Genomic DNA, 72089 nt, shown 5'->3' on the forward strand with positions numbered 1-72089 from the left:
AATGACTAACACTGACCACTAGGTGGTGTATATGACTGGTAATTACTAACACTGGCCACTAGGTGGTGTATATGACTGGTAATTACTAACACTAGCCACTAGGCGGTGTGTGTGACTGGTAATTACTAACACTGGCCACTAGGCGGTGTGTATGACTGGTAATTACTAACACTGACCACTAGGCGGTGTGTATGACTGGTAATTACTAACACTAGCCACTAGGTGGTGTATATGACTGGTAATTACTAACACTGGCCACTAGGCAGTGTGTATGACTGGTAATGACTAACACTGGGCACTAGGCGGTGTGTATGACTGGTAATGACTAACACTGACCACTAGGCGGTGTGTATGACTGGTAATGACTAACACTGGCCACTAGGCGGTGTGTATGACTGGTAATGACTAACACTGACCACTAGGCAGTGTGTAGACTGGTAATTACTAACACTGGCCACTAGGCGGTGTGTATGACTGGTAATGACTAACACTGGCCACTAGGCGGTGTGTATGACTGGTAATTACTAACACTGACCACTAGGCGGTGTGTATGACTGGTAATTACTAACACTGACCACTAGGCAGTGTGTAGACTGGTAATTACTAACACTGGCCACTAGGTGGTGTATATGACTGGTAATTACTAACACTAGCCACTAGGCGGTGTGTGTGACTGGTAATGACTAACACTGGCCACTAGGTGGTGTGTATGACTGGTAATGACTAACACTGACCACTAGCTGGTGTGTATGACTGGTAATTAACACTGGCCACTGCCACTAGGTGGTGTGTATGACTGGTAATTACTAACACTGGCCACTAGGTGGTGTGTATGACTGGTAATTACTAACACTGGCCACTAGGTGGTGTGTCCCTGTCCTCATGGCAACGGATTCAGGTGAATCTGATAAAATTGTTTATCGTTTCAGCCTGGCGTTCACACGGCACCGGCGTTTTGGGTGCCCCAAAACGAAATCTTTTGAGAACGGGTTCCAGAGTGAAAAAAATCTGGCAACGGCGCCGTTGAGAAGTCGTCTGGATGAGTAGAACGGATTTGTTTACGATGACATCACAACCAAATGACTGTCAGTGCTTCACGCCGGGTAGAAGTGTAACGAACTCGATGCGAGTTGTCAACAAATCCTATAACTTGGTTCATGAAACGCGCTTACAAAATATTTTCACTGTGAATATTTATTGTGTAATGGTGCAAAGTGAGAGAGAGAGAGAGAGAGAGAGAGAGAGATATTGTGAGAGAATAGCCCTTAGGGCAGAGTCTTTAGTCCAAACACTGCGGAAGCAGTACCAATCCGCGCACCGCCCGTGTGCTTTCCAAAAACAAAAACAATCCCACCAGCAAACATAGGAAAAAAAGGAGCGATCTCACCTCTTCAGATGTTGGTTTAAGTCCGACAATACATTCCTCAAAAAGGGCGTAGAAGAACAAAGTAATCCATCAATGTGTAGCATTCAATTTATTCCGGACCATTAAAGAATTCTGGAGGATATCAGAATGTTGGCGTACCGGCTTCCATCTACCCCCATTCATTCCTCTTTCTGTGTTTTTCGTTTTACGCTACTGATTAATAATCAAAGCTTTATGTGGCTGATGCTACAGAAGAAGGGGTTTATGCACATGCGTCTACTTCTTCTATTGTTCTGGTGTCTCCGATGGGACCGTCTTACAGCGCACGTAGTGGTGTGGCATGTGTATTGCATCGTTTTCAGCAAGCGTTGCGTTGTCATATGTACCTGAAGTTTTACTGATCCGTTGCCCATGTGGACGTGATATTTAAAAAAAAAATCTCATTGCCGTTGTCGTGTGGATGTAGCCTCGGTCATCCAGGTCATAGCAACTGTGGGTGGTTAAAGAGAGCAACTGGACTTGCTTGAAGACATTTCACCTCTATCCAAAAGGCTTCTTCAGTTCTGTCTGACTGGTAGGGAGTATCAGGTATTTATCCTTTCATGGATGAAAAGCTCATCTAAGGTGTCATTGAGTCATCCTGTTGGTGTGGGTCACTGGGGGCTGGATGTGAAAGGCCTCGAGAGTCGTTAGGGTGATCAATGGATTGCCCGTTAAGGTGATCAATGGAATGCTGATTCTCTCTGTCCTCCTGTGAGTCACTGAAAACAGCTGGGTTTTGGTGTGCATTCAGTTGTCTGGGAAGTGTGCCAAGGACTGCATTGTAGGTGGCTGATAAATGATGTCTTAGACCACCACCTCTGTTCAGTGATGGCCGTTCCAGGATGACCAAAATGGCTTCTTTAACTCTTCGCTCATACCAATGATCCTCTCTGGCTAAAATGCGTACGTTGCAATCCTGAAATGAGTGTCCTTTGTTGTTAAGATGAAGATAGACAGCAGAGTCCTGGCCTGAGGAACTGGATCTCCTGTGTTGAGCCATGCGCCTGTGAAGCGGTTGTTTTGTTTCCCCAATATACGAGTCTGTGCATTCCTCACTGCACTGAATTGCATACACTACGTTGTCCTGTTTGTGTCTGGCTATTCTGTCCTTAGGGTGGACCAGTTTCTGCTTCAGGGTGTTACTGGGTCTGAAATGTACCGGAATGTTGTGTTTGTAGAAGATCCTCCGGAGTTTCTCAGATAGACCAGAAATGTAGGGAATGACAATGTTCTTGCATTTGTTCCTGTTATCCTCCTTGTCCATTATGTTCCTTTTTCTGTTCTTGAAGAAAGACCAGTTGGGATACCTGCAGTTCTGAAGTGCTTTCTTGATGTGATCCTGCTCCTTCTCTTTTCCCTGTACTGTTGTAGGGATGTTCTGAGCCCTGTGTTGCAAGGTCCTAATGACCCCCAATTTGTTGTCCAGTGGGTGGTGAGAGTCAAAGAGTAGGTACTGGTCTGTGTGTGGGGGTTTCCAGTAGACCTCAATGCTAAGGTTTCTGTCTTGTCTAATGTGTACATCACAATCCAAGAAGGCTAGATTATTCCCACTGACGTCCTCCCAAGTGAAATTGATGTTGATATCCACTGCATTGATGTGCTTAGAGAAGGCTTCCACCTCATGGGTTTTGATTTTAACCCAGGTGTCATCCACATATCTGAACCAGTGGCTGGGAGCAGCTCCTGAAAAAGTGGTCCAAACTTTATGTTCTACTTCCTCCATGTAAAGATTGGCCACAATAGGGGACACCGGTGAGCCCATGGCACATCCATGCTTCTGTCTGTAGAAACTTTCATTAAACTGGAAATAAGTGGTAGTCAGGCAGAGGTCAAGCAGGGTGCAAATCTGGTCCGTGGTGAGGTTTGTTCTATCCAGTAAGGTGTTGTCTTGAAGGAGTCATTTTCTAACAGATTCAACTGCTTCTGTGGTGGGAATGTAGGTGAAAAGAGAAGTGACATCGTAAGAAACTATGGTTTCATCTAAGTCTAGTTTGAGGTCTGCAACTTTAGTAGCAAAATCTTGGGAGTTTTTGACATGATGTAGCATATTCCCAACAAGAGGAGCCAGGATGGTGGCTAGGTGTTTGGCAATGTTATAGGTGACAGAGTTTATACTGCTGATGATAGGTCTGAGTGGAGCTCCTTCCTTGTGAATCTTGGGGAGTCCCGAACGGCTTCCCCAGGGTACAATCTGGAGTACAGAGAATACCTGATACTCCCTACTGGTCAGACAGAACTGAAGAAGCCTTTCGGATGAGAGGTGAAACGTCTTCAAGAATCTTCAAGCAAGTCCAGTTGCTCTCTTTTACCACCCACTGTATGACTGGTAATTACTAACACTGGCCACTAGGCGGGGTGTCTCATCTCATCTCATTATCTCTAGCCGCTTTATCCTTCTACAGGGTCGCAGGCAAGCTGGAGCCTATCCCAGCTGACTACGGGCGAAAGGCGGGGTACACCCTGGACAAGTCGCCAGGCCATCACAGGGCTGACACATAGACACAGACAACCATTCACACTCACATTCACACCTACGGTCAATTTAGAGTCACCAGTTAACCTAACCTGCATGTCTTTGGACTGTGGGGGAAACCGGAGCACCCGGAGGAAACCCACGCGGACACGGGGAGAACATGCAAACTCCACACAGAAAGGCCCTCGCCGGCCCCGGGGCTCGAACCCAGGACCTTCTTGCTGTGAGGCAACAGCGCTAACCACTACACCACCGTGTAGGCGGGGTGTATGACTGGTAATTACTAACACTGGCCACTAGGTGGTGTGTATGACTGGTAATTACTAACACTGGCCACTAGGCGGTGTGTATGACTGGTAATGACTAACACTGGCCACTAGGCGGTGTGTATGGCTGGTAATTACTAGCACTGACCACTAGGCGGTGTGTATGACTGGTAATTACTAACACTGGCCACTAGGCGGTGTGTATGACTGGTGGTACATGTACACGTACACATACAGTACACAGACAAACCACAAAAAATCGACTCGATGGGGTTACCGTTTTTTCTTAGGTATGGTGCTCCGCTGGAGAGCCGCTATAATCAAAGACCCCACCCATCCTGCACATGCCCTGTTCTCCCTTCTACCTTTGGGTAAACGCTACCGGAGTTTGCGGTGCAAGACTGACAGACTCAGCAATAGCTTCTTCCCACAAGCCATCAGAATACTTAACACACTTAAGTAGATCACATGGGCATGATGGACTCAGGACTGTTGGGCCCATTAACATACACAGACTGTTACAACTGACGACCCCCTTAACGCACATACAGATTGTTGAAATGCTGCTATCTGGTATAATATGATGTCATCCTGTGCAATATCTTGTTATCCTGTGCAATAATTCAATGCCATCACTATGCACTTTATCATCACTCACCAGTGTTATGGTGCTTATCTATTTTTGTGCAATATGTTCTCTTGTGCAATGTTTGTTTGTGGCCCTACTGTCGCTGTCTATTGGTCTACGTCTGTGTTTATAGTACAATATGTCTAGTATGTTTACCGATTGTTGTCTTGTGTGCACTTACTGTAACATATTTATTTGTTTATTGTACATACCAGCATATTGGATTGTGGGGAAACATCATTTCTTTCAGCCGTGCTCTACTTGTTGTATGGTCTGAATGACAATAAAGTTTGACTTTGACTTTGATGTTGTTCCTGTTCTATGATTAACTGATTGAATCTTGGCCAGAAAGTCATATGGGGTTGTAATTGGAACTGTTATTATTTCTTGTAAATTTATGAGCTGTTAATAACTGGAAGCTGGTATTTTTAAATGATGAACACTGAGCCAAAGAGTTATAATGTTGAGTAGCTGGTGTTATGGCATTAAACTGAACAACATCTGGCACCTTGTGTTATGTTTCTTTTTGGGGAAAAGCAGGCTAACGTGGAGGCCAAGCATTCACAGCACCAATGCAGGATGCCGTGGCAGTGCAGTCAGTCAGAGCCAAAGACAGTGCAGAGAGTGAAAGCTGAAAGGGCCGTATGGGCGATAATATAAGGATGGCCGATTAAAAGCTTCTTTGCTGACAAAAAAATACCATGGAACCAGCAACTAGAAATATAAAAGCAGTCTAATAACATTACATTTCAGCTTGTATCTGATATTTGAACATCGAAACTGATTATATAGCCCAATATTGGCAATAATGATTGGTTTTTGTACCATGAACAGCAGCCTGGGCATGGCCACTGGAAGTTCCCAACCGTGCAGTGGATTGTGGAATATGTGTAAGGGGTGAATAAACCCCCAGAACCCTCATAAGCCCCTCAGACCCCTTAATAAACCCTCAGAACATTCAATAAACCCTCAGAATCCTGAGGCTTACAGGGTACACTCAGTGAAAGACTCAGTGAAAGACTCAGTTACAGGGTTCTATACAGAACCGTTGAGGATCATCCCCCAAAAAACCCAACACAAAGACCCATATGAGTGATTTTTTTTATGTGAGTAACGTAAGGAGGAGGGATTTCTGTGGTGATAAATGTCGCTCTGCTTCTTTTGTCATGTTTAAACTCATCCTTTATTAACGAGTAAAATCCTTTTCATGAAAAAGTGTCTCTGATCTGATTGCAGCCCTGACCCTGAACCATATCCAGGATTTATTTATCCTAATAACATTTCATCTCGCCGTCTCTCGGCTTGTTGTGTTAGTTAAGCCATGTGATTGAGATTAATCTGATTACCCGGCGGAGTAAACAGCTGGCTGGCGCTCAGATGAAATAAAATCCTGCTGATGGATGCTAATGTTGTGGCTGTGTGCTCCATAATCGTAGCTCAGGGATCAATATTTCTGTATTTCTGCATTTCTGTTCCTGCGCTGAAGATGAAATGGCCTGATTAGCAGTGCAGTGCTGTTGCACGGTAAATAAAACAAAGCAAGACGCGTTCACCCTCCAGACTCCACGGCTGAGCTTGCCTCATCTCAGCCTGCTGCCTGCATGAAGCTCTGAGCTGCTGCTTTACACTTTTTTCTTTTCCCTTCCTTCTCCTGGACACATGTGCTACGAGGCAGAAATGGTTTATGAAGGTGCACTAAGCGTTGATTCCCAGCTGAGGCATGTTGAGGTGCAGAGGCCACACTGGAACACCAGCGAGAAGGAGATGAGTTTTTAGTGCAAATAGAAAGAAGAAGAAGAATCATGAACACAGTCCCAGCACGAGTTTGAAAACAAGTAAAGCACGAGTCGTTGCAGTGGTGCTCAGAACTGAGAAATATAAATCAAGTGTTTGATTGAGTCTGAAAGTAAAAATTATTCACAAGATGATGTAAATTTGTGAATTACTGGAATGTTTAAAGTGAACAGGACGGAGTTCATGTGCTGGAGAAACAGGAGAGATTTGTGCAGTTCATATGTTTCTCTCTCTCTCATTGTTTTTGTCTTTCATCATTTTCTCTCATTCCTTCTTCTTCCCTTTCTGTCACCGTTGATCTTTCTCTTTCTGTCTTAATCTTCCTTTTTTATACCCTCTGGCTCTCTGGTCATTCTTTCTCTTTCTGTCTCTGCCCTTTTTTGTTATTCTGTTCATTTTTATTCTCTAGTTCTCTCTGTCTGACTGTTTGTCTCTTCCTCTGTAGCACTCTATTTTATTCTCTCTTTTCTATCTCTGCCTTTTTATGTCTCACTCTCTGTCCTGCTTTCACTTCATTTATTTCTTGCACTTTTCTGCCCCCCCATCCTCTGAAGGTAAAATGTCATTAAGGTTTGTCAGACTCACACAGAGCTCATCAGTGTCCTGTCAGACACATGTCTCCCTCATCACGTCTCAGGATACATTAAACGATTCTTATGGACATCTGAGCTGTTTTAATTAACTGTTTCTGAATCAGAATCCTGCTCAGTGACTCACCCCGCTGTAGGGTTCACTACTACTGCACTGTAAAATGAAGCTTCGCTCCCTTTGACATCATCACAGCCACAGCACCTGGATTACTGGATTCATTTGCAGGGTCGTGGGCTGGATCCTATCCCAGCTGACTACGGGTGAAAGGCGGGGTTCACCCTGGACAAGTCGCCAGGTCATCACAGGGCTGACACATAGACACAGACAACCATTCACACTCACATTCACACCTACGCTCAATTTAGAGTCACCAGTTAACCTAACCTGCATGTCTTTGGACTGTGGGGGAAACCGGAGCACCCGGAGGAAACCCACGCGGACACCGGGAGAACATGCAAACTCCACACAGAAAGGCCCTCGCCGGCCACGGGACTCGAACCCAGGACCTTCTTGCTGTGAGGCGACAGCGCTAACCACTACACCACCGTGCCACCCTGGATGAAGATGCAAATTCCACTGAAACAGTTGTTTTGCTGGTGACATAAAACTACAGTACAGAGTCAGTATTGTGTGCTGTGATTGGACAATGTGACGTCATTTATCGCCACAGCGATAACGAATCAAAATCTTGCTTGTCTTTATGATGTCACATATACATGTTTATTTGGGGTCATTTAATGGTCATGATGGCCTTGCAGTTATCTTGTGTGTGTGTGTGTGTGTGTGTGTGTGTGTGTGTGTGTGTGTGTGTGTGTGTGTAACACTCCTGTGTTCTCTCTCTCTCTCTCTCTCTCTCTCTCTCTCTCACACACACACACACACACACACACACACACACACACCCCTGAGCAGTGGGAGATTTCTTTATCTGAGATTGATTTCAGTGTCTGGAAAGCCACAGGAATGTTAGAGGTGTAATTTGTTGTTTGTGATGTGACGAACCCCACAGACCTACACACACACACACACACACACACACACACACACACACACACACACACACACACACACACCTCATTACAGACACTCAGCATGGCCGCTCGGTCCTGTGTGTCAGCTGTGAACCTGTTCCATTTCCATACCCGTACTCTTTCTATCTTTTCAATTTCTCCATCGTCATTTCCCAATGTTTCCCCCGTTAGCTTCCCTGCTAACATTCTAAAGACCTTATTACCTCACGATGACTGTTAATAAGCACTCACACTGTGAACGATCAGAAACAAAGCTCCGAAAGCAAACGCTGGTCCCTGTGAGGCACAACAATCACAGCCCATCTGTGGGATTTGACGAGACATTTATATAAAAAAATCTAAAGAAAAAAATAGAAAAATATATCCAAGGTTAGGTGAAAAGATGGAGTGAGAGTTCATGAGAAAGTATTTTTATTTTTAACATTTTTAATTAATTTGTAAAATCCATACCATTTATTGTTCCTTTGCATTTTTAATAAAAATCTCAACTCTTTTTTTTTTTATTAAAGCTAAGCTTGGTGGTTAGCATTGTTAGCATGTGTAAGTCTTGCAGTCTAGTGAGTGCTGTTAAGTTAGCATTTAAAGCATTAGCAGCGCTAGTAATGAGTGCTTTGCTAGCAGTATCACCATTTTAACAGTCGTTATATAAAAATATTTTTAAAAACCCCTATTGTTCCTGTTTGACCATGCTGATCTGCTCATCAGTATGCAAGAATAAGCCGTGTGTGTGTGTGTGAGAGTGTGTGTGTGTGTGTGTGTGTGAGAGTGTGTGTGTGTGTGTGTGTGTGTGAGAGAGAGAGAGAGAGAGAGAGAGAGAGATCTGGCTGTTGTAGCATGTTTTCTGTGTCACATTAGCAGCTGCTGCTACTTCAGAATAAATTCCTCCACCATCTGATACACACACACACACACACACACACACTAATGTCAATTTCACAATATGTTTCCTGTCCTGCTTTTGTCACCTCAAGGGGAAAAATGACAAGCTCAGAAAACGAAAACACACACACACGCACACGCTATGCCATCAGATTGCTGAAGGCCACCAGATGATGAATATTGAACATTTTTCTAAGTTTTATGAAGAAGGTTAAAGGTTTAATCTATTGTTTATTCTCTGAACTGAAATTAGTGATTATTATATAAAAATGCTGAATGTGTGCTGTGTATAATTTTTTTTTAAATATTTTTTACAGATTCTACAGACAGACAGGTAAATATGCAGACAGACAGGTGGACAGATAGACATACTTAAACAGACAAGTATGCAGATAGAAAGGTAGTGAGGCAGACTGGCAGATAGACAGTTAGACATGCTGTACACACGCTGCACACACACACACACACACACACCTGTCTGACTCAGTTTGATCTGTTTTCATGACTATTTTTTTCTCGCAAAAATAAGGACAGAACACAGCAGTCAAAAAGGTCACAATGCTGATATAGAAAGGGGCGGAGTCATCATCAGAGGGGCGTGGTCATCATCAGTGGGTGGAGTTATGACAGAGGTACTACACAAATAAAATTACATTTCATTTAATAGAAAACCAAAGAAACAGACTTGGTGAAGAGGAGAGGAAAGATAAAGAGCTTCAATAATAAAGAGTTAAAAGGAACAGGAAGCTCTGACCATATAAGGACAGACATGATGTTTCAGATTGGGTATTAAGGTTTTTTGTTTTTTTACATTTTATCCTAAAATTTTATTTATATTTTATATTTCAGTTTAAAATTCCACCGAGGGATTTAAAAACATCAACATAGAAATTCAACGCAGATCCTGAGAGTGAGGAGAGTCACAGTGTTCCACACATAACGACACACATCCACCTGTCTCTCTCTCACCTGTCTCTCTCTCTCTCTTTCTTTCTCTCTCACTTCTCTCTCTTCCCCTGTCTCTCTCTCTCTCTCTCTCTCTCTCTCTCTCTCGCTCTTTCACACCTGTCTCTCTCACTTCTCTCTCTCTCCCCTGTCTCTCTCTCTCTCTCTCTCTCTCTCTCACTCTCTCACACCTGTCTCTCTCTCTCCTGTCTCTCTCTCTCTGTGTCTTGTTCAGGTATGTACCCAGTGTCTCGTCCTCTGAGCTCAGCGTGAGGAGAAAACTCCTGAGCTTGTGATTTTATTTCCTCTTTTTTCTCCTTTTCACCTTCACTATTATTGATGACTTCATCCTTCTGACTCTGCAAAACTCCATTTTCCTGCACAGAGACGAGAGAAATTTATTTATTTATTTATTTATTTATTTTTTACCTTCATTAATATGTACATAAATACATCCTTTTCCCCTCAAGTGCAGATTCAGCATTTTTAGAAATCATTTCTGGTGCTCACAAACTCGCAGCAAAACAAAACATGAAAAATATATTGTTATATTACACACACACACACACACACACACACACACACACACACACACACACACGAGTGTTTTAGTGGAAAATACACCACTCATATTTTTCATCCGAGCTCCATCCGGGACACTGAGAACCAAAACTGAGACATAAATCTCTATCTGTCACTCGTGAAGAAATCGATGAATTGTTTTGATAAATTTGGGGACTTTTTGTTTGTGAATTTGTCGATATAATAAAAAGAAAATCACACGTTGACTTGAAGATATGAAGTTTATCTTCTCGTGTTGAAAATATTTTCACTCGTTCACTTCACTGACTCGTGATCGATCCATTCACCACTCAAAGGTCAACTTCAGATCTTCATGTGACCGTGTAATATCCTCTGTGTATTATTCAGAATAATAATTATTTACTTATTTACATGCAAAACTATTTATCTGGGACAGATTCAGAGTTGGATGTAGGATTTATTGATTTGTTCTGAAACAGTGGTGATTCCTTTCTGGATAAGTGACCGAGTGAAGGTTTATGTTCAACATGGATACGGATATACAGATTCTTTTTTTTCTTCATGTTTAATTTTCTTTTCATTGAAATGAAGGTCACATGATGTCCTCATCCTCGTCCATCTCTCTGATGTTGAGTTTATTAAAGACGAGGGTTAAAAGTGTTTTGTTATTAAAATGAAGATGTGTCGTTTGATCTCAGAGCGAAGATCCAATTTAAATGGTTTAATTCCCATCCTCATCTCGAGGTCCTCATTAACGCAGACGGACTCATCTTATTAATGTCTTACACTCACATCCACACACTGCTGATATAAACACGTATTTTAGGGACAGATCAGAGACGTGGTGTTTATCTCAGTACGATGGGGAAATACAGGGCTCAGTATGTATTTCTTCTGTCTTTACATGAAGAGATAATAAATAATCCCTGTCCTGTGTGAACATGGCCTCTGTATATTAACAGTTCTATCTGTAGCTGTTAGCCAATAAGCGGTGTAACAGAACCTCTTCAGGACGTGTTTTAAGGAGCATTAGGCTGCTTTCACACTTTTCTTTTCTTCCTCAGGCATCAGCGCAGTGTTTTACACCCCACACGAGAAATGCACAAAATTCGTCTGATTTTAATAAAGAACTCCAACAACCTGTACAGAAATAAACAGAGAGGAATCAGCTGACCAATCAGATCGCAGGAGAGGAAACCCAACAGAGTGATGTTAGAAACCACACACACTTTGAGCTGAAACTGTCTGAAACACGCCTTGGCTCATTACAATAATGACACAGTGTGCTTTAATATCTTTAATATTTTACTACATTTGGCTTTCAGAGCAACTAAAACATGATTTCCCTTTCGTATGGGCAACATTGCTAATGATTGCTGTGCTACGATTACACGGAGGGAAAAAATAAGTGCAAATTCACACTGTGTGAATAATAACAAAGCAAAACATCACGATTTATTCACTTACAGTCATAACACAGGCTCACAGATCATTTTCAGTTTACTTTGTTATTAAAAACTCCTTTATATATTAATTGCGCACACACACACACACACACACACACACACACACACGACTCCTTCAGATCACACAAGAAGTGACACAAATCTAAATGGGATGAACGTGGTTTTGTTCCAATCTAAGGAAAAAACAAAATCCCTAATCCATACTTCCCTCCCCATACACCCTTCCCCTCTCATTCTGACAGTAACAGTGATAATGGGCTTAATGTTGGAGTCGGTGATAAATAGTGGGCGTGGAAACAGTAGGCCATATGCCTGCTCATTCCCCTACACCCTCTCATGCAGTGAACCTATGAGATGCAGACCTGGTAAACATCTAGTGTTAAATAAATCAGTGCTAATGGGTTTGCCATTGAGTGGCCTGGGTGTGGCAGCAGGCGGAGCCAACAGTCAGGTGTGTGCTCAGTCACATTCCCTACGCCCTTCCACTATGCAAATCTACAACACATGGATTATTAGACTGCTTGTTACCGCCACCAAGGAGGTTATGTTTTCGGTAGTGTTGGTTTGTTTGTTTTTGTTTGTTTGTTGGTTTGTCTGTTAGCAACATTACGGAAAAAGTTATGAACGGATTGCTCTGAAATTTTTTCCAGAGGTGTGACTGGGCCCAAGTAACAATCCATTTTGGTGGTGATCCGGATCACCGTCTGGATCCCGGAATTTTTTAAAGGATTCTTGGTGGAGGTCTGCACTCTCCGAGTGCTTTTCTAGTTTTAAATAAAACAGTGATAACGATGCTGTCTTGTCTTTTTAGGGTGGAGCCACCAGTGTGAAGTGGGCGTGGCAACAAGTTCAGGAAGTGGGTGTGGTCTGATTTCACATAGCTCAGTTAGCCTAAAGAAGACAATATGTGCTTGAACAGTGAATTGATTTACAGGATCTTTACTCTTCATTTTAGGAATGAAAAGCTTACGCACACATGAAATGGACTGCACGGTACCATGTGGCCGTGTGTGTGTGTGTGTGTGTGTGTGTGTGTGTGGGTGTCCTATTAGGTCTCACTCTCTAATTTAGATGAAGTATGCTTGTTCAGTACTCCTACCATGTGCTACACACAAAATATCAAATTAATATTTTCTGATGATTTGCTAACACCTTTTTTTTTTACATAAAAAAATTTACAACATTGCCTTTAATTTTTCCCTGCAAAGTTCAGATAAATATCACACTCCGTTTTTGGTTTCTTCTGCTCAGTATTTCATTTCATCTTGCAATATTCAGCAACACTTTTATTATTATTATTATTATCTCATCTCATCTCATTATCTGTAGCCGCTTTATCCTGTTCTACAGGGTCGCAGGTGAGCTGGAGCCTATCCCAGCTGACTACGGGCGAAAGGCGGGGTTCACCCTGGACAAGTCGCCAGGTCATCACAGGGTATTATTATTATTATTATTATTATTATTGTCAGTGTCCTGATGTTCCGTTCCGGAGACAATGTTTATGATCCACGGATAAATTCTGTCTTGGGAATGATGTCCATTTCTAAAGTTCTGTTCACCAGATGACAAAAATGTAGCTTTTGAAAGATAAATCCATCGAGATAAAATTGTAAGTTGTGATACAAGGAAACATCTGTATACAAAGACATCTGCATATAAACACACACTGCAGGTGAGAAGTTTGGACGCAAACACCACACCACATGTTCAACAGCTTTTCCCACAATGTTTCCCAGGTGTGCAATGATGTCATTTCCTGTTACAGATTATACAGTGAAAATGGTTTCAGGTTCAAGTTAGCTAGTGTGAATTAGCATGTTATTGAATAAACTAGCTGGTTGGATTGGATTTTTTGTATAAATTATCTGAATAGATATCACAGTTTGCACTGATTGCAATCCAATACATTTTTTGTCAAATTTGCACGCTGAAAAATAATTCAGTTTTCACACACAGCCCTGATTCTTTAAACAGGAAACAAATAAAGTGACTTGTATCAAAACACACAACTATTCCAGCCAATCAGCTACAGGGGGCGGGACATTCATGCTCATGCACAGGACGGGGGAAGGGGAGGGGAAGGGGCTGTGGGAGTGAGAGGGACAGTCACTACGTTTACATGCACATAGAGAGAATCGAATTTCTGCCATTGCTCGACTGAAATCAAAGTTCAAAATGCCATGTATACACCTTAATTCGGCTGAAATTGAACCGAACTTGATTTCTCGGAATCGAGCTACACGACCTAGTTTATGCGATTTCTGCCGAGCTACTTTGTGCATGTAAACCCTATCGAGCTAGTTGTCGAGCTACTTCCGGAAGTGACGAGACCACAAGCGGGAAACACAACAGCCTCGGTCGGCATGACAACAGTAGTAGCGAGCAGCAGAAGAGGTCAGGAGGAACAAACGAAGAAGAGAAAATGGCGATGTAGAGCTCTCTGAAGTGTGGGTGGAGCACAGAGGACGGCAGGACAAAGCTTCTGGTACTAATAGGCTTTTTATTGTCAGACTTTTCAGTTTAACAGCCTACTTTTATTCTTGAGAGAAAAAAAAAACACACATGCACGCGCGCGCTGTGTTCTAGTCCCGGGATGAGCTCTCCCTTCTGCTCTCCCTCTGCCTCCTTAAATAGGGCGCGGTTACTGGGAAGCCACACAAACACAGGTTAATTACCGTCAGGTGTAGTGATTCTTCCACTCACCTTCCCTGGCTCCACCCTCCTGTCACAGACCGGCGCTTGACCACGCCCCCACTGCTACAGGCAAGCAGAAACGTGCACTTCTGGAGCAATGAGGAGACAGAGTTCATGCTCATTCAGCTTAAGGAGTTGAATATATTAAAATTCATGGACGGGAGAAAAATGCGCAATGGAAAACACGGAACTGATAACTTTGTTTACACTCTTGAATAGCTCTTCTTCATGACGACAACCAGAAGTGTACCAACACGATGGGGCGTGTTGCGCCACCTGTGGCTCGGGTGCACAATGCACCTCACACAATAGCCCGATTTCATTGTGTGCATGTAGGATTGGATTTCTCTGGCACCCTGCTGGGACCTTCAGCTCGATTACCGACAGCAGCTCGATTTGGATGTGCATGTAAACGTAGTCAGTGATCCACACTCCAGATCAGTTGGTGGTGGTAAAACAACAATCAATTCTTTGCCAACCGCCAATAAACCTAAGGAGGCCTTAGGAGGATGTTCTATCAGTCTGTGGTCGCCAGTGTCCTGTTTTACACCGTGGTGTGCTGGGGGGCAGCATATCCAAGAAGGACACATCCAGGCTGGACAAACTGATCAGGCGGGCCGGCTCTGTGGTCGGCATGAAGCTGGACTCTCTGGTGACGTTGGCAGAGAAGAGGTCTATGGACAAACTACTGAACATCATGGACGATGCCAGTCACCCTCTGCACACCGTCATCAGCAACCAGAGGAGCCTGTTCAGTGACAGAATGCTCCTTCCCAAGTGCAGGACAAACAGACTCAAAAACTCCTTTGTCCCTCACACCATCAGACTGTACAACTCCTCTCTGGGGGGGAGGAGGGGGAACAGGAGGACAGAGGACAGGAAGGAGTAGTAGCCTAGTCTAGCAATAAGCAATACCGGACAATGTGCAATATAAAGTGCAATATCTTTCCTGCTCCGCCCACACACACACTTACCCTAACCCCACTTCTCCCCCCTTTCCCCCTCCCCTTCCTCTCTTCCCCATATCTTATTCTTTTTATATTTGTATATGTAAATACTTAATTTATTTTAATTTATTTAGAAGTTTTCTCTATTTCTTTTCTCTGTTTATCTGTAATGATGCTGCTGGAATCTTAATTTCCCTGAGGGAACCCTCCCAAAGGGATCAATAAAGTTTCATCTAATCTAATCTAATCTAATCTAATCTAAACCTCAAAGAAGAAGAAAGAAGAGTAGCCCGTTGGCTGAGAGAGGGAGCATTGTAAGCAGTGGGTGTGTGAGGAAGCGGAAAACAAACAAACCATATCTGGCCGGCTCTCTCATCCATCCTGCATTCGCATGGCTGCTCCCTGGACATTAACCTGGACTACATCTGACTCCAGCAGACTCCCCAGAGGAGTTTATTCAGCTGGACGGCTCGCTTCGTTTTGTGACAGAAATATAAAAATCTCTCTGCAGTAAGACTTGTGGTGGCTACTTGTATGTTTACATCAACACAGAATGGTGCAAGAACTTGGTGCTTACATTCTAGTTACTGATCATTGCTTCATTCACACTAGAACTGTGTACTGGTCTTTTTTTTAACATTTACCCTGCCCTGTTTCAGTAATTACTGTAGTGTCTTGTGATATTTGCACATGTGCACTTTATGTACTCCTGTGTAGGTCTGTGTCGTCTCATGTAGTTCTGCGGTGTTGTCTGTAGGACCCTGGTCCTGGAGGAATGTTGTTTGTTTCACTGTGTCCCAGCTGTAGAAGGTTGAAATGACAATAAAGCCACTTGACTTGATCATGGTATTTGTTCGTACAATGTTTGTGAAGGGTTTTTTAGCCACATAAACCTAAAAACACAAGTTTGCTTGCACACTGGGATTATTTGGATTGATGCATAATTCGACATGCTATATGCGGGGTAACATTACTTTCCTTGGTTGGTTAGCGACACTCTACGATCCTCTCTTCAGTCACTGTAGTTTTGTAAAAGCAATCTAAAAAACTAACTTGCTGTTTTTTACTTCCTCGTGGTTTGGATGATGTGTTTGTGTGCTAATATAATGTTTGTTTTGCTATGAGACAGAGACGTTACTCTTTTTTCATCAGCGAGGCCAGTTGTTAGTGTCGTTGCCTTGGCAATGCACGTCCATGAATTGGGGGTGGGGGGGTGGAGTTTCTGAAGGAGCACTGAAGGGAGGTGTGTATTTGTTTAGCTGTTGAGTTCGAATATCAGCAATCTTTCTCCAGAATCGATGACTCGCCCTTTAAAGGTTTTTTAAAAGCAAACAGTAATCACGTGGTCTGTTATGTGTGCAAGTGGGATTTGGTTCTGATTAAACTTTACAGGTGAAATCAGGTTCTGGAGCTCCAGTAAATGTATATAAAATAATACTAAACTATTTTACTGTATTAATGTGTTTGTTGTGTGTGCGTGAATGACGGTAATCTCATAAATGTTGTTTTTTAAAGACGCTGAGGCTCATCTACTGTATCAACCTGCTAAAAAAGTGAAGTTGTATTTTTGACCAAATAAAACTAAAATTTGCTGCCAGATGTTTCTGTTTTTCTTTGTACTCACATGAACATGCTGATAAACACCAATTTGCTAAATTACACAGCTGTTTAGCCACGCCCCCAAAACTCCATTAAAGGCAACTTCCTAAGTGCAGTGTGCATCAAAGTCTTAGCACCCTGATGTTGATGTAGATTTTATAGTGTTATTATTTATCATTTGCTGTTACTTTGCAAATATTACAATATATTTCTGGATAGTGGGTTTGATTTTGGAACTTTTATTCTCATTAAACCCTCAGAATAAGAGTTTGTCAGATCAGATTTTGCGCTTTATTGACCATTGTGCTGGTTTTATTACACAGATCTGGCAACGCTGACCGAGGGCTTCTAATTAGATTAGATAAATAATAATAGCTAATAAATAAAAATAAATATTGTTGAGATTTTCATTGGGAGTGACAAAGTTGGACAGGATGAGAAATGAGAATATGAGGGGGACAGGACATGTAGGATGACTTGGAGACAAAGTGAGAGAGGCGAAATTGAGAGTGAGATGGTTTGGACACATAGAGAGGAGAGATCCAGGGTTTACTGGCAAAAGAACGCTGGAGATGGAGTTGCAGGTAGAAGGAAAAGAGGAAGAGCAAAGATGAGATTTATGGATGTGGTGAAGGAGGACATGAGGACGTTTGGTGGGACAGAAGGAGATACGGAGGACAGAAGGAGATGGAGGGACATTATCTGCTGTGGAAACCCCTAACGGGAACAGCGAAAGGAGGAGAAGAAGAAATAAAAGTAAATATTGAGCTAACATGCTAGCACTGTGACCTGATGATGATGTTAGAGGGGGCGTGGTTAAACCTAAATCAAGCTGAATGACAGTTCATTTAAATAACGTGCTTATTGTTTATTAATATATATTTTTAAAACTTCTTAATTTCCATGTCTATTTTTTTTTTACAAATGCTTCTTCCAGACCTCCAGCCTGCAGTGTGTGTATGTTGTGTGTATGTTGTGTGTATTTTGTCCTTCATCCTGTTTAAACTTTGGCTGAGTGTAAACCCATCTCTGTTGTGTGTGTTGCTGTTCTTCAGTGTGTCCTCAGTGTTTGTCCTTCATTCAGATGCAGAAGAGAGATGAGAGCGAGAGAGCGAGTGAATGAAAGAGTGGCAGAGATGAGAGACGGAGACAGTCACGTCCTGATCGGAGCTCCTCACAGGACTGGCCACCGCGGCATCGCTCCATTTCACACAAAACTCCGGAAAATCCCGAAGGACAGCGACAGCGCTGGTGCTGAACACACACTCCTCCGTTCTGACAGCGCAGCAGCACGTCGTCACACACTCGAGCTGAGGACAGAAATGAGAAACACACACTCATGGGAGTAGTTATGATAAAAGAGTGTAAGATCAGCTCAGAGGAGAACATCACGACTGAGAGCTGGAATAAAAATGTCCATGAGCTGAAACAGTATTTCAGGGCGGGGCGTTGATCACGAACTGCTGGGGTCCATGCAGAGGAGATGAACTCCTCACCCGCAGCCTGAAAGTCACTTCAGGAACAGAGGGTGTGTGCAAATTAATACCACTGAAGGGCAGGTGATACACTCGCATAAGTGAATCGCTGCCAATATTTTTAATAAATAAAAATAAATAAATAAATAAATAAATATTAAGAAGAAAATTTTATCTAAATTATTTTTCAGGTTATAGTGTTCAATTCTTTTCTCCAGTAATTTGAGATTTTTCATGACACTGGAAGTTAAACTGGTGTCAGGACGCTGATTTAAGCAAATAAAAAAAAAAAAAAACACAATGTCTTTCTCATCAGGAATGTTTTTGTCCCGTTTGTTCTACACTGTGTACAGATGGAGCTGTGTTAGGAAACATGATCATATCCAGTATCTTTCCTTCTCACAACATCTCTCGTGGTGAATGACAGTGAAAGATTTAATGTCATTTAAAAAATATGTCTTTTTCTAAAACTGTCACCATCCTCCATCTTCCAAAGGCAACTTTTTTAAAGCAATATTTTAATTAAATACAGCCCCAAACCAGAGAAAGTTGGGACGGTGTGGAAAATTCAAATTAAAAAAAAGAAAGCAGTGATTTGGAAATGTACTTTGACTTGTATTTCATTAGACAGAATGAACCCAAGATATTTCATGTTTTGTTGGTCAACTTCATTTCATTAGTTAATTTCCATCCATTCCTGCGTTTCAGACCGGCAACACATTCCAAAAAAGTTGTTACAGGGCAATTTAGGGTGAGTAATGAGGTAAAGATCTTTTTGCCAGATTTCTTTGAGGACTTCAGATACTGCTGATCTAAGATTTTCACAAATGGCAGTCTCAATAGTTTATAAAAGGTCCTGGACAAGACTTTAAACTGTATCCAGAGATGATGCCCAGCATGGCAGCTGTGGCTTTGGGGAAAGTGGAGTGGCCCCTTAGTCGCCTCTACTCCCAGGTCCCCTCTGTCCCAGAGGGGTAGCACCTGCTCAGGGAGCCAGCTATGGCATAAATAGTACATACACAGGCAGCAGTGTGAGTGTCAGAGATGGTTGGCAGAGGTCCTCCAAAATATAGGACAATGGCAAGAGATCTCAGATCTGAGTAAGGAGGATCATGCCCCAGTTAGGACGGCCTGAGGTATGGAAGGATCTGACCACCCACCATACTACGTTGGTTTTGTCAGTTAAATGAAGGATCAACACAACTTTTGTGATATGATGTCAACTGGTGCACCCCACAGGCTGGTTGACATCCAAAGAGTGACTGGGGGAGAGGTGGCACCTGCTTCCAACAGGGCTGACGAGGATGAAGGTTCAGAAACAAAGCCCAATAAGGGAATTTCCAAACTGGAAGGTCTCAGCACAGGAAGAAGCAGGGTTTGCCTGAGGATAACCTTACATTTCGGAACATGAAATGTGAGAAGCTTGACAACAAGCAAACTTAACATCATTACAAGTGAAATGAAACACATGAACATCAAAATCCTGGGAATTGCCAAACACTGGATGATGGTCCAAGGACGCTTTGAGACAGAGAGTGGAGACATCATGATATACTCAGGCAAAGACACAGGCCCAAGGAGAGAAGGAGTTGCATTCATCCTGGATAAGACCATGGCAAAATCACTCATCGGCTATAGCCCAATCAGCCCTAGAATCATCACAGCAAGGCTGAAAGCAAACCCAATCAACATCTCACTTGTTCAAATCTACGCACCAACAGCAGATACACCTGAGGAGATCCTGAAGGGATTCTATGAGAAATTGCAGAGAGCCATCAATCATCTACCAGCAAGAGATATGCTCATAATTATGGGAGACTGGAATGCCAAAGTTGGGAAGTTAACAACTCCATCCCAAACAGTCAGTCAGCACGGTCTGGGAGATCAAAACGATCGAGGAGAACAACTGATTGACTTCTGCAACAGCAATGGTTTAATGATCGGCAACACCCTCTTCAAACACCATCTGCGAAGACTTTTTACATGGAGAAGTCCAGGCAATAGAACAACCAATCAGATTGATTACATCCTAATAAACAGAAGATGGAGATCCACTCTGGAGAATGTAAAGACCAGACCAAGTGCAGATTGTGGCAGTGACCATCAGCTGCTCCTGGCAAAATTGAAGATTCACCTAAAAGCAACTAAGTCAAATCAAACAATACCAATAAGATTTGATGTACAAGCCATACCACCTGAATTCAATAATGAGATCTGTAACAGATTCAGTCCTCTGCTGGAATACGCGGAAGAGGACTGCACACCTGAGGAACTTTGGGGCAAGATGTCAGAGGTCATCAAAAAGACAGCTAAAGAATATATCCCAAGGAAAAAAGAAAGAAAAAAATTTGGCTTAAGGACAACACCATAGAGATAGCAAGAGAGAGGAGAATAGCAAAAGCATCAGGTGATCATGACAAATGGACCCAACTGAACAGAGACTTCAACCATGAAGCAAGAAGGGACATGCAAGAATTCTGGGAAAACAAATGTGAAGATCTGGAATGAGAAAAAGGAAACCTAAAAAAGGTATTCAAGTTATTTAAGGAAATAACTGGGAGGCGGACAGTAAGATCAGATGTTATCAACGACAGCAAAGGTATAACACTTACAGAGACGGCGGCCATCCAGAAACGCTGGGCTGAGTATTGTACAAGGCTTTATGTGGAACCATCCCCATCCCCAGAACCACACCTAGACATAGAGAAAGAAGAACCACAACCTACCACAGCAGAAGTTGAACATGCACTGAAAAACCTGTCAAATGGAAAATCACCAGGAATAGATGAAATACCTGCAGAGATTTGAAAAGTAACAGGAGAAACCAGAACAACACTCATCTGGAAACTTTGTGAGAAGATATGGAAGGGTAGAGAATGGCCCAAGGATTGGTGTAGAGGCATTTTTATACCATTGTCCAAGAAAGGTCATCTCAAAGGGTGTTCCAACCACAGAACCATCACTCTCATTACACATGCAAGTAAGGCCATGCTGAAGATCATTACAGATCAAATATACAAGAAATATGCCCAAGAAATAAGTGAAGAACAAGCAGGATTTGTCAAAAGATGTACACGAGCGCAAATTGTCAACATCAGAATCTCATCTCATCTCATCTCATCTCATCTCATCTCATCTCATCTCATCTCATCTCATCTCATTTCATCTCATCTCATCTCATCTCATCTCATCTCATCTCATTATCTCTAGCTGCTTTATCCTGTTCTACAGGGTCTCAGGCAAGCGGGAGGACATCAGAATCATCATGGAAAAATGTAAAGAAAACAACATACCACTATACATGTGTTTCATAGATTATGCGAAAGCATTCAACTGTGTGAACCACAACCGTCTTTGGAGTGATTTGATCCTAATGGGATTCCCTCACCACATAATCCACCTGCTACAAGTATTATACAACAATCAAGAAGCAATGGTGAGGACGACATGGAGAAAGCAAGTGGTTTACCATCGGAAGAGGTGTTAGGCAAGGTTGCATTGTATCACCTATGCTGTACAACATCTACGCTGAAGACATCATGAGGAATGCACTAGAGAGCTCAGAGGCAGGCTGATTTGTGACTGGCACACTCGGCTGCAATTTGGGCAAGTAAGGACGGCAGTGTCATGTTCTGCTAGGGCTGGTGTTGGTTCCCTTTGCCTTTTTCTTGATCTTTTTTCTTCCCAATGAAGCTCCCTCTTTCTCTTGCTTCTCTTGATTCCGGCTTTGACTACACTGCGCCACTTGGTGTGGTCGTCAGCAACAGTTTCCCAGCTCCCCACACCACAATCCTTCAGGTCGCATTTGCAGACATCTTTGTGGCAGAGCTTGGGCCTACCAGCAGGTCTAGAGCCGGTAGCAAGTTCACCGTAGAGTAGGTCTTTTGGTATTCTGCCGTCCTGCATTCTGTGGACATGGCCTAACCAATGAAGGCATCTTTCACTGAGCATAGCGAACAGGCTCGGCAATCCTGCCTTTTTAAGGACATCTTTGTTTGGGATGCGGTCTTGCCATGCGATGCCCAAGATTTTCCTGAGGTTACACAAATGGAACGCGTTGAGCCTGCATTCTTGACGAGCGTAGAGGGTCCAGGTCTTGCTGCCGTATAGTAAAGTGCTTAGCACACATGCTTGGTACACCCTCATCTTGGTGTTGGTGGTCAGTGATGGGTTTTCCCAAACTCTGTTGCTGAGACGAGCCATAGTTGATGCAGCCTTGCCGATACGCTTGTTTAACTCGGCTTCCAAGGATAGGTTGCACGAGATGTTTGAGCCCAGGTAGGTGAAGTCCTCAACCACCTTTAGGGTGTAGTCGCCGATAGAAATGTTGTTGCTGACATCCTGACCCATAATATTGGTCTTCTTGAGGCTGATGGTGAGGCCGAACTCTCTACAAGCATGTGCGAAGCGATCGATGAGCCATTGTAGAGCATCTTCGGTGTGAGCAGTCAGAGCCGTGTCATCCGCAAACAGCAATTCCCTGATGAGCACTTTTCGCACCTTGGTCTTGGCCCTGAGGCGGGCAAGATTGAAAAGGCTTCCGTCACTTCTAGTGTGGATGTAAACACCATCCTCTGACCCTTTGAAGGCATGTGACAAGAGCAGGGAGAAGAAGATGCCAAACAATGTTGGGGCGAGTACGCAGCCCTGTTTCACACCACTTCTGATGGGAAAAGGATCTGAGGTTGAGCCATTGTAGTGGACGGTGCCTTGCATGTCTTTGTGGAAGGACACGATCATCCTCAGAAGCTTTGGTGGACAGCCAATTCTTTGCAGTAGAGTGAAGAGGCCTTTCCTGCTGACCATGTCAAAGGCCTTGGTCAGATCAATGAAGGCAATGTATAGGGATTGTCTTTGCTCTCTGCACTGCTCTTGCAGCTGCCAGAGTGAGAAGATCATGTCGATTGTTGATCTTCCTTCCCGAAAACCACACTGTGCCTCTGGGTAGACACGTTCAGCAAGGGGCTGCAGCCTGTTGAGGACTACGCGGGCATAGGTCTTTCCAACTATGATAAGTAACGATATTCCATGGTAACTATTGCAGTCACCACAGTCACCTTTCCTTTTATATAATGTGATGATGTTAGCATCGCGCATCTCTTGGGGAACTGCCCCCTCTTCCCAGCACTGCAGCAGAAGTTCGTAGAGGTGTTGGTGGAGGGCAGTGTTTTTGCAAACTTGGATAACCTCGGGGGGAATCCCATCATTTCCTGGAGCTTTGCCACAGGCCAGAGAGTCGATAGCTTTGGAAAACTCATCTACAGTGGGTGGAACGTCAAGCTCTTCCATGACGGGCAAGATTGCGATGCCCTGAACTGCGGCATCAGTTACTGTATTCTCCCTCGAGTAAAGATCTTGGTAGTGTTCTGCCCATCTCTCCATCTGCTTGCTGCGATCAGTAATGATTTTGCCTGATGAGGACTTAAGGGGTGCTTGGGCTGAAGGCCCTCTTCATACCATCGTACATGGCACGGGTGTTCCTGTTATTGGCAGAAAGCTGGATTTTTTTGCAGAGATTCAGCCAGTAATCATTAGCACAGAATCTAGCACACCGTTGAGCATCATTTCGGGCTGATCTTAGTGCAGCCAGAGTCTTCTCAGAGGGGTTTCTTTTGTAGTTTAATAGTGCTGTGCGTTTCGCTGCAAGAGCGGGCTCGAGGATAGCAATTCCTGACTGAAACCAGTCAGGGTTTTGCTTCACTCTTTTACCAAAGGTGCCTATAGTGGAGTTGAAGGTGGCATCATGGATGTAAGCCCATCTCTCTTCTATGCTGCCAGAGGGACAGCCTTTAAGTGCCTCCTCGATGGTGGTGGTGAATCGATCGCGTAGTTCAGGGATTGAGGTCCTGGCCGTATTGATGCGCCGTCGTCATTTTTGCTTTGAGTGGTGGATCCGTTTAAGCTGGAGGCGCACCTTACTGCTGACCAGCGAGTGATCAGTATCAAAGTCAGCACTATGGTAAGTGCGAGTTGTGAGAACGTAGTTCAACGCTGATCTGCGGGTGATAACAAGGTCCAGTTGGTGCCAATGGCGTGATCTCGGGTGGCACCAGGATACTCTGTGTTGATGTTTAGTTGCAAAGAATGTGTTGGTTATACAGAGGTCGAAGTAAGAACAAAGCTCAAGGAGCCTCTGACCATTATCATTCATCTTGCCGACACCGAAACAGCCAATGCAACGGGGCCAGGAGTCAAAGTCAGCTCCTACTCGGGTGCTGAAATCCCCGAGTATAAACAGATGATCTGTAGGTGGTATCTCTTGAATGGTGGCCTCAAGCTCTTGGTAGAACTCATCCTTGGTCTCCGGGGTGGAACAGAGGGTGGGAGCATATACATTTATGATGTTCACTTCTCCTGATGAGGTCAAAAAGCGCAGTGCAAGGATACAAGCTGTGCCACTGGATGGCGGAATAACAGTGGGTAAGAGTGAGTTCTGCACAGCAAAACCTACGCCATGCAGGCGAGGTTCCTCTGGTTCCTTTCCCTGCCAGAAGAATGTATAATCCTGTTCTTTCAAGCTACCATTTGAGGGTAGTCGGGTCTCTTGTAGGGCAGCAATGTCTATGCCTAGTTTGCTCAGCTCACGGTCAATGACAGCTGTTTTCCTGAAGTTGTCGATCTGACAAAGGTCATCTGAGAGGCCAGGACACATGGTCCTGACATTCCAACTTGCGAGTTGCAAGATTGGGAGTTTCTTCTTTCTTCTTACATTGCCTGGTGCTATATGTACAGTCTGCTTGTCGGTTTTGCCTAAGCTCCATGCACCCAATGAAGCAGGCAGACTGTGGCGGGTCAGCACCTTATTGGCTGAGGGCTGCCCAGCTTGAGGCGGGCGGTGACTGACCAGTGGGACTACGAAGGTCCCTCCCACCATCAGAGAAAGCCCATAGCCTCAGAGCATGTGCCAATTTACTCTTGACTTAGAACCCGTAACTGCCGTCTCCCCTGTTGGTTTTGACGCTGTGAACAGCGGCACTGAAGTGGCCTCTTCAGGATGCAAGCCTGGGCGGTGTATGGAGATCCTGGGCTGCCCAAATGTCAGGACCCCCCTCTCAGCCTTGCCCTTGCCTTTCCCTTGATCCAAGGGAAAGCAATGCGATACACTTAGCACCAGTTCAGCTGCAGGAGCTGCTGAAGAGAAGTCAGGTTGACTTACTAATCGTCTAAGGGGTTCCACTCCTATCCTGATTGGATGTGATGATTCTTCCTCGAGGTTGTCTCCTGAAGCCTTTCCCGGACCAGGTATAGCTGCAAGGCAGCGGAGGTTTGGAATCAAGGTTTTCCTTCCCCTAGGTGAACTGCCAACCAAGGCTAATGAGCTCCACCTGCCCAAAGGGAATATACCGTACCGTCCCTCACTCGGTCCCTAGTATAATGTTTTGTCTAATACAGGTGCACCACATGTAGGTAGTTATACAAGAGTTAGGTGACCAGAGCCGTGAAGATTAGTCACCCTTCGCACCCTGGAGCTTATAAAGAAAATAAAAAAAGTTAGTGAAGAGAAAGGCCTGCTCTTAAACACCAGAAAGACTAAGATAATGGTAATCGACCCAAACAAAGATGGCAGAAACCAACATCAACTTAGAAGGAATTACATTAGAAGAAATACAACCCCGATTCCAAAAAAGTTGGGACAAAGTACAAATTGTAAATAAAAACAGAATGCAATAATTTACAAATCTCAAAAACTGATATTGTATTCACAATAGAACATAGGCAACATATCAAATGTCGAAAGTGAGACATTTTGAAATTTCATGCCAAATATTGGCTCATTTGAAATTTGATGACAGCAACACATCTCAAAAAAGTTGGGACAGGGGCAATAAGAGGCTGGAAAAGTTAAAGGTACAAAAAAGGAACAGCTGGAGGACCAAATTGCAACTCATTAGGTCAATTGGCAATAGGTCATTAACATGACTGGGTATAAAAAGAGCATCTTGGAGTGGCAGCAGCTCTCAGAAGTAAAGATGGGAAGAGGATCACCAGTCCCCCTAATTCTGCGCCGACAAATAGTGGAGCAATATCAGAAAGGAGTTCGACAGTGTAAAATTGCAAAGAGTTTGAACATATCATCATCTACAGTGCAGAATATCATCAAAAGATTCAGAGAATCTGGAAGAATCTCTGTGCGTAAGGGTCAAGGCCGGAAAACCATACTGGGTGCCCGTGATCTTCGGGCCCTTAGACGGCACTGCCTCACATACAGGCATGCTTCTGTATTGGAAATCACAAAATGGGCTCAGGAATATTTCCAGAGAACATTATCTGTGAACACAATTCACCGTGCCATCCGCCGTCGCCAGCTAAAACTCTATAGTTCAAAGAAGAAGCCGTATCTAAACACGATCCAGAAGCGCAGACGTCTTCTCTGGGCCAAGGCTCATTTAAAATGGACTGTGGCAAAGTGGAAAACTGTTCTGTGGTCAGACGAATCAAAATTTGAAGTTCTTTATGGAAATCAGGGACGCCGTGTCATTCGGACTAAAGAGGAGAAGGACGACCCGAGTTGTTATCAGCGCTCAGTTCAGAAGCCTGCATCTCTGATGGTATGGGGTTGCATTAGTGCGTGTGGCATGGGCAGCTTACACATCTGGAAAGACACCATCAATGCTGAAAGGTATATCCAGGTTCTAGAGCAACATATGCTCCCATCCAGACGACGTCTCTTTCAGGGAAGACCTTGCATTTCCCAACATGACAATGCCAAACCACATACTGCATCAATTACAGCATCATGGCTGCGTAGAAGAAGGGTCCGGGTACTGAACTGGCCAGCCTGCAGTCCAGATCTTTCACCCATAGAAAACATTTGGCGCATCATAAAACGGAAGATACGACAAAAAAGACCTAAGACAGTTGAACAACTAGAATCCTACATTAGACAAGAATGGGTTAACATTCCTATCCCTAAACTTGAGCAACTTGTCTCCTCAGTCCCCAGACGTTTACAGACTGTTGTAAAGAGAAAAGGGGATGTCTCACAGTGGGAAACATGGCCTTGTCCCAACTTTTTTGAGATGTATTGTTGTCATGAAATTTAAAATCACCTAATTTTTCTCTTTAAATGATACATTTTCTCAGTTTAAACATTTGATATGTCATCTATGTTCTATTCTGAATAAAATATGGAATTTTGAAACTTCCACATCATTGCATTCCGTTTTTATTTACAATTTGTACTTTGTCCCAACTTTTTTGGAATTGGGGTTGTAGAAGAATTTGTTTACCTGGGTTCAACTATTAACACCAAGGCAAAGTGTAAGCAGGAAGTAATCAGAAGGCTCACCATTGCAAAAAATAAAATTCAAAGCATATGTACCATCTGGAAAAGCCAAGCAATCAGTAACAACTTAAAGCTCAAAATTATCAGAGCAACTGCATTTGCTATTGCCACCTATGGATGTGAATCATGGGCAATGACCAAGCAAATTGAGAAGAAGGTAGATCCATTTGAGATGTGGGCATTCAGGCGCTTGCTTAGAACCTCATGGAGAGAGCATCGAACCAATGTCTGGGTTCTAGAAACACTGAACACCAAGATGATGCTCCAGGAATAAATTGTGAAAAGAAAGATGGGGTTTTTCAGCCATGCCATCCGACATGAAGGACTAGAGAAAGTCATCCTCCAAGGAAAAGCAGCTGGAAAGAGACAAAGAGGTAGAGCCCCACAAACATGGCAACAAGACATCACTAGGTGGACACAAAAAAGCCTGGTGGAGGTGTCAAGGATGGCAGAAGATCACAGAGAGTGGTGTGCTTTTAGAAAGACCACAGCAGCTCGCCATCTGATCTAGAGAGAATGAGGTAAAACAATTAAATAATGATGTGATGTGAAACAGGTGACTGTAATCATGATTTGGTACAAAATCAGCCTCCAGGAAAGGCCGAGTGTTTGAGGAGTAAAGACGGGCTGAGGATCTCCAGTTTATCAACAAATACATGAGAAAATTATTGAAATGTTTAAAAACAATGTTCCTCAAAGAAAGATAGGAAGGGATTTGGATCTTTCACCCTCTACGGTGCATAATATCATTAAACCATTCAAGGAATCTGGAGGAATTTCGGTGTGTAAAGGGCTCAAGCCTAATCTGAACCCCTGTGATCTCCGATCCCTCAGATGGCATCAAGAACCGTCATTCATCTACAGCTGATAGAACCACATGGGCTCTGGATTACTTTGGAAAACTTTTATCAAGTTGCAGTATGACATCCACAAACACCAGTTAAAACTTTACTGTGTAAAATGGAAGCCTTATGTTAACTGTGTCCAGAAGCGCTGTCGACTTCTCTGGGCTCGGAGGTGTCCGGGATGGACCATCACACAGTGGGAACGGGTATTGTGGTCAGACGGATCAGTATTCCAGGACTTTTTTGGAAGAAATGGATGCCGTGTGCTCTGAAGAGGAAAAGGACCATCCAGACTGTTAGCAGGAACAAGTCCAAAAGCCAGGGTGTGTCATGGTATGGCGTTGGGTCAGTGCCCTTGGTAAAGGTAACTTACATTTCTGTGATTGAGCATTAATGCAGAAAAGTACACTGAGATTTTGGAGCAACATCTGCTGCCTTCAAGACGACGTCTTTTCCAGGGAGATTTCAACAAGACGATGCAAAACCACATTCTGCTCACATTATAAAGGCGTGGCTGTGGGAGAAAAGGGCGTGTCCCCTCTGTCCCCAATAGAGAATGTGTGGAGAATTTAGAAATGATCACAGTGACGACCCCGAACTGTTACACACCTTAAGACCTGTTTACAGGAAGAACGGGACAAAAATAACACCTGAAACACTTCATCACTTGGAGTCTTCAGTCCATAAGCAGCTTTTACGTGTTGGGAGAAGGAACGGGAACATTATAAAGTGGGAAAGGCTTTAGTGTCACAACTTTATTTGAAATGTGTTGCAAGAATCGGAGTTGAAATGTGTTTATTTTTGAAAAAAACTCCCAATAAACTTCATGAAGTAAAACATCAGATAATGTGCTGTTGGATTGATTTGAGTGAAATACAGGTCAAGGATTATTTACACATCACTGTTTTCAGTTTTAATTTCAATTTCAACTCAACAGACCGTACCAACTTCTTCTGGTTTGGAATTGTGTATTTATGAGATTTCTCCCAACAGGCAGAGAGCAAAACAGTGTCTTGAACATTATTAACACTGCAACATGTCGTATCATTAATTCATTAATGTGTTGATTCTTGGTGCGCGCTGTAATTTTTTGGATGCTGTATGAGGTTTTGTTGTGATGTTTATAAACGGGAAGTTTTTCAGGTCACCGTCATGTCCCTGTAAAAAAGCTCTGTGTTTGTTTTATTGATTTTAATTCTGTTATAAAAAGTCTAAAATTAATCAGGACCTGATTTAATGTATACAGTAAATGTACAGAAACACCAGGCAGTGTTAGAATTAGAGAGTGTGTCATTTTACATGAACTGTACCACTGAATCGTGTTGAAAGTTATAAATATTCAGAATTTCTGGGTCTTTGATGTTAAATTGTGACTTTTTCGTTCTTCTGTGTTGCCTCTGTGTGTGTGTGTGTGTGTGTGTGTGTGTGTGTGTGTGTGTGTGTGTGTGTGTGTGTGTGTGTGTAAAACCAAAGCCTAGAGATTTCAGTGGTGTGTTTTTCCCCTGCAGGTCTTCAGCAGGATTTAAAACATTTTTAATCTGCAGATTTGTGAAGTTTATTCAGCCGATGGGGTTCGAACGGCTTCTAGAAAACCCTGAGGAGCTTCTGAGTGTTGAGTTCAGCATCTGCAGTTCAGATTCACAGATTTATTTATGAATAGAGGAACGAGGCATTATGGAGAAAGTCTGAACATTAGTAACGAAGAGATGTTTAAGTTTCAGAAATATTAAACACTCATTTATCCAAGAAAAACGACAGAATGCCGAGTTCACCTGAAAGTGGCTGATCATTAAGACAGGTTTCTCCTGAACGGCTCTTAATTTCAGCTTCAGATAAATAATGACAAATTTTCAGTAATTATATTTTTCATTACATTCTGTTTCATTACAAAAGATTTAAAAATTATGCAAGTTAATATTAGTGACTGATGATCGTGTCAGTGAGCGTTTAAAAGTCACACAGTGATTCTTTCAGTTTATTCAAATCACCTGCCAGATTTTTACAATTAAACAAAACCACAAAAATAATTTTTAAAAGCTGATCTGATGGAAAATAAAACCCATTTTTGTTTGTTTTTGCAGTTATTTATGGTCATTTATGTTTATTATTGACCACTGTGATTCTTTATTTTTCATTTATTTGACTCACCGTTTTATCTGTAAATTTCTCTTCAGCTCTTTCCTCATTTCTTTTTCTCATTTCTTTAAAGCAAGAGGATTTTTTTAAGCCTGGAGGGATTACATCAGCTCTTTCACTAAATCCACTAAATCGATGGCCCTGAACCCCTGCAGTTTCTTCTCCTGTCCCTCTGCTTTATCCTTCCATCTTTTTCCTTTCCTCCTCTTTCCTCTCGTCTTCCTCTGACAGGACGAGACACGATGACGTCCCGAGGGTTCGTGTTTAATTAAAACGGAGTGAACAGTCACAGAGACAGTCAGGATGTTCACAAATGTCTTAATCAAACACTGCTCTGTGTGTGTGTGTGTGTGTGTGTGTGTGTGTGTGTGTGTGTGTGTGTGTGAGGTGACGTCTTTAAATGTTACACTGGAACTATGAAGCTAATGTAGCTAAAAATGAACAGAACCCGGTGTCCAGTGGTTCAGACAGACGCAGTGGAACGTCTCTGTTCCACCTGCAGATTAGTTTCCTGTTTCTCTGAATTTATTACCTTGATTTCGATTCGCGACTCCGAGAGATGAGATGTTCGGCCGACCTGCAGACAGGTGGAAAAAATTACACACAGACGGACAGACAGACAGGTAAACAGACCGACAGATGGACAGACAGATAGACAGGTAAACAGACAGGCAGGCAGACACATAGGTAAACAGACAGACAGATAAACAGACAGACAGGTATAAAGACAGACAAACAGATAGACAGACAGATAGGTAAACAGACAGGCAGGCAGACAGATAGGTAGACAGACAGACAGACAGACAGGTAAACAGACAGACAGATGGACAGACAGATAGACAGGCAGACAGACAGATAGGTAAACAGACAGGCAGGCAGACACATAGGTAAACAGACAGACAGACAGATAAACAGACAGACAGACAGACAGACAGGTAAAAAGACAGACAAACAGATAGACAGACAGATAGGTAAACAGACAGGCAGGCAGACAGATAGGTAGACAGACAGACAGACAGGTAAACAGACAGACAGATGGACAGACAGATAGACAGGCAGACAGACAGGTAAACAGACAGGCAGGCAGACACATAGGTAAACAGACAGACAGATAAACAGACAGACAGACAGACAGGTAAAAAGACAGACAAACAGACAGACAGATAGGTAAACAGACAGGCAGGCAGGCAGACAGATAGGTAGACAGACAGACAGACAGACAGACAGACAGACAGGTAAACAGACAGACAGATGGACAGACAGATAGACAGGCAGACAGACAGATAGATAAACAGACAGGCAGGCAGACACAGGTAAACAGATAGACAGACAGATAAACAGACAGACAGACAGACAGACAGGTAAAAAGACAGACAAACAGATAGACAGACAGATAGGTAAACAGACAGGCAGGCAGACAGATAGGTAGACAGACAGACAGACAGGTAAACAGACAGACAGATGGACAGACAGATAGACAGGCAGACAGACAGGTAAACAGACAGGCAGGCAGACACATAGGTAAACAGACAGACAGACAGATAAACAGACAGACAGACAGACAGGTAAAAAGACAAACAAACAGATAGACAGACAGATAGGTAAACAGACAGGCAGGCAGACAGATAGGTAGACAGACAGACAGACAGACAGACAGACAGATAAACAGACAGACAGATAGACAGACAGATAGGTAAACAGACAGGTAAACAGACAGACAGATAGGTAAACAGACAGACAGATAGGTAAACAGACAGATAGGTAAACAGACAGAGAGACAGACAGACAGACAGGAGGGAAGATGGTATTTCCTGATTAGTGGTTGCTGTGAGATGTGACCCACCTGCTGAACGGCTCTGAACACCTGAAACAATACAAATAAAAATCAACATCAGAAATGTTTTAACTCATTAATTATAAGAAAGAAAACCAAACAAAAGTGTTTTCTGAATAAAGTGACACAGACTGAGAATCACTTTCAATACCCATAATGCATTGCAATATCATAACAGTGACGGCTCGGTTTCAGTTCCTTATTGGGTCTAAAACAGACAGACGTCTCCACACGCAGGCTCGAGTTTTCATTTCACCGAATGTACAGGATACAGTGGTTACAGATTCTGCCAAAAGAGGGCGCTGGTTTGCTAAATTGTTTAGCTAGTAAAAACACCGGGTCTCATTTATCCTGCTGGAAAACGAACAGATTTATTTGTAAATCATTTGTACAAGCGTTTACACAAAACAAGAAATTTGTTTTTCATGAAAATCCTGTAATTTCAGAAAAAAGTTTGTGTGTGAGTGTGTAAATTTACACATAACAAGGCAAACTAATGTAAACCTCAACTTCTGGTCATAACCTGCATGGATTACTGAACTTTAACATCTGGAACGTTCTGAGAGCAGATAAACCTCGGACGGGCCTCGGGCCAGTGTGTCTGCCGGAACCCATAAACAAACACCTCCGCTGACGGAGGATTTATTGATTATTATTATTATTATTATCTCATCTCATCTCATTATCTGTAGCCGCTTTATCCTGTTCTACAGGGTCGCAGGCGAGCTGGATCCTATCCCAGCTGACTACGGGCGAAAGGCGGGGTTCACCCTGGACAAGTCGCCAGGTCATCACAGGGCTATTATTATTATTATTATTATTATTATTATTATTATTAAATATTTTACTTTCATAGACGGGAGTCAAAATAACGTCCACTTCTGTTTTTAAGTCTTTACCCTGATCGCTCATTGCGTGCTCCCAGCTCTCTGTACACTTTACCATTTATGGAGTTTTGTGGGCGTGACTAAATGCAAATGATCTGTGTCAGGAACACACTTTGCACTTTACATGTGATTAACATACACACACGAGTATGAAGAAAATCTTCTGTAACTTTTGTAAATCCAGTGGAAATTAGTAGTTTGTTTTGGTTTACATAAAAACATTTAACAAGATTAATAACCGAGAGCGAGCGCGAGGTGACAGGAAACGTTAGCGTTAACCGCGAGCACGCAGCACAGTGAGGCGGGTCACTTTAGTGTGGAGCGAAGAATTTCATTTCCTGTTTTATTATTCAGAGGAGAAAAAAAAAAGAAAGAAAATATCCTGCATACAAAATGATCAATTATAATTAATTAAAGGTCATTCAAAAGGTTCCATCCACAATCTGCATGAACTTTCCAGCAGGTTTCAGCTGCGCGACTCTTCCCCCACCAGGAATCTATAAATATATCAATATCAGAGAGATGTTCACTTCCCATCAGGGACCGCAAGGAATAATATTTTAAATTTGATATTTAATGCTGCTGTGACACACACACACACACACACACACACGAGGGAAAATGAGTTTTTATGGAGTTGATATGGAGTGTGTGAGCTCTGTGCTGATCTTTCTCTTTTCCTCATATTGAGTTTTTAATAAATGGCTGTCAGTCTGAACGACGCTGCGGTGAGATGAGAGCAGAGGCACAGAGCTGTTATTAAAGGCTCTAACACACACACACACACACACACACCAGGTTACTGTGAGTCCGAAGTCACATGCTGAATCACATGTACGTGAACTTTACACGTGAATAATCACAAACTCTATGAGTTCTCTGTCAGAAGCTTCCACGTGATGTCACACACGATTACTTCACACACATTATATGTCGAAATGTAGCTTCACATGTTTTTTACATCACAGTTCACATGTGATTTTTCTGCAAGCGACTGCATTTAGTGCACACGAGTCCTGACTGTTTAAACACGCGAGACATGCAGCAGGTGACAGGACTCAGTTACACTACCGTTCAAAAGTTTGGGGTCACTTTGAAATGTCCTTATTTTTGAAAGAAAAGCACTGTTCTTTTCACTTTAAACTAATCAGAAATCCACTCTATACATTGCTAATGTGGTAAATGACTATTCTAGCTGCAAATGTCTGGTTTTTGGTGCAATATCTCCATAGGTGTATAGAGGCCCATTTCCAGCAACTCTCACTCCAGTGTTCTAATGGTACAATGGGTTTGCTCATTGCCTCAGAAGGCTAATGGATGATTAGAAAACCCTTGTACAATCATGTTAGCACAGCTGAAAACAGTTGAGCTCTTTAGAGAAGCTATAAAACTGACCTTCCTTTGAGCAGATTGAGTTTCTGGAGCATCACATTTGTGGGGTCGATTAAATGCTCAAAATGGCCAGAAAAATGTCTTGACTATATTTTCTATTCATTTTACAACTTATGGTGGGAAATAAAAGTGTGACTTTTCATGGGAAACACACAATTGTCTGGGTGACCCCAAACTTTTGAACGGTAGTGTATATCACTTTATAAACGTCTCGCTGCTTTAATAACAGAGAGAGGAGCACAAGGAGGCACAGAGTGACTCACTGAGAACTGCACTCTGATATAAACGTGTAAAACTGAGACGTGTGATGGTGCAGACGTGACCTCACGCTGCGTTCACAATCTCACAGGAAAAAACATGTGCTGTGTGTCTGCGCAGTCTGAACAAATATTTATCATTCTCATAAACCTGCAACACAACCTGTAGTCTCGAACAAACCTGCAGCTCTTAACGGGTCTTCAAAAGTCTTTTAAATGTTATAAAAAGGGTTCCAAAATTCCTTTATAGAATCTAAGAACACATAATTATCTGAAGAACCCGTAAAGAACCCGTATTCTCTGTTCACATGAAGTTAGGGGAAATTTACGCACACTGGGCGGAGTTTGGCTAAAACAGAGGAGTGTCTCAGTTATGTACAATTCTGAACATAGAATTGTTGAGGGTTTTTTTTTGTTATTTTTCTTGCTTCACATCGTTGCGTAACGCTGAGAAAACCTGACAGGTTGAACGATCTGAGAATGAAACTTTCCCAGAACCATAAAATATTCTGCTGAAAATAACAACGTAGCTAAGCTGACAGTAGCGAAGGTTTCTAGGAATATTGCAAACAATAGTTTCAGCTCAGCATTCCATAAAGTCAGAGGAGTGAAAACAGGTCTGTGATTGGCTGATAAAATGCTAGCTCCGCCCTTGTTGAATTTGTTAGCTAACATGAAGTAATTCAGGGCTGCCAACTTTTCGAAATTCCTTGGAGTGAGATTTTTTTTGGGGGGGGGGGTCGACGGCAAAATTTTTCCGCACACCACGCAGTAAGTGGGAATTTTGTATTCAGTTTGATATTCACTTGTCCCCCTGCATTCTGGTGTTTTGTTTGTGGGTCGTCCAGCTGGAGATGGACAGTGGGGGGGGGGGGGGGGGGGGGGGTTTGAGATTTTTGGATTTAGTAGATGTTCCTGCATTCTGGTGGATTTTTGGAGTGGCCTGCTGTGCCATACCTACATTCTTACACACCCTGACTTGCCAGGCCTTCAGCTTGTGGACAACAAAAGTACCAAGTTTTGGCTTAAAAGCCCCCTCACTAGAAAACTACAGATGACTGCCAATGTTCCTGTAGCCCTATAGACCTGTGTTTCAGATTTAAAGGCAAGTTCATGTTTGAAAATATTTCATCAGCTAAGCCTAAACACCTTCTGAACTGAAACTAAATGTTAAGTTTTTAATAACTGTTGCAAAAAATAAGATTGTCCCTCACTGACTATTCATTAACCCCGCCGACAGTAGTCGGAGGGGTTATTATTTTCACCTGCGTCAGTCTGTGTGTGTGTGTATCTGTCTGTCTGTCTGTCTGTGTGTCTGCAAGATATCTCAAGAACCAATGGATCGATTTGGACCAAATTTTGTACGTGTTGCCAATCACCCAGGAAGGAAACCATTAAATTTTGGAGGTCAAAGGTCAAAGGTCAAGGTCATGGCAGAACTTCGAAATTTTCGCCCAATGTATTTTAATAGGGAAAAGGCGGGGTTTGCACTCGTTAGAGTGTCCCTGTCTAGTTATGCATTTAAGGGCTTTCCCCACCACTGGGTTCAGCAGAAGATTGGCATGGGGAAAAATAGCAACAGCAAAAGAGCAAATAAAATGCTTAAACAGTAAGCAAAATGTGCATGTGCTACAAGAAACATTAAAATAATTAAGTTTGAACAGTATTGAAACACAAAAAGCTGAACCTTGGCCATAGGTGGGAATGTGCGCACAAAGTTGGGCTTAAAAATTTTGGTCATACTTAAATAAGCTATATTAATATATTTCTTATTAATTTATTTCTTATCTATGCTTCTTATTAGTAATAGAGCATTCATCAGGGCCTGTTATCTGACAAATATTCTCTACCTGTCTTGCCCTCTTTGAAACCCTGTCTCCTCAGTATATTGTTCTCTGTCTTTTTTTTAATTATTCACAAGTTCAAGTTCTTTGATATTACAGGTGACCATGCTTTATTTACTTTAACTGAGCAATTACATACATCATAAATAATTAAAAATAAATACCCTGTAAATAAACAATAGGTATGGTGGCTAATGGCTCTTCTTGCATTTGTAATATTATCTCTTACTTGCTTTATTTTACAACATTTCCAGTATGGCTTCAAATAAAGTCATAAAGTATGATAACATACAGTCGTGGCTCAGGTGCCATACCATAAATCCGGGGACCCGGGTTTGATTCTGGCCTGAGGTCATTTCCCGATCCCTCCCCGTCTCTCTCTCCCACTCATTTCCTGTCTCTACACTGTCCTATCCAATAATAAAGGTGAAAAAAGCCCCAAAAAATCTTTAAAAAATGCTCCTTAATAACCGTGTGCTAAGGAGGTGCTCTCCCATGCTGCTTGTTGGGGAAGATAGAGGCTGTGGCACGGCAGTAGGCCTATAATGATTTAGCATGCCTAGTACACAGCTCTCGATATGGCATTAAATATTCTCACAACACTTATGGGCTAAAACAATTAAGAAACTTTATATAAGTTCATAATTACGCCAGTAACACCACACATTGGCGTGCATATGTACAAACCTGTCTGAGACACCCGTCTTCAACTCGGATACCTTCTTCTCTCTCCTCTTCCTCTAAATTGACGGTAGGCAATTATCCAACTTCCGGCGAGTGCAGCATCATTAGATGCGCCACCTACCATAGGGGAGTGTGTACAGAAGGGAACACCTCTCTGCCTGTTTAGCCATGCGTAAGGCGTAATTGATCGATCGCAAGTGGTTGGCGTGACGCAATGGGTAGCCTAGATCAGATAGATAAACTGGATTTTTTTCTAGCGTGAGAAATCGGAGGTATGGCGTGGGAGCGTGTGAAGACAATCAAATGCGTGTGTCTCACGCTCACTGTGTGAGAGTTGGCAGCCCAGAGTAATTAGTTTGGTTTGAGTTTATTGTATTTAAATGTGCATTTAGACCAAATGGAAATGTGGTGTGTGTGTGTGTGTGTGTGTGTGTGTGTGTGTGTGTGTGTGTGTGTGTGTGGTACTCACACACGTTAGCCGTGCCCTTGGGAATGGGCAAGTATGACCCCGGGCTCCATGCTCGGCCCTGATAGTGTTTTTTACAGCGTGAACAGTCGGGTCCCGTTGTGTTGTGTTCACACTCACAGCTCAGCTTCCCTTTATCAAACACACACGAGTTGGCATGGAGATTACACTTACACCTGCCACAAGAAAACACACACACACACACACACACACACACACACACACACACACACACACACACACATTAAACAGTCATGGGGATGGAGTACATTTGAAATGTTCAGATCACAGAATCACTTTGAGAAAAAGTAAAGATGAATGTTTTATTCCTCTTTTACACCACAGCGAGTTACCAACCATTACAACTTTAATTATTAATTAAACCAGTTATACTTTTTATCCATTTATAGTTACATTTGAAACAAGTTAGTTCCTGTTCTCACTTGTGTTATTACTAATAGAAAAAAAACAGTTACTTGTTACTTGTAATTTTGAGGGCACTGCTGGCCTGTTAGGGCGGGACGGTATCCATCCCACTCGGGAAGGTGCTGCTCTCATTTCCTGCAGCATAGGTCATAGTCTCAGAACAGGCCTAGTTAATTTCTGACAATCCAGAGCCAAGGCCAGGGAGCAGACGAACAGGCTAAACCGACTGTCTGCTAGCTGCACAGAGTCGTCACTCAGGGCCCACTACATCGAGACTGTGTCTGTTCCCCGAGCTCAACAAAAAGGTAGAAATACTCAGAGAGTTTGTTCCAGTAACCTAATCAATATAAAATTAGATCATACTGACTGTACAGCTGCTGCCAGCACCTTTGATCTAAAGGTGGGGCTATTAAATATTAGATCTCTTACATCTAAAGCGCTAATGGTTAATGAACTCATTACTGATCAGGAGTTTAATGTACTGTGTTTAACAGAAACATGGATTAAGCCAAATGAATATATAGCATTAAATGAAGCGAGTCCTCCTGGATACAGTTATATACACCAGCCTCGTCTAACTGGCAGAGGAGGAGGCGTCGCGGTTATTTATAACGATTATCTAGGTGTAACACACAAACCTGGTTATAAATTTAATACATTTGAAGTTCTTCATACTCATATAATGTATGTAGCCTCGAAAAATAAGTCTACCCAGTTAATTCCATTGCTTATTATTTACAGGGCCCCGGGGCCATATTCTGAGTTTCTTTCTGAATTTGCAGATTTTATCTCAGATTTGGTTATTTCCTTAGACAAAGCTTTAGTTGTCGGAGATTTTAATATTCACTTCGATAACCCAGAAGACTCTTTAAAAACAGCGTTTGTGTCCATCTTAGACTCAGTCGGGATTAAGCAGAATGTCATAGGACCGACCCATAATGGTGGTCACACCCTTGATCTAATACTAACATTCAGATTAAACGTAGACAATATAGTCATACTTCCACAGTCTGAAGTTATCTCAGATCATTGTCTCATCTCATCCAAAATATGTCTGAGTAATAATATATGCACCTCACCACACTACTGTATTAAACGTACTTTCACGTCAACTACTGCACAGAGCTTTGTAAATGATCTCCCAGAGTTATCAACTTTGATTGGGTCACTGTCAGCCCCTGCAGAACTTGATCAGGCAACTGAATGCTTAGAGTCAACATTCCGCCATACTTTAGATAATGTAGCTCCTCTAAAAAGGAAAATGGTCAGAGACAAAAAATTAGCACCCTGGTATAACGATGACACTCGCACATTAAAACAGACCACTCGAAAATTGGAACGTAAATGGCGTCAAACAAAATTGGTAGTGTTCAAATTAGCTTGGAAGGAGAGCTTCCTGAAGTATAGAAAAGCTCTTAGTGCTGCGAGATCAACATATTTCTCCTCCCTAATAGAAGATAACAAAAATAATCCTAGATTCCTATTTAATACTGTAGCAAAATTAACCAGGAATAAGTCCACTATCAACACATGCACACCTGCAGTATGTAGTAGCAACGACTTCATGAATTTTTTTAATGACAAAATTGAGAATATCCGACAAAAAATTCAAACTACTAATTTAAGGTTAGACAATGAAAGTGACCCTGTAGTTAACAATATAACTGTATCAGATCATCAGTTAGAATGTTTTACTCCCCTAAAAGAAACTGAATTACTTTCATTAATCTCTACATCAAAAGCCTCAACTTGCGTACTAGATCCCTTACCGACACGTCTATTCAAACAGATAATACCTGGAGTAATTGAACCGCTTCTAAAAATAATAAATTCTTCTCTTATGATTGGCTATGTACCCAAATCCTTTAAACTAGCAGTTATCAAACCCCTGATTAAAAAACCTGACCTTGATCCCTGTCAGCTGTCCAATTATCGGCCAATATCAAACCTCCCCTTTATCTCCAAGATCCTTGAAAAAGCTGTGGCACAGCAGTTATGCTCATATTTACATAGGAATAACATCCATGAAATGTATCAGTCAGGATTTAGACCTCATCATAGCACAGAGACAGCACTGGTTAAAGTAGTAAACGACCTACTGTTGGCGTCTGATCAGGGCTGTGTCTCGCTACTTGTGTTGCTTGACCTTAGTGCAGCATTTGATACCATTGATCATTCCATTCTTCTGGATAGACTAGAAAATGTTGTGGGAGTTAAGGGAACGGCCCTCTCCTGGCTCAGCTCTTATCTAACTGATCGTTATCAGTATGTTGATATAAATGGTGATATTTCTAGACGTACCGAGGTAAAGTTTGGTGTTCCACAAGGTTCTGTCTTGGGTCCACTGCTTTTTTCTCTATATATGTTACCTCTGGGCGATATTATTCATAAACATTGTATTAGTTTCCACTGTTATGCTGATGACACACAGTTGTATGTCTCTGCAAAACCTGATGAGAGACACCAGCTTAATAAAATTGAGGAATGTGTTAAGGACATTAGACACTGGATGCTTATAAATTTCCTTCTGCTTAACTCTGACAAGACTGAAGTACTTGTGCTAGGACCACATACAGCTAGAAGTAAGTTTTCTGATTACACAGTAACTCTGGATGGCCTTTCTGTTTCTTCACGTGCAGCAGTAAAAGACCTCAGAGTGATTATTGACCCCAGTCTTTCATTCGAAACTCACATTGATAACATCACCCAGATAGCTTTCTTTCATCTCAGAAATATTGCAAAGATAAGAAATTTAATGTCATTGCATGATGCAGAAAAACTAGTCCATGCTTTCGTTACCTCCAGGTTGGATTATTGTAATGCCTTACTGTCTGGATGTTCCAATAAGTGCATAAACAAGCTCCAGTTAGTTCAAAATGCCGCAGCAAGAGTCCTTACTAGAACTAGAAAATATGACCACATCACGCCTGTCTTATCCACACTGCATTGGCTCCCAATCAAATTTCGTATTGATTATAAAATACTACTATTGACCTTTAAAGCACTAAATGGTCTCGCACCACAGTACCTGAGTGAACTTCTGCTCCTCTATGACCCGCCACGCCTACTTAGATCAAAAGGTGCAGGCTATCTGCTGGTACCTCGTATAGTGAAGGCTACATCAGGGGGCAGAGCCTTTTCTTACAAAGCCCCACTGTTATGGAACAGCCTTCCAAGTAATGTTCGGGAATCAGACACAGTCTCAGCATTTAAGTCTCGGCTGAAAACATATCTGTTTAGTCAAGCCTTTTGTTAATGGTGTTTATGAGGTAAAGGAGTAGATCTGGAGGGTCCTCAGACATAGAGTGTTTTGGTAAACTGGGATGTATGGATGCTGTCAGTCCCCACTCGCTTGCTCACTCGAGTTTGTTGACGGTGCAGTGGCTGGCTGCTTTATGTCCCGGGGCTCCCTCATGCCTGTGTTACCTTCTGGCTCTCTCCTTTTAGTTATGCTGTCATAGTTAGTTGCCGGAGTCCCTGCTTGTACTCGGTGCAATATGTATACTGTTCCTACTTATTCAGGTGACATTGGGCATACCTAACCACCTGTGTTTTCTTTCTCTCCCCCCCACCCCAAATCTGTCCCTCTGAGTTACATGGAGTCAACAGGAAATCTTTTGGTGGAGACGGTGGGGACCTCGACTGGCTATCGTAGCCTGCAGGGAATCGGCCGTCAGACATTCTGTCGCATGTCCCAGACCCGGTGAAATGTAACTGAATTGTCTTGGCCAGGCCTAAGGGTCCCCTCTGCATCTCATCATTGCTGAGGAGTGTGCTCCCATCACCCAATCAAGCATCCAGCCAGAGCAGGTCATGATATATTTTTTACCATATTAACATGCCATTGTGTGTTATGCCTGATGTAAAGACTCTCGTCTCTGCGAGCCTACCACACAGATTTAATACTTGTCATTTTTAGGGCATACCTAACAACGTGTTTTCTTTCTCTCTCTCTCTCCCCCCCCCATCTGTCCCTCTGAGTTACATGTTGATCCTGGGATTGAGATGCTGGCCTCTTCTGCCCCTCGGACCTGCTTGATCCATCCTGGTGCCCTGTGTCTGGTCGGAGTTTTATCGCCCCACTCCTGTGAAGGACGGCCCCATGAGGACAGTTGAGGGTTATACCTGTTAAAACTGTTAATATTATAGTCAGGCTGTCTGTTGTTGCCCAAATGAGGATGGGTTCCCTTTTGAGTCTGGTTCCTCTCGAGGTTTCTTCCTCATGTCGTCTGAGGGAGTTTTTCCTTGCCACCGTCGCCACAGGCTTGCTCATGGGGGATAGATTAGGGATAAAATTAGCTCATGTTTTAAGTCGTTCAAATTCTGTAAAGCTGCTTTGCGACAATGTTTGTTAAAAGCGCTGTACAAATAAACTTGATTTGATTTTGATTTTGATTTACTGAAAAACCTCAAAGAAGCGAAACTGCTGTCCTGAAGATGGCAGAGAACTTCAAGATAAGTTTCATCCATCATCACCTTGATCATCATCATCACCTTCATCATCATCACCATCATCATCACCATCATCATCATCATCATCATCACCATCATCACCTTCATCATCATCATAATCACCTTCATCATCATCATCATCATCATCACCATCACCTTCATCGTCATCACCTTCATCATCATCACCATCATCACCTTCGTCATCATCATCATCATCATCATCATCATCACCTTCATCATCATCATTACCTTCATCATCACCACCACCATCATCATCACCTTCATCATCATCACCATCATCATCATCACCTTCATCATCATGATCACCTTCATCACCACCATTACCTTCATCATCATCATCATCATCATCATCACCACCTTCATCATCACCTTCATCATCACCACCACCACCATCATCACCATCACCTTCATCATCATCACCTTCATCATCATCATCATCATCATCATCACCTTCATCATCACCACCACTACCATCATCATCACCTTCATCACCATCACCTTCATCATCACCACCACCTTCATCATCATCATCCTTATCCTCCTCATCATCATCACCTTCTTCATCATCATCATCACCTTCATCATCACCACCACCACCATCACCTTCATCATCATCACCTTCATCATCATCACCACCACCACCATCACCTTCATCATCATCATCATCATCACCACCATCATCACCATCACCATCATCATCATCATCATCATCATCATCACCACCACCACCATCATCATCACCTTCATCATCATCATAATCATCATCACCTTTATCATCACCATCATCACCTTCATCATCATCATCACCATCACCTTCATCATCATCATCACCATCACCTTCATCATCACCATCACCACCTTCATCATCATCATCATCATCACGTTCATCATCATCACCTTCATCATCATCATCACCATCATCACCTTCATTATCATCATCATCACTTTCATCATCATCATCATTATTATCATCATCATCACCATCATCACCGTCATCATCATCACCATCATCATCATCACCATCATCACCTTCATCATCATCATCACCTTCATCATCATCACCATCATCATCATCACCATCATCATCATCACCATCATCACCTTCATCATCATCATCACCTTCATCATCATCACCATCATCACCTTCATCATCATCATCATCACCTTCATCATCATAACCTTCATCATCATCATCATCATCATCACCTTCATCATCATCATCATGCACTACTCTCAGAGCTGTTGTTAGAGAGAACTAATCAACACCTCCTGCTCCCTGCTCTACTCTACAGAAACGTCTCTAATGTTTTTCTGTATTTTGTTCTCTTTTCTGAAGACGATCTGTGAAGTGAAGCTCAGACGGTGAGTCAGAATGTTTATTTGATCGTGGTGTTAAAGTTCAGTTCTCACTGCTCCACTTCACCCTTATTGATTTTGTCCTCAGGACGCTGAGGGTTAAACGTCTCGCTCCACATTTCTGACCTCATCCACACTAAATATTTTGCTGAGCTCTCTGTAAGGGATGCGAACCCTGAACTCGTGTTGTATTCTACATTTCTACTCTCTTTGTTTTACTGTGTTTTTTTATAAACGCAGCGTTTAGTCTCTCACTGCAAACTCGATCCACATCGTCAGAAATCCATCCACTTCCTGCTGAGCCTGACATTTCTCACACATGATGAAGAAGCACAGAGGGCTTTACATTTCATTTCATTTCAACCTGATAATTTTTCACCAATGTATTTAATGTGGTCATAAAAGCACTTTCATTATGAACACAACGAACAGAACAAAAACTCTGAAGTAAATCTGATCGGACGTTACGAGGCCAATATTGTTGCCATCTGTAAATATCAGTTCCATGAGTGAGGTTCTGAAAATTTGTTATAATTTATGAATGAAAAACTAAATTGCTTGTTTTCCCAGCAGCCCTGTTTTTTTAATCACTGCTTTCCAGTACACACTTAGAGACCACGCCCACTTTGGTTTAAATATAAATGGGGCAGTGTGTTACAACAGTAAAGAGAGAAAGATCTTAAGACGCTGTAGAATGCGCTAATGTTTATGATGTTAGTGCTGTAAGGTGCAGAACTACACAACCCATCAGCCCCTGCAGGTCACATGATCTGGTCACATCCCTCTCACCTGTGTCTCGTTATGCCTCCTTAGTGTCACTATTTCGGTTTTAGTTGTGCAGGGTCAGGTTTCTGTTGTTGTTTGTGTTTTATCCAGGAAATTCTCTGCGTTTGTGTCTCCACTACCATTTCCTGACGGAACACAGCTACAGGCTAATTCTATTTTTTTTTTAAAAAGGCATTTTATCTAGTAAATGTGTGAACACTTTAGTCTGAATCATCAGAAGTTTTCAGGCCTGAACTGGAAAGAGTTCCATTTGATGGGGTTGTGACTGAGGCTGAGACGATGTTCTGGTGAAAACTCCTTCTCAGTCATGATCTCCAGCGTTTGAGACGGAGGGTGAAAGTATCTGATGTGAGTGATTTTTATTTCAAACAAATGCAGATTTATTTCTAATCAAACAGCTGCTGCTGTGTTCGTAATAACCCTCCGAGTGTTCGGATCTGAGGCCTCGTTAAACCCGGCTGAAAGGTGGATCGTCTCTCAGACGGCTGGCATGTGGTGCGTCTGATTTCACTGCATCTTGCAGGAGAGATGAAAAGTCAATTTAATAAGTGCTTTTATCACTTTTTCTCTTCTTATTCTTCCACACTGAGAATCTTCTCTAGGTCCTTCTGCTCAGCTCACACTGAGTCTCTGCAGTCTTCAGGATGATGATGATGATGATAATGAAGAAGAAAACTGAAACTGTGATAAAGCTGGAGCGAGTTGCTGAGGGCGGCATGTTGTGTTCGGTTATTAAAATCATCACTTCTCTTCCCTATTCCCTTCAGAAACTTCATTAACAAACCTTGTTTAACTCAAACACCACACACACTCTGGCCGGATCTAGAAGCAGGCCAGGATGGGTGTGTGGTGCCCACCCAAATTTCTTCTCTGACCCCCCCCCAGTTCAGGGCTGATGTGCTGTGTGTAGACCATTGAAAAGATCATCATAATGGTGAAATATTTAAGTTGAAGCACTGCTGCACCAGGCTCCGTTAGATCACAGACACGCTGTCATGTTGAGGAAGAAACTCTGATCATCTCCCCCCAGGAATTACAGTGAGCACAGTGTAACTGAAGCATGTTTCCTATTTAAATCATGTGTTTGTGGGGCTGTTTTTTGGGCAGTAAACCTGACCCCATTGGTCAACTTTATCCTGTGCCACTTCAACCCACCAGTCAGATTTATTTCATTTATCCTGTTAGAATTTCCGGAGTTCTGATTCACTGGCAGGACAGAATAACTAACTGCGAGGCTTTAACTTTGAGATCATGTCGTTCTGTGAAGCTTTTGGTGTCTCGTGTGGTGATTCCATCTCTGAGGGTAAAACCAGTCTGTTTATGGTTTGTGATGGTAGTTTTCTCTTTAAGGAGCATCGTTCTACTACATCACTCTTCATCTTCAGGTGTTCTTATATTGAATACGCCAGTGGATAAATTTTTAGGTCAAGGTTTATGTTGATTAGTGGACATGGAATTATTATTATTATTATTATTATTATTATTTTCATCTTTCCTGATGAGTGAGGTGAATGTAAGAACGTAATGCTGGGATTCACACTGGGGGGATTCAGTTGTGTCTCCTCTGATCTTGAGGCAGATGATTGTCCGATTTCTGGTCATTTTTTTTTATCATTAATGGAAGAAAAGGAATATAACAGCCTTGTTTCATTACTCAACCTTGAAAGAGAAAACACACACACCTCCTTCACCTCGTGTGTGAAGAGACGTTTTCACTTTGATGTTCCTTCAAGTAAAAGAAGAAAAAGTGAAATGCTGAATATAAAATGCAGGCACACAACACGAGAGAGAGAGAGAGAGAGAGAGAGAGAGAGACACGTCAGTCAGACTGGTGGATTTCCTGTTAATGGCGTGAGGAGAGGTGAAGTGAGTCACAACCTGTGTTCAGTCTGAATGAAACTAAACTCAGTGGCAGTGAAACGTCTCGGAGTAGAAACGCTCAGCGATGATGTGAGGGGTTATCCGAGAGAAAATCCTCAGCCGTGTAAACCACTTCCTGCTTTAATACATCAAAGCAATACGACACCCCAAAGGCCTTCATTAACACACACATATATACACACACTGGGATTAGTGTGACAGAAATAGAAGAGTCTCTTCAGATGTGTATTATTCCCTGTGATTACACACACATCCATAATTAATCACACTAAACACCATCGATCCTGAAAATCTCCTGGACTCTAATTAAAACCACAGAGCTCCGTATTAATGACACACACCTGAACCACTAACAGTCATCTCAAGAACTACTGACACGGAGTGTGTGTGTTTTTGTGTGTGGTAATTATAATGGATGTACGGTATATGGCACACAGATTGGCGCAGGACTCGATGTGCACACAGAGCTGTGTTGATGTTGCATGTGATTTTTTCTGTTTTTAATCAGAATTACTACAGTACACTTTTCCCAATGAGCTGCTGCTCTGATACACACACACACACACACACACACACAGAGGTGTGAATCATCACCTTAATCATCATCACCACCATCACCTTCATCATCACCATCATCCAGTAAGTTCCTTCTTCACCTCTGTCTGTTCTGAAGCTGTGACATGTATAAAGCTCTAAACTTCACCACATCCTGTGATCTGTAATTGATCGAGTCATGTGTGATTCAGGTTTCTGATCGATCTGTTATTATAGAAGTGAAGAGTTTTTTATTGATTAGTTGAATGCTGGGTGAAATTCTTAGAACTCTAAGAGAACTAAGAACTCTGAGAGCTCTTCTCACCTGCCTTGGACTTTGATGTCTGAAATGGCGTAGAAGTATCTGGAGAGATTGTCCTCATCCACCGTCGTGGCTCCTGTCGCGGGCCGTAAAAGTCTGATGCGTAAATCTGTGAGTGTAAAAAAGTCCTTCAGGTCTCTTGTGGTATCTAACTGTCCGTATAAAGACGCCATGTTGTGAAGTCGAGGCCCAGCGAACAGCGCGAAGCGATCTTTGATCTCGAATCGCACTGTTTTGTCGTATTTCCAGACGTAACCTCGGGAATAATCTTCGGTGCAGATGATGTCCATCAGCTTACGTTGGGAAATCTCATGCACTGACCTGGGCTCCATGGTGAAGGCGTCCAGGCAGTCGGTGGCGTAGAGCTGGTACAGCTGCCACGTTCTCCCGTAGTCCAGAGACTTCTCCAGGATCATCTGCTCGGGTCGACCCGATTCGAACGTGATCACAATGTCATCAGTCAGCTCGATGGTTTTGTCCCATGACAGCGTGATGTTCACCTGCAGAGGTTTGGGAAACTTTTTCCATGTGGTCGACTGCCAAAATGTCGTTGGGTTTCGACCCTCCAGGTCGAACATGAGCTCAGGAGGGTGAGCGAGTTCCTCTGTAGCGGCGTCACATTCGTTATTGCACATGTATGGGTTCTCCTGCAGAGCACAAGGAACATTTATAGTGCAGGATTAATAAATATTATTATTGGACGGCACCTCACAGCAAGAAGGTCTGGGTTCGAGCCCCGTGGCCCGCGAGGGCCTTTCTGTGCGGAGTTTGCATGTTCTCCCCGTGTCCGCGTGGGTTTCCTCCGGGTGCTCCGGTTTCCCCCACAGTCCAAAGACATGCAGGTTAGGTTAACTGGTGACTCTAAATTGAGCGTAGGTGTGAATGTGAGTGTGAATGGTTGTCTGTGTCTATGTGTCAGCCCTGTGATGACCTGGCGACTTGTCCAGGGTGAACCCCGCCTTTCGCCCGTAGTCAGCTGGGATAGGATCCAGCTCGCCTGCGACCCTGTAGGACAGGATAAAGCGGCTAGAGATTTATTATTATTATTATTATTATTATTATATGAATTATGTTTACAGCAGAGGAGTAATTGTTTCACTCTTCAGTAAAATAAAACCTTTCCCCAGTGTCCAGGATAAAAACCTCAAAACTCATTTGAGAGTCTTTTTTAATCCACAACACTGAGGGTCAAAGGTCAGATTAAAAGGTCAGATTACAGAGATGTTGTTGCCCATGAGACTGATGTGAAAATGAATTAAAGGAAAACACTGTGACAGAAACAGTGACCTGCACTAATTAAGTACTAAGTGATGTTTATACACATTTTAACTCTAATTTCATTTTTAAAAAATTATTGTATTTTTATTCTTGTCTCTGAGCTGTGAGGCGTCATGTGATTGGCACAGAAAATAAAAATGTGTAAAATGTTTTCTTCTGGTCATCTTCCACAGAAACTCGACTGAAAATTCATAAATATTTATCATCTTTTACAGTCACTACAGGGAGATGAACTCAAAGTTCTTTATTTCTCAGTTTAATCACATGATCTGTCTAATCTGATCATGAGCAGTGATGCATTGTGGGTATTAACACTTTAATCTCAAATACATTTCACAGCTTCATCTCCAGCCTCATTAAACAGCTGCTTTAATTACAAATTCACTCAAACACTAATTAATAAAATAAATAATTCCTATACTTATATTTACATTCTAATGTCGTCTGCTGTGCTTCTTCATAAAAATAACATCCAGTGGATTTAATCTCGATTCACTCCTGAGCCTGAATGTGTTTAAATTATTCCTAATGAACTCATTGTGAAATATTTTCTGTAATTATTATATTCCCATCCTGAAGTAGAAGAACGTTACAGAAACATGAACTCAACACTATTGAGTCAGTTATTTAAAGTGAAGTGACTTGTCGTGGATCTGATTAACGTGTGCTCCAGTGAGAATGACCTGATGCGTTTCCTCACGTGGTTCGTCTCGGCTCCGTTCTGAGAGCAGAAGTATAAAGTTCGGTTCTCAGGCTGGTGTTGAGTGCTGAATTACCGACGCTGTGGTGCTCGAGTGTGTCGTCTTCTCAATGATGCTTCATATGAATCAAAAATCAAACCACGCTGAGGTCTAATCACGGGACTTCTTTGGAAAAGGGAATATTTTGCTATTAAATGTTTTATCTAAGACTTAAACATATTTAGAATCTGTTGTGTTTAATGTTTTTTTTTTTAAATTTCCTGATTGCCATATTGATCCCAACAGCACAAACATCAACTTGTTGACTGAGGATTGAAATATTTTGGCAATAATGAACACAAGAAAATAGAGAATTAAAATGGATGAAAATGTACTGATGAGTTTAATTATGATTCACCTTAGAAATATGATTTGTTCAAACTATTTGTTTAAATAAATCAGACTGTGTGATTTATTTATTTTTCCATTTTGAATCATTTTACTGATTCACATACATGTCAACCTTTGGTCAATCAAACCTGTATAACCAACGTCCAAAATCCGTATTTCCCTTATAAAATCCGTATAAGATGCAAATTAAAATAATTTACCTAAAATTTGAATGATAATTCTCATCTCATTATCTGTAGCCGCTTTATCCTTCTACAGGGTCGCAGGCGAGCTGGATCCTATCCCAGCTGACTACAGGTGAAAGGCGGGGTTCACCCTGGACAAGTCGCCAGGTCATCACAGGGCTGACACATAGACACAGACAACCATTCACACTCACATTCACACCTACGCTCAATTTAGAGTCACCAGTTAACCTAACCTGCATGTCTTTGGACTGTGGGGGAAACCGGAGCACCCGGAGGAAACCCACGTGGACACGGGGAGAACATGCAAACTCCACACAGAAAGGCCCTCGCCGGCCCCGGGGCTCGAACCCAGGACCTTCTTGCTGTGAGGCGACAGCGCTAACCACTACACCACCGTGCCGCCCTGAATGATAATTAACAATGATATATCCAAGTTACTTTTTATTCAATATTAATAACAATAAACCTTCAGAATGAATACAAAGCTCCAATGTTCGACAAAAACACAAAGTGTCACTCTAATGTTCTGAATTGTACTCCATGACAGCTTTTTTAGCAGTCTGCACCAATACCTCACGAGGCTGCATGTCACAGCAAGTGTCTGTGTTGATCTTGCCGGAGCGCCCATTCAGAATCTTTTCAGTCGCTAGTGAAAGTTGCTCAGGTGGAAATATGCGTTTCAAACAAAATGTTACTGCCCGGTTGGCGGGATTCTCGCAATGCGGTGTGTACATGATCAGAAGTGGAACAAAGTCTCGCTACCACAAGATAACGCGTGATTTCATAAGACTCTTTACTGGCTGTGTGCGCTTTCTGTGGTGTACAGTACGTTTGTGAATGTTATGCGCTCTTTTATCATCATGGGAATTGATTATAGCTCTAAATAAATATTGAAGTTTTTTTTTAAAGAATCCATATAACTTTATTTGTACGCCCGTATACTACGTTTATTGAATCAAATCCGTATAAAATACAGACATTCCGTATAGGTTGACATGTATGGATTCACTTTCTTTCAAACTGCTTTTTCAAACGATCAGAAATCCGAGTCACTTGAACTCAGTTTAGTGAATCGATTCTTATGGACCAACTGTCTAACTGAATCCAGCTTCCTGGAATTGATTAATATGAACGGCCTTTAAAACTCACTTTAGTGATTTTATTTGCTGTAAACTCCCTCTTTAAGTACATGGTGTTTAATTAATTTGATTCACTGTGACTCATTTTAGTGATTTGTTTGTTTTAAATTTTCTGTTTAGTTTGTCTTCTGTATTTTATACAGAATTATATTTAAAATTATATCATTACAGTGAGTTATTGACATTTTTACAATAAATGAGTCTGTACATAACTTTCTTATATCACCGAATAATGATCACAAATAAATCCTTATTGCTTTCCGAATAGAAAGAGCCCACCAGTTACTGTATGATTAGTATGTGATCAGTATGTGATTAGTGTCTGGTTAGTGTGATCAGTATGTGATTAATGTCAGGTTAGTGTGATCAGTATGTAATTAGTGTCTGGATCGTGTGATTAGTGTCTGGTTAGTGTGATCGTGTGATTAGTGTCTGATTAGTGTGATCAGTATGTGATTAGTGTCTGGTTAGTGTGATCAATATGTGATTAGTGTCTGGTTAGTGTGATCAGTATGTGATTAGTGTCTGGTTAGTGTGATCAGTATGTGATTAGTGTCTGGTTAGTGTGATCGTGTGATTAGTGTCTGGTTAGTGTGACCAGTATGTGATTAGTGTCTGGTTAGCGTGATCAGTATGTGATTAGTGTCTGGTTAGTGTGATCGTGTGATTAGTGTCTGGTTAATGCGATCAGTATGTAATTAGTGTCTGGTTAGTGTGATCGTGTGATTAGTGTCTGGTTAGTGTGATCAATATGTGATTAGTGTCTGGTTAGTGTGATCAATATGTGATTAGTGTCTGGTTAGTGTGATCAGTATGTGATTAGTGTCTGGTTAGTGTGATCGTGTGATTAGTGTCTGGTTAGTGTGATCGTGTGATTAGTGTCTGGTTAGTGTGATCAGTATGTGATTAGTGTCTGGTTAGTGTGATCAGTATGTAATTAGTGTCTGGTTAGTGTGATCGTGTGATTAGTGTCTGGTTAGTGTGATCAGTATGTGATTAGTGTCTGGTTAGTGTGATCAGTATGTGATTAGTGTCTGGTTAGTGTGATCGTGTGATTAGTGTCTGGTTAGTGTGATCAGTATGTAATTAGTGTGTGGTTAGTGTGTGATTATACTGGCGAGTGGCCTAGTGGTTAGCATGTCTCGATCAGGAGATCTCAAGTTCTACTCCCAGTTGGGCCACACCAAAGACCATCATAAAAATGGTGCCTACTATGCTGCAATACAAATGTGAATTGGAGTCAAACTCTCGTGGTTACCGGAGGACCCGCCCCCCACTGTAACCCTAGCTAATCTGTAACCCGAGAGGCCGAGGGCTACAAAAACAGACAGACATCGGCGCTGCCAAAAGCACCATGAATGGTGTGCGAAGGACTTTGAGTATGTGAATAGTGTGTGATTGATGAATGAATGGTATGTGGTTAGTTTGATTAGTGTGTGGCCACTGTGTGATTAGTGTGATTTCACTGTGTGAAAACGTCAGAAACTTCTCGACTGCCATCAGACCAAATTTACTGGAACTGCCACACCCAAGAGCGTAATGATAGACAGACAGACAGACAATATCAGTGCCATGTAGTTTGTCCCTGAGGGTCGTGTTCTGATTTGGTGACTGAAGTCCTAAAGTCACGTCAGTATTTACGTGAGGATGCTCCTCGTATTCAGTCGGCTGCTTTTAATCACAAACTCGCCTTTAATTCAGGGACAGAAAATGCAGCATAAAGAAGGAAAAAATTGTTTTCTTTGCTGTTAAATGAAACAGTGTAACAAAGCTGAAGAAAAATAAATGACTAATATATGACACGAATAAGATTTAGCGAGTGTTGAAATAAATCTAACACGAGTCTCGTATATCTGCAGTGTATCAACGCGAGCTGTGACTCTCTCATTAATCACTGGGTTAATTAAACTGAATGGTTTCCACTCTCATTATTCAGTTGAAGAGAGAATAGCACTTGATCCAGCACACACTATATTTTATCAGGCTCTGTGAGTTCCTCAGGAACAACAACTTGATGAAGCCATGAGATACGAACTGGAGATGATGAACTGGAGATGTGAGTGCTGGATTTGAAAGCCTTCCCTCTTTTATCCTGCTCATATGTTAATCCCTTCTTCTTCAACCTTCTGGACAGAGTTCAAACTCATCTACACTCTCACTTTCTACTGAAACTGGAGAGAAGAAAACCCAGTACAATGTGGATTTTATTCCCAGTCTGGACTTTCTGAAAGACCAAAATCCATCAATGGCCTAAATAAAATATTTTTTCTTTTCCATTCTTCCCTTTGTGATGAGTGTGATATCACACCCATGTATCACACTGATGGACCACACTTGTGTATCACTCGAGTGTATGGTCACACTGATGTATCACACTGCAGTTGTAAAGGTGAACCCAAATTCAGAGAAAAGAATAATAACCGTGTTTTTGCTCTTCATCTCGATTCTGCAGCTAAAAATAAAATAAAGGTTACCTCCCTCCTGCAGTAAACCTCTCACACACTCCATCTTCTCTCTCAGCATGTGTGTGTGTGTGTGTGTGTGTGTGTGTGTATTTCCACACTGGTTTCAGGTGATAAATGAATATGAGAGGTGATACATGTTGAAAAGAAACACAACAGTAAACCACAGATAAACAAAGTGATCACATCAAAGAGAAAAATTATAATTTTTTAAATGATTTATAATTATTTATATCACATTATTTACACTCCCTGTTTTCTGTGATTTTTAAAGCAATTATTTTTAAAAAATCTCAATGTAATGAGCAGCAGAGGGATGTTTACTGTGGAATACACAGACAGTGAGACAGAGAGACAGACAGGCAGACAGAGACAGACAGTGAGACAGACAGACAGGTAGACAGAGAGACAGGCAGACAGCGAGACAGATGGATACAGACCGACAAGACAACAGAGAGACAGACATACAAATAGAGAGTGAGACAGAGAGACAGACAGTGAGACAGATACAGAGAGACAGGTCTATTGTTAGACCTCATGAATGAAATCTTGTGACACGCTGAAAGGTTTATTTTCAGTTTCGTCTCTGTTTTTTCAGTCATTTTATTTATTTTCTGTCACTCTGCAGATATAAAAGTTTGCTTTGGGTTTTGCAGCAGCGTGAAGTGAGACAGCAGGAACACTGAGTCTCGAACCGAGCGTCACTCTCACACCTGTCTTTATTTCACGGGTTATTCACAATTTATCTACGAAATCACTGATGGCGCTGTCACATGTTCAACGTGTTAACAGGAAAAGCACACCAGACTGTTACTGAGTGAAAGACAGACAGCTGAAAAGACAGACAGGTAAATTTAAGGACAAATGGACAGCTCAACAATATGGATATATAATAAGATGTACAGATAGTTGGACAGACAGTTCTGTGGAGAGACAGACACAGGAACAGGGATTAGGGGGTAGGAAGTAGAGAGTAGGGATTAGGTGGTAGGGATAGAGGGCACAGTTTCAGACACATTTTCCCCAAACTTCATGTCAGTATTAATAATAAAAAGTATAATCTGGTAAACATCACTATTTCTGACTCTAAGCCATAAAACCAAAGATAAATAATAAAAAGTGCACTGACCAAAGCGCAGTAGATCTCTGGTGGGTCTCCACATGTGATGTTCTCCGGCTCCAGATTCACCCTTACGTACTTGGTCATGTCAGTGGATTCTGGCTGGCACGCCATGTAATGCCACACGAGTCTATCATCTGTGTAAAGTTGTGATTTGCAGACATCGTAGTGCCCCCAAGAGGCCGGAGAGTGCTGTATCGCGCGGCTAATGCACAACTGCAGGGTTAACGCTACTGCTAGCTGCATGGCTGCTAAATCATTTACAGCGGACGACAACAATGGGAAAAAACACAGAATCCGTTATGAGGCTTGATTTCAGGACATTTAGGTTTGTAAAGGCAGCATGCTAGCGCTAGCACTGATTTAGCCAAATTTTACAAACATTTATTTTACAGTCATCTGCAGATTGAACTGTACTGTAAAATATAACATTAGCCATCAGAAACAGAGTAAAACACGCACGTGTCAGTCATTATATTGTCTGAGAACAGCATTAATATGAAATGCTAGCACGCGCTAATCATCAGACAGAAGTGTTTACATGACTCGCTTTTTACATTTTACTTGAGTTGTTTTCAGTCATGTGACGTGCGTCATCAAAGGGAGAAAATTCACGTTTTGGTCCAACTTTTGTACCAAATCTGCTGATAGATATAAATGGATTGTAAAACGCACCACATCTCTGAAAAGATGAAAAAGTTTTTTACGTGTCAGATGTTCAGACTGAGCTGCTCGACGTCACTGAGAGGCTTTGAAAGTTTTATTTTTAACTGCGTGGCTTTAAAAAAAGATTCTCTTCAAAGAAGTTGCAGCCGGTCAGTCAGATTTCTCGCAAGTCATAGTTTCCTGCGAAATCGCTCATCTACAAGGAATAAAAGGAAAGAAAAGGGAAGGAGTGTGTGAACAGAGTGAAGCTCATGAGATTAATCCCCACTAAATTTATGATTATAACAATTATTGGACAAAAAAATTCCACAAATAATTGCAAAGTCATTTAAAATAACAAGAAAATGCAGATGAAATAAAAATCACACACACACCACTAATTCACCAATACTCGCTGAGACACTTAAGGGGTGTTCACACGGCAACTTTTATTCCAGTGTAGCGCCGGGGCCGCCCCGGTAGAGCGTTCACACGGTACAAAGTTATAGCGGTGTCGCCCCTGAAAGCTGCTTAAACCGGTGCAAATCTAACCCTGCTCGGGAGGTGGTTTAAGAAATTTACTCCGGAGTAAATGCTAGTTTGCGGGGCAGCACCGATATAAAATGGGCCGTCTGAACGCTACAGGGGTAGACTCGCTACGCGTCAGGACAGTTGATTACATAAGGGTATTGCATAATTTGCATCCTGGTATTTTGCGCTTCCAAAATGGCGAATATCAACAACAACAGAACTGCGTGTCTTCCAGTGTTGCCAGATTTGGCAGTTTTAAGTGCATTTTGGCGGATTTGAACATATTTTGGGATGGAAAACGTCAGCAATATCTGGCAACACTGGTGTCTTCATCCACGTTGTTTTCCCGGCGCTTGGTGATGCCATGACAACCGGGAAAAAGAAGTACATTTTCACGCATGCGCATATTTCATTTCTGCATTATTACTATCGGAAATGATAGTAATAATGATAGGAAATGATAGTAATAAAAGGAAATATCAAAACTTTATTACTATCAAAGGAAATGATAGTAATAAAGTTTTTGCTACTATAACACGGTCGCAGAAACTGCCGTGTGACCGCAAGTGGGGCTGCACCGGTGCTAACACGCTTCTCTCTAGTAAGCAGGGTTCTGACCAGTGTTGCCAGATACTGCTGACGTTTTCCAGCCCAAAATATGTCCTGCTGACGTTTTCCAGCCCAAAATATGTTCAAAACCCGCCAAAATGCACTTTAAACCGCCCAACTTGGGCGGGAAACCGCCCAATCTGGCAACACTGGTTGTAACGTGTGAACGCTGCGCAAAATTTACACCGGTGTAAGAGATATCGCAACAAAATACATCGGTGCAGCATCGATGCAAATATGTGCCGTGTGAACACCCTATTTTATGTGTATTTTTACACTCTGGTATAAAATGAGCATGACTGCATTTGTGTTTGTCTCAAACATCTCTGTATTTGTTGTTTTGTTTACTTTAATGTTTGTTTACTTTGCTTTTAAAATCCCGTATATGACAGATTAGGAGTGGGTGGAGCTATTATTCTATCATTCTGATTGCCACCTATTCAAAATTTAACTATTCAAATTTATGCTAAATGTGCTTGGCTAACGCTAACACAGCACTGCCCCCTGCTGGACGTGTGCTGAACTGTGACACTGAAGGTCCTGAACATTACGGTTAAGCTGTACGATGTTAGCAGGTTGCAGAGGTGGACAGTAACGAAGTACATTTACTTGAGTACCGTACTTAAGTACACTTTTTGAGTATCTGTACTTTGAGTGTAATTTTTTTTTGAAACATGACTTTTACTTCACTACATTTGAAAGGCAAATATCGTACTTTTTACTCCACTACATTTCTATCAAGGTCCTCGTTACCTGTTATTAAGAAGCAGCTTTGAAAGTGGATGTTTTTTTCTTTTCTAAAACGTGATTGTTTTTTTCGCAGGTGACACTGAGACAGAATATCAGTAATCACTAGGGTCACATCACGTCCATAGACTGGATAAAATCAAGTTCAGTGATTTCTCAGTAGCATTATTTGAACACGATCAGTTGATGGCAGAATAGAAGGAGACGGTTCTTCTGGAGAATATGTGCACTCATGGCTATAGCTAGAACTCATGTTTCAGTTTTCTGAAAGGAATAAAGAGTCGTTTTGTTTTAAATGTTTGCTGAAAATGAACCACGTCACAGCCTACAAAAACTTGCCGTCCAACCTGCAGAAGCATAATGAGGGATATAAACATTTTATTCCAAGAGAAAGCTTGCAACAAAGTTGTCTGTGCTTTAAGAACTAGCGATGCAGTCTGGTTAGTCAAATGACTTTCTATGGATTTTCCTGCCAAGTTGCCATCACCTTGTCCACGGCTAATGTTTACACACAGCTAGTTAACTTGGACACTGTTAGTTAGCATGTAAAAACGGAGTTACGCTAACATGAATAACGTTAACATATCTGAAGTGCTTTCAGAAATATGTTTTAGCATAATCATGCCAAATAAATAGAATGTAGAAATCTTTCTTTTCTAGTAGTGTTAGCTACCCAATATGATTTCGAGTTTGAAAAGAGTTTGCTAACATGTCAAGTGGAGCTTCACTGACTAGCTAGCTTAACATTAAACCACCATGATTCCTACAGCATGTGTTCATTTTGTGAATTCACATTTCTGTCTTTGGTCACGGCGTTAGGTTTTGTAAGCGTTGTGGCAATAATACAACAATGCATTGATAGAAAATGTACTTTTAATACTTAAGTATTTTTAAAAGCAAATACTTCAGTACTTTAACTTAAGTAAAAATTTGACTGGAGAACTTTCACTTGTATCGGAGTAACATTTGACCAGCGGGATCTGGACTTTGACTTAAGTAATGAAGTTGGGTTTTTTGTCCACCTCTGGCAGGTTGTCATTTTTGTTCACTATGTTTTTGAGAAGACCACACCTCCTTAAAAGAGATTGATAGGTACAGGGTCCATGCCTCCTTCATTGGGAATGATAAACAGAGATGGAGTTCCTCCTTCAATGAATATTGTTGGCATCGAAAAGCCACACCTCTTTAACTTCAACTTTCAGACAATCAGGCCACACCCCTTTCAGTGAGACTCACAGGTAAGAGACCACACCTCCTTCACTTAAATATACAGGTACAGAGAAGCCACACCTGATTCACTGGGACAGAGGCCACGCCTCCTTCAATGTCACTTAACACACAGAGGCCATGCCTCCTTCACTGTCACTTAGACACAGAGGCCACGCCTCCTTCACTGTCACAGACAGAGAAGCCACACCTCCTTCACTGTCACTTAGACAGATGTTGATGTGTGTGTGTGTGTGTGTGTGTGTGTGTGTGTGTGTTTCATATCTGTACCTCTGGTTTTGTTCTGTCTAATAATAATCAAGACTCTGGCAGTGAGAGAGCGGGAGTCATATTTTTCAATACAATATTCTAAATAGTTCATTACTGTGTGTAACAAACAGAAATACACCTTCACACACATTCATCTTTATTTCAGCTCTTATTGCATCTGTGTGTGTGTGTGTGTGTGTGTGTGTGTGTGTGTGTGTTTACATAAGCGATGGCAGCAAGGTGAGCCCCTCTATAATCCGCGCAGGTGATTTACACTCTTCAGTCTGGTCACATTGCATATTTTATAATCCATAATGGAAACATCAGCGCCTCCTGTTTCTCTGGCGGATTCAATCACAAACAACATTTATTTTAATTTTGTGTTCAGTGAGCAGTAAACGTGTCCTTCAGAGACCAGAACAACAACACAAACATTTCAGCGCACGATCGTGTGTGTGTGTGTGTTTCAGGAATCTCTAAACAGTTTAATTTCAACCCACAAAAACTGTCAACTTGATTGAACAGGAAGCCACGCCCAGACAAAGATGACCACACCCTTTACACTGGTACAGATAGCTGTAGATGCCACGCCCCCTTCAGTTGGGCTGACAGGTACACCATTACTGCTTTAACAGGTGTGGTCTTTATGCCTGTCAGGACCTGTGTCAGAGGCGGGGCCTGTGCGCTTGGGCGTAGCCAGAATTACATTTGATAATAAATCTGTTTGCTGTTCATCTACGAGAAATAAAACGAGACACAATTATATTCCTGAATTTTGCGTTTGCATGTGATTAGTGCCCATAACACACATAACACAGAATACCCACAATGCACTGTGGGGTGTTGGTCATTAAAACATGCCGCTGTCTTAGACGTTTAACATTATGTTTTCAATAATGTGCACAATCTGTTTTGATATGCAAATAATTTCATACATATGCAAACGAATGCAAGATGTCATTGTATAATGTGAATATTCGTGAGCTGATTTGCATATCAGATAAACTGCAGTGACCATAAACTCTCTCTCTCTCTCTCTCTCTCTCTCTCTCTCTCACACACACACACACCTATAGCAGATGTTGACTTTATTCCTGGGCTCTCGCCTCTCGTTACACTCCATCTGAATTTATCATCAGTGATCATGTGACCATAAACGGTGTTAATGAGGCAGCAGCCACAGGGCGAGAATTTAATCTGCCTTCACACTCATATTAACACAATTATTTTTAAAGCATAAAATCTACTAACGGTGCATTAATGAGTCAGTATTTATCTCCAGTCTGAGTGTTTAGTGTACACTGCAGTACACACGCACACCACAAACCCCAGCACTGAATCCACACGGTGTTCATCACTGAGCTAAACACCACAACACTGTGTGCGTTTCTAATCCTATTTTACTGATGACTTCATCTCATTTCAGAAAAAAACTCTACACACAGTTTCCCTTCCTGAATAAACACCTACAGCGATGAGTTTAACACTTACAGCATCATCACTGAAGCACATATTAAACTCCCTGCATTTTAATTTAAATACACAGATTTAAATAAATACTGTAAGGTGCTATTAAAGCAGCAGTGAAAGTGTTATCAGGTGTTAATGTGCTACAGGTGTTAATTCAGCACATTAGATATTCATATCATACTGTCGATGTTTGTTTAATGAAATATTTTAAGTTTGAGTTCCACACTTTAGGTGTTTATTCAGCATATGAGGTGTTAATTTGGTGTTGTGAGTGTTCATTTAAACACCTCCACTCTCACATCTGTAGTCGAGAGTTCAGTGATGTTGGACTGAATTCAACTTCACTGTCGGCGTCACAACATGTAAGGTGTGAGTTTAACACTTCAGGGGGTGATGATACAACCCTGCTGGTGTTGATTCAACACTGAAGGTGTTTGTTGAACACAGTGAGTGTTTGTACACTGCCTCAGCTCCTAATTCAGTGCTGTAGGTCTTCACTCAGTATCACTTTCACCCTGTAGGTGTTCACTCCAGGTGTTAATTCTCCTCTCGAGGTGTTTTGTGTGTTAATTCATTCCCACAGCGTCAGTATTCCTTCAGGAGTTTAGGTGTTGATTATGAAACCCACATATTTATTACTTCATGCTGATTAAAGCAGATTTACGATGTCACTATTTCTGATATAAACAACAACACATTTGTTGATGTCTTTGAGAAAAATATATACATTTAAGAAAATGTTCCTAGTAGAACCCTGTCAGAGATCTAGAACCATCAACACTCCAAAGAACCAGGGTTCTGTGTCTGATTGCTCATTTTGTTTATATTTAATAATTCCAGTCATGTATTTCACACACACACACACACACACACACACACACACACACTCACCTGCATGGATCCCAGAGTTCTCCGATTTTAATCCACATTTTCACTTCATCACAACTTCAGCCATAAAAACAGCAGACTGTCTCTGTGAAGCCCACAGCACCGCTCCATCCACAGGAACAACTCCTCAAATATGTTTTTAAAATAAATAACTGTTTTCACACACAAACACACACCTGTCTGTCTGGGCCGAGTGTGTGTGAGGGTTCGAGTGTGTATATCCAGGCTGGAGGTTGAGGAGATGATGATGTTCCTCTCAGAGCCTCAGTCACATCTGAACATCTCCACATGGACAGAGTGAGAGTACATGAGGAGCCCACACTCACGCTGCTGCTGGGTCCTAAACACCCAGCGAGTTATGGGCTGCGTCCCATATGACAGAACGGTGTGTGTCCCAGTAGTGTTTAGAACACACTCTCTAATCGACTTGCCCTTGCCATTTCTCCCCAGTCTCAGTACTCAGAGCTCAGGGGAATAAAACCCACAGCAGCTGGGAATTCTGCAATCACACATCCATCTCAGATGGAATTTCGAGACGTGAGTTCCTCCTTTAATCAGAATCATTTTCTTTGTATCAGTTTTATCATCATAAAGTGTTATATGTCTTGAGAAAAAGTTAGTGAACCCTGTTGGAGTTATAGATTTCTACCCTAAAGACGTTTTCCTCTTTTTAACCCCTCATGTGTTTTGTATTGTATTGTTGGATCATCTGTCGTCAACGTCTACCTGAACTTTTGTAAAATTCCTTGCTAGGATTTCTTTCTATAATGAGACAGTAAATCAGCCCCAAAGCCTGATGCCGAATGCTACCACCACCACACTTCACAGCTGGAGCCAGGGTTTGGTTGATATTCAGTATGATTTTTCTTTCTTTTTTTTTTTTACCAGCAATAATTCCTGGCACTGAAGCACGGTGGCGGTAGCATCAGGGATTGACAGTAGCTCCACAACACTTCACAAGACTTCCTGTTAATGTTCAATGTCTCTTTTCCACAGAAATACATCAAAGTGGCAATTACATCACAACATCATGCTTAAGTTCAAACCTCAGAAAAAAACAACTAAAAAAATCTGTCACTTCAGTTCTAAAATGTTTTATTTTTATTTAACATTAATCTCTATTTACGTTTATCTGTCCATCAGGATCTAAATGACCAATGGCATAATTATATTATTAAATAATATACATCTTTACATAATAATGTTTTAAAATAATTTATTCTAACTTTATATATATTTAAGTATACTGCTTTGTTTTAGGTTGTGTTTATTATCAATGTAATTTTAAATTAAAATGTTACTTTTTGGTGCTAATTTGTACTTTTGCACAAATATTTATGATAAAATATTAACATTAATAGTATTAATTAGTACATTAATTAGTGTTTTAAGTATTTTAAGAACTATAATTATAATATTGGGAAATTAAAATGGATGTTATACATTTTTATTTTTTAGGCTGCAATTTATACATTTATTTTCTCTCTGTGTTGCTGTGGATTTCTTCTAATTATTAATAATAATAATAATAATAATCTCGGGCGGCACGGTGGTGTAGTGGTTAGCGCTGTCGCCTCACAGCAAGAAGGTCCTGGGTTCGAGCCCTGTGGCCGGCGAGGGCCTTTCTGTGTGGAGTTTGCATGTTCTCCCCGTGTCCGCGTGGGTTTCCTCCGGGTGCTCCGGTTTCCCCCACAGTCCAAAGACATGCAGGTTAGGTTAACTGGTGACTCTAAATTGAGCGTAGGTGTGAATGTGAGTGTGAATGGTTGTCTGTGTCTATGTGTCAGCCCTGTGATGACCTGGCGACTTGTCCAGGGTGTACCCCGCCTTTCGCCCGTAGTCAGCTGGGATAGGCTCCAGCTTGCCTGCGACCCTGTAGAAGGATAAAGCGGCTAGAGATAATGAGATGAGATGAGATAATAATCTCATCTCATCTCATTATCTCTAGCCGCTTTATCCTGTTCTAGCTGGATCCTATCCCAGCTGACTACGGGCGAAAGGCGGGGTACACCCTGGACAAGTCGCCAGGTCATCACAGGGCAATAATAATAATAGTAATAATAATAATGTGTGAGTGAGCTGTGACTGAGTAATTTTGCAGATTGGGATTGTAGCGTGAACTGCCTGTTTCGTCTCACAGCTGTGTGTTTTTTCACTTCAAAGCTCAGAGTCCATCTGCAGCTCCTTTCATCATCTCCGTGACTCCGTGTGAGTGTGATGGAGGTGATGTTCTCTCACCGCAAAATCGAATATCACAAAAACAACTCAAACTTCATTTCCTCGCAGTGCAGGAGGACAGACAGACTGCATTTAATTCAAACAACAGATATAATAACAGGGCGTGGCACAGTGGGGCAGTGGTTATCAGTCCCCTCACCGGAAGAAGGTTCTGGGTTCGAGCCTCATGCCCCACTGGGGTCTTTCTGTGTGGAGTTTGCATGTTCTCTCTCCGTGCCTGTGTGGGTTCCTCCGGGTTTCCGGTTTCCTCCCACAGTCCAAAGACACGTGGATTTGATCAACTGGAGACTCTAAACCCCCAGAGGTGTGTGTGTGTGTGTGTGATGGTTGTTGGTCTCTGCGTGACCCTGTGATTGATTGGTGACCCGCCCAGGTTAAACCCTACCCCTCACCTGAAGTCAGCTGGGATTGGCTTCAGCTTTGCCCAGGACCCTGACAGATAAACAGTTCAGATAATGGACAGATGGACGGATATAATAATACTTGGAAAATCTTCAGATTCATAATCACAATAACTCCGCCCACTAATTAGCTCTGTCTTGCTCCTCCCTGAATACACCATATAAATACAGATATAACAAGACACCAGTTTAATTGATGAATCAATTAAACACTCAGACTATTAATTAATCATGGTCACTAATTAATAATGGTGGGCGGAGCTAATCCACTAAACACAATAATAAATATCAACTTAAAGGGTTTGTTTTTGCTGAAAATGTCCTGCTGATGGACACTTTGGGGTTTATTGATTGAGATGTGAATTACATTTAGACTTTATTTAATAAAACCTTTACTGTATTATAATCTCTCCAGTCAGTCTAATCTCGAATAAACCCAGTCTCTCAGATCTAATCACTGAGACTCTGATCAATCATTTAATACGGGAGGGATTTTTTTTTACAAAACACTTTTAAAGACAGCATCACTTTTCAGATATCTTTCTCTCTCTCTCTCTCTCTCTCTCTCTCACACACACACACACACACACTATCTGTGCTACAGGCGACAGGAGCAATCGCCCACAGTTTTACCTCAAACCAGTTTTATTTTAGAAACAGGAACATTTAGAGTTATAAACTGTTTCTCAGCCGTCCGTTTGGTGTGACGTTACAGAGACATGAATTCAGTTTGAACACAAACAGTGTGTGTGTGTGTGTGTGTGTGTGTGTTGCAGTAAAATACTGAGTGACAGGGTGATATGATGGCGTGGAGTAACTGTTCCCACCCTGTAGTTGATTATTTTTCTATAACACTACGACCCCAAGTGTTTTATTCCTCTGACACCACAGAAACGAACCAACACTGACGCGTCCTTCACAGCGTGTTCTCTTACACACAAACTACAAAGCTGAAGACATCAGAAACCTTACAGTTCCAGTTTCCCCTCTGACTGTTACACAGTGCTGACACTGGAGACTCCTTACAGAGACGATACACACACATCTATAAACACCTTCACCACATCAACGATTAGTTTAATGAGCTGTTACTATGGACACCATAACGTATCAGAGTGAGGGCATTAATATAAATCTGCACTATACAGTCAGAGCTGCTGTTAGAGAGAATTAATCAACACCAATAAATCTGGGGTGAGTTTCCCAAAAGCCTCTTAATGCTAAGAGCATCTTAACCAGGAGAGAGAGTGTTCATTGTGATGCTCGCTCTACCATTTAACGATGAGCTTTGTGCTATGATGCTTTTGGGAAACTCACCCCTGACCAATCACAATGCAGGTTGGCAAATGGATGGAAATAAATGTAAATACTATTTGTTTCTTTTTATAAAATTAAAACTAAATGAAACAACGGCAACAACGACATGAACAAATCAACACAGATTTAAACAGGAGGAAGAAATGAAGAAAAGAAACGAGACAAAAAATCAACACTGTGTGTGTGTGTGTGTGTGTGTGTGTGTGTGTGTTGTGGAGATAAAACAGAATTCCCTGTGTTTCCGTGGTGTGATGGATGATGTATCTGAGATCGGAAATGTCAGGAAAGTCGAGTCAATCCCTCTGGACTGCGCTGAAGTTTGATAGATTTCAGCCGTAACCTTGAGAGAAAAAAGAAATGTATATTTGTGAGGACGCAGAGGAGAAGCTGAGTTGTGATGAGGGCTGAAGGTGCGGGGGAGGTTCCGGTTTCAGCCGGATGAGGATTATAATAAACCACATTAGGAGAAAAGAAAATGAAGAATCGTCTCATGAACCTGTGGAGTGACTGAGATCATGAACACGATTTGCATTTAGATGAAGAATTTTCTTTCTGCACAGATTTTCTGAAATAATACGAGAGAAAAAGACCAAAGATTTCACCTGCATTCAGTTCTGATGTCGCTGAGTGAGGAGCGACGCGGCGGCCTTTAAATCAAACCGCAAAACAGTTCACAGAACTTTCACTCACTTATAGATTTAATTCCACAATATGATTATTTAGGGGCGGCACGGTGGTGTAGTGGTTAGCGCTGTCGCCTCACAGCAAGAAGGTCCTGGGTTCGAGCCCCGTGGCCGGTGAGGGCCCTTCTGTGTGGAGTTTGCATGTTCTCCCCGTGTCCGCGTGGGTTTCCTCCGGGTGCTCCGGTTTCCCCCACAGTCCAAAGACATGCAGGTTAGGTTAACTGGTGACTCTAAATTGAGCGTAGGTGTGAATGTGAGTGTGAATGGTTGTCTGTGTCTATGTGTCAGCCCTGTGATGACCTGGCGACTTGTCCAGGGTGAACCCCGCCTTTCACCCGTAGTCAGCTGGGATAGGATCCAGCTCGCCTGCGACCCTGTAGAACAGGATAAAGCGGCTACAGATAATGAGATGAGATGAATATGATTATTTATGCAAAATGAAATGAATAAATTTATTCATTAATTTCTGCTTCAGTAAATTTATATGGTTATTAGAATTAATTGCAATTTAGTTGTTTATTTAACACCTAATGCTACTTATCTTACTCGCGGTTATGGCTAATGGTGATACTTGTTAACGATTTCTCACCAGTGCTAATATCATGAATCTTTATTTTATTAGAAACGTGTGTGAATAAACGAGATTATAAAAAGTGAAAGTGCTGGAAGTTCGAATGCCAAATCTTAGATTTTAAAATACAGATGGTGACGAATTATTTTAAATTACTGAATGTCAGCACATCAAATTATAAATAAACAATGATAACATTTCAAACAAAACTCAAAAAGAAATTGTGGCAGCGGGGGCGTGGTCAAGCGCCGGTCTGTGACAGGAGGGTGGAGCCAGGGAAGGTGAGTGGCAGAATCGCTTCACCTGACTGTAATTAACCTGTGTTTGTGTGTGTTTTCCCAGTAACCGCTCCCTATTTAAGGAGGCAGAGAGAGAGGAGAGGGAGCGCAACCCGGGACCAGACGAGTGTGTGTGAGAATGGATGCGATTACTTATACTGAAAAGTTGTAAAAATAAATCGCCTTGTCTGCCTCCAAACGTTGTCCTGCCGTCCTCTGTACTCCACCCACACTCGATACGCGCTACAGAAATCTTAAAACAGTCAGATTTAATCATGCATTCACTTTAAAGGAGCACAAATTACTATAACAAGGTGATTTATTATTAAAGAGGAATTCTAATAAAGATCGTGCATCAGAAATGAGCTAAAGCTGGACTGCCTTTCAGATTTTTCAAGTGTAGGTCATAAAAAGAATTTTCCCGACACCCAATTATTTTTATTTAGTGGCCGAAAGCTACTGAATTCGAATCACAGACTTCCAATTTTATTAGTTTTTTAAAACTAGAACAATTAATGAGTTTAGATCCACATGGCCCTAAACTCTCTGCTATTTTTTCCTGCTTCACCATGACCCAATTCAAGATACTACGTCATGCATCACGTGGTGGGCTTTCCAACACAGCAGCCCCATGGAATCCTCCCCGTTCGCGGACTTGGTCCACGCCCTCGCCACGGCTCAGCAGAGCCAGCACCAGGCACTTGTCACGCTCCGAAAGGAGCAGGAGCACCGCTTTGAAGCCCTGGTGCTGGCCCAGCAGGAAGATCGAGAGGCGTTCCGGCGTCTCCTCACGTCGGCGGGGTCCACCAGCGCCCCTGCCGCGAGCCCGTCTCCCCTCACCTTGACCAAGATGGGCCCGCAGGACGACCCCGAGGCTTTCTTCACATTGTTCGAGCAGGTCGCCGAAGCCTCGGGGTGGCCGATGGAGCAGCGCGCGGCGCGCCTCCTCCCCCTCCTGACGGGAGAGGCGCAGCTGGCCGCACTACAGCTCCTCGCCGACCGCAGGCTGGCCTACGCCGACCTTCGCTGGGCTGTCCTCCAGCGCATGGGGCGCACACCGGAGCAGCAGCGCCAGCACTTCCGCGCGCTGCAGATGGAGGAAGTCGGCAGCCCGTTCGCGTTCAGCCAGCAGCTCCGGGACGCCTGCTGGCGGTGGCTGAGGGCCGAAGATCGCGACGCCGAGGGAATCATCGACCAGGTGGCGCTGGAACAGTTCATCGCCTGCTTACCAGCTGGAACCGCGGAGTGGGTCCAGTGCCACCGCCCAGCGTCGCTGGATCAGGCCGTGGGACTGGCGGAGGATCATCTGGCGGCTGTTCCGGCGGCAGGACAGCGGACGACATCATCTTCTTTCTCCTCTTCTCTCTCTCTTCCTCCCCCCCTCCTCCCGTGTCCCGTCCTCGCCCCATTCCCCCACCGCGGAGGCGGGGGCTGGCTCCACCCCAGCCGGCCCGCCGCACCCGTGGTGCCCTCCCGTTTCTCCCTTCTGTGTCTGTCTCTCCCCCCCCTCAGGTGAGTGAGCCCCAGAACACAGCTGCAGAGGGAAGGCCCGGGCCGGTTTGCTGGCGCTGCGGGGAACCAGGCCACCTGTAGCAACAGTGTGCAGCGATGGAAGTGGGGGCGGTGGTGCGGATCCCCGACGCGCCAGAGGCTGCCCTCGATCGGGCCGGAGCGTATCACATACCGGTAAGTGTACAAGGGGCTACATATCAGGCGTTGGTGGATTCAGGTTGCAATCAGACCTCGATCTGCCAAAGCCTGGTGCAAGACGAGGCATTGGGGGGAGCACAAGGGGTGAAGGTGTTGTGTGTACATGGGGATATTCACAGCTACCCGTTGGTGTCGGTCCACATACATTTCAGAGGGGAAAAATCGATAGTGAAGGCGGCGGTTAATCCTCGCCTTACCCACTCTTTGATCTTGGGGACTGATTGGCTGGGATTTCGGGGTTTAATGGCACGCCTAGTAAAGAGTGGGTCCTGCCGGTTAACAGGGGAGGGTCCCGGTGTCGCTTTGGCTGGAGCTGCGGTCGCAGAGCCGTCTACGTCATCTCCGCGACAGAGTGAGGAGCCACCAGCTCCTCCTCTTTCTATTGGGGAATCCCTCGCAGATTTCCCACTGGAACAATCGTGAGACGAGACTCTGCGACACGCGTTTGACCGAGTGAGAGTAATCGATGGTCAGACGTTCCAGCCGGGCGCCACCCCGTCCTTCCCCTATTTTTCCATTTTGAAGGATAGGTTATACCGAGTGACGCAGGACACTCAGACGAAAGAGCGAGTCACCCAATTGTTAATTCCAAAGAGCCACCGGGAATTGGTATTTCAGGCGGCTCACTTTAATTCCATGGCTGGACACCTCAGGCAGGATAAGACACTCGCCCGGATAATGGCCCGATTCTATTGGCCGGGGATTCGTGGCGACGTCCGTAAGTGGTGTACGGCGTGCCGTGAATGCCAGTTAGTAAATCCAGCGGCCATTCCAAAAGCGCCCTTGCGCCCCCTACCATTAATCGAGACCCCGTTCGAAAGAATTGGGATGGATCTCGTCGGGCCATTAGATCGGTCAACACGAGGGTACCGCTTTATAATGGTTCTGGTGGACTATGCAACGCGATACCCGGAAGCGGTGCCTCTTCGCAATATCTCAGCACGCAGTATTGCGGAGGCCCTCTTCCACGTCATCTCCCGGGTTGGAATCCCGAAAGAGATTCTGACTGACCAAGGCACCTCGTTTATGTCACGAACACTGAGCGAACTGTATGGGCTACTGGGTATTAAGCCGATCCGCACCAGCGTTTATCACCCACAGACTGACGGTTTAGTTGAACGGTTCAATCACACCCTCAAGAATATTATCAAAAAATTTGTAAGTGAGGACACACGTAACTGGGATAAGTGGCTCAAACCCTTGTTGTTTGCAGTGTGAGAGGTCCCCCAAGCCTCAACGGGGTTCTCCCCGTTTGAATTATTATATGGGCGTAAGCCGCGCGGCATCTTAGATGTACTACGGGAAAATTGGGAGGAGGGACCTTCACCGAGCAAAAACGAAATTCAGTATGTTATGGATCTGCACGCAAAACTCCACACGCTCACCCACCTAACTCAGGAGAATTTGCGGCAGGCCCAGGAACGGCAAGCCCGCCTGTACAACAAGGGCACGCGCCTTAGAGAGTTCACTCCGGGAGATAAGGTACTCGTCCTGTTGCCCACATCGAGCTCCAAATTAATCACCAGGTGGCAAGGACCCTTTGAGGTCACATGGCGAGTCGGGGACGTCGACTATGAGGTTAGGCGAACGGACAGGGAGGGGGCACTACAGATCTACCACCTCAATCTGCTGAAACTCTGGAACGAGGAGGTCCCCGTGGCGTTGGTGTCGGTAGTTCCGGAGAAGGCGGAGCTGGGGCCGGAGGTCCAAAAAGGATCATTGGCATCATGTACCTCTCCGGTCCCCTGTGGAGACCACCTCTCCCCGACCCAACTCACGGAGGTCGCCCAGTTGCAGGCCAAGTTTTCGGATGTGTTCTCGCCCCTGCCCGGTTGCACTAACCTCATAGAACACCACATAGAGACGCCCCCGGGGGTGGTAGTGCGTAGCCGCCCTTATAGACTACCCGAACACAAAAAGAAAGGTGGTTCGGGAAGAACTTCAGGCCATGCTCGAAATGGGCATCGTCGAGGAGTCCCACAGTGACTGGAGCAGCCCGGTGGTCTTGGTTCCCAAGGCCGACGGCTCGGTCCGGTTCTGTGTGGACTATAGAAAAGTCAACGCGGTGTCTAAATTCGACGCGTACCCAATGCCTCGTATTGATGAGCTGCTCGATCGACTAGGCACGGCTCGCTTTTACTCGACACTGGATTTGACGAAGGGATATTGGCAGATCCCCTTGACTCCATTATCCTGGGAAAAAATGGCCTTTTCCACACCGTTCGGCTTACACCAGTTCGTCACACTTCCGTTTGGGCTGTTTGGGGCGCCCGCTACGTTTCAGCGGCTGATGGACCGGGTCCTCCGGCCCCACGCCACCTATGCGGCCGCTTACCTAGACGATATCATCATTTATAGCAATGATTGGCAGCGGCACCTACAACACCTGAGGGCCGTCCTTAGGTCGCTGAGTCGGGCGGGACTCACTGCCAACCCGAAGAAGTGTGCGATTGGGCGGGTGGAAGTACAGTATCTGGGCTTCCACTTGGGCAACGGGCAGGTGCGTCCCCAAATTAATAAGACAGCAGCAATTGCGGCCTGCCTGAGGCCCAAGACCAAAAAGGGGGTGAGACAGTTCCTGGGGCTGGCTGGCTACTATCGTAGGTTTATACCTAATTATTCGGACGTCACCAGCCCGCTGACTGACCTCATTAAAAAGGGGGCGCCAGATCCAGTCCAGTGGACGGAGCAGTGCCAGCGGGCTTTCTCTGAGGTAAAGGCTGCACTGTGTGGGGGGCCACTCTTACACTCCCCTGACTTCTCTCTCCCTTTTTTGTTGCAGACCGATGCGTCGGACAGAGGGCTGGGGGCCGTTTTGTCCCAGCAGGTGGAGGGGGAGGACCACCCAGTCTTATACATCAGCCGGAAGCTGTCAGTGCGTGAGGGGCGCTACAGCACAATTGAGAAGGAGTGCCTGGCAATCAAGTGGGCGGTCCTCGCCCTCCGTTACTACCTGCTGGGGCACTCTTTCACCCTCTGTTCGGACCACGCGCCCCTCCAGTGGCTCCACCGCATGAAGGATGCCAACACGTGGATCACCCGTTGGTATCTGGCACTCCAACCCTTCAACTTCAAGGTGGTCCACAGGCTGGGGGTGCA

The 72089-nt window shown here is 42.9% G+C and overlaps 1 protein-coding gene across 1 annotated transcript; it reads right to left on the reverse strand.

Annotated features, from left to right (window-relative positions):
• Positions 1-18344: 18344 nt before the first annotated feature.
• LOC132871342 (netrin-G1) lies at positions 18345-55672 on the reverse strand. Its single transcript, XM_060905454.1, has 5 exons — positions 55436-55672; positions 48152-48795; positions 38374-38546; positions 31539-31583; positions 18345-18574 (listed from the first exon to the last, which is right to left on the reverse strand). The coding sequence occupies exons 1-5, from the start codon at positions 55670-55672 to the stop codon at positions 18345-18347; spliced, it is 1329 nt and encodes a 442-aa protein (XP_060761437.1).
• Between the last annotated feature and the right edge of the window lie 16417 nt (positions 55673-72089).

The sequence above is a fragment of the Neoarius graeffei genome, chromosome 23 (assembly GCF_027579695.1).
Source record: "Neoarius graeffei isolate fNeoGra1 chromosome 23, fNeoGra1.pri, whole genome shotgun sequence".
Taxonomy (NCBI): Eukaryota; Metazoa; Chordata; class Actinopteri; order Siluriformes; family Ariidae; genus Neoarius; species Neoarius graeffei.

Excerpts from the sequence above, each read along its gene's own strand:
- LOC132871342 (XM_060905454.1), bottom strand. The coding sequence starts at position 55,672 with ATGCAGCTAGCAGTAGCGTTAACCCTGCAGTTGTGCATTAGCCGCGCG. Across the intron at positions 31,584-38,373 it reads CAAGGGCACGGCTAACGTGT|GTCGGCCGAACATCTCATCT; the intron begins GTGAGTACCACA and ends ACCTGTCTGCAG. Across the intron at positions 18,575-31,538 it reads AGTCGCGAATCGAAATCAAG|CTCGAGTGTGTGACGACGTG; the intron begins GTAATAAATTCA and ends TTCTGTCCTCAG.